We start from the raw sequence: 72,089 nt of genomic DNA, 5'->3' as shown, positions 1-72,089 counted from the left end.
GAGTGCTTTCAAAAAGGCTCAAAGATCGACGATGCTCAGATGGTTGCAGAAGAATGGCAGGAATACCAGAGAAATGCAGATCCAAGTGATTTGTTGCGAGCTAAGAAGCCCACTATGGAGTCAGCGTTTCAATCGTCCGGTGAGACAAAACCAGTTCATATCCACCCGACTGACCCCAACGCTGCTCCGACCAATATCTCCACAACACTCGACCCCAAATAGGAAGAAGTGCTCATCCAATTCCTCGGTGAGAACTGGGACATCTTTGCATGAAAACCTTCTGACATGCCAGGTGTACCCAGGGGGCTGGCTGAGCACCGTGTGCGAGTCGACTCAAAGGCAAACACTGTCAAGGAACATCTGTGATGGTCCTCCATCCAGAAAAGGAAGGCTATTGGCGAAGAGGTGGCTCGGCTCTTAGCAGCCGAGTTTATCCGAGAGATTTACCACTCCGAGTGGCTCGCCAATGTAGTCATGGTGCCGAAGAAGGACAAGTCACTTCGCATGTGCATTGACTTTAAACATATCAATCGGGCATGCCCGAAAGATCATTTTCCTCTCCCCCGCATCGACCAAATAGTCGACTCGACTGCGGGATGTGAGCGACTGTCTTTCTTGGATGCCTATTCCGGGTACCATCAGATCCGTCTGTTTGGACCCGATGAGATCAAAACAGTTTTCATCACCCCATTCGGGTGCTTCTGTTATGTCACCATGCCATTTGGCCTCAAGAATGCCAGAGCCATGTTCATGAGGATAATTCAGAAGTGTTTGCAAACTCAAATCAGTCGGAATGTGGAAGCATACATGGATGACATTGTGGTCAAGTCACGGAAAGGTTCCGACCTGCTGACTGACCTTGCTGAAACATTTGCCAACCTTAGGAGGTATGATATCAAGCTTAATCCATCCAATTGCACATTCGGAGTTCCTGGCGGGAAGCTGCTCGGTTTTCTCGTTTCCGAACGAGGAATCGATGCAAACCCGGAGAAAGTGGGCACTATACTCCGAATGAAACGACCTGTGCGGGTGCACGATGTTTAGAAGCTTACTGGTTGCTTGGCCGCTTTAAGTCGATTCATCTCTCGTCCTGATGAGAAGGCATTGCCTCTGTACCGACTGATGAAGAAGTCAGATAAGTTCGAGTGGACTCCTGAAGCTGATGCAGCATTTGCAGAGTTGAAAACCCTGCTTTCCACCCAGCCGGTGCTTGCTGCCCCGATCAGCAAGGAGCCTTTGCTGCTTTATATTGCAGCCACAGGACAAGTTGTCAGTACAGTACTTACGGTCGAACGGGAAGAAGAAGGGAAAGCCTTGAAAGTTTAGCGCCCAGTATATTATATTTCTGAAGTCCTGACCCCATCAAAGCAAAGATACCCTCATTATCAGAAGCTCGTATATGGGATTTATATGACCACGAAGAAAGTTGCTCACTACTTCTCTGACCATACCATCACAGTCGTCAGCGACGCCCCATTATCAGAGATTCTGCACAACAGAGATGCAACTGGTCGAGTGGCAAAATGGGCGATTGAACTCCTTCCCCTGGATATCAGATTTGAGGCAAAGAAAGCTATCAAGTCCCAAGCAATAACATATTTCCTCGCCGAGTGGACTGAACAGCAGTTGCCGACTCAAGTTCACTCGGAGCACTGGACTATGTTCTTTGATGGCTCTAAAATGCTGAATGGTTCCGGTGCCGGGGTAGTGTTGGTTTCCCCCCGAGGAGATAAGCTCAGATATGTACTCTAGATTCACTTTGATTGCACCAACAACGAAGCAGAATACGAAGCACTTTTGTATGGGTTGTGTATGGCTATCTCACTAGGCGTCCGTCGCCTCATGGTCTACGGCGACTCAGATTTAGTGGTTAACCAAGTGATGAAGGAGTGGGACGTCAGAAGCCCAGCCATGACTGGTTACTGCAACGCAGTAAGAAAGCTGGAGAAGAAATTCGAGGGGTTAGAGCTTCATCACATCCCCCGACTGAAAAATCAAGCAACTGATGACTTGGCGAAGATAGGTTCCAAAAGAGAAGCCATCCCCAGTGGCGTGTTTTTGGAGCATGTTCATGCACCGTCAGTTCAAGAGGATCCTTTCACTGAAGAAGCCCCGCAGCCAAAAAGTGCCACGGATCCGACTGAAGTCGAGGTCCCAGCTGTGGTCGACTTAATCATGAAAGTTCTGGTTATCACTCCCGACTGGACAGTGCCTTACATCGCGTATATTCTAAGGAAAGAGCTCCCAGAGAATGAAGAATAGGCTCGGCAGATCGTCCGTCGATCCAAGGCCTTTACTGTCATGAGGGGACAGTTGTACAGAGAAAGCGCGACTGGAGTCAGCCAGAAATGCATAACACCGGAAGAGGGTCGAATGATTCTCAACGACATCCACTCAGGGACATGTGGCCATCATGCGTCCTCTCGGACCATTGTGGCTAAAGCATTACGAGCAGGTTTTTACTGGCCCAGAGCAAATGAAATGGCGAAAGAGATAGTCGACAAGTGTGAAGCATGTCAGTTCTACTCCAACATGTCAGACAAACCCTCCTCGGCCTTGAAGACCATCCCAATCGTCTGGCCTTTCGCTGTTTGGGGGTTAGATATGGTTGGACCTTTGATAACTGGCAGGAGCGGCTTCACCCATGTACTGGTGGAAGTCGACAGGTTCACCAAGTGGATCAAAGCCAAGCCTATTAAAAATCTTGATGCTGGCACGGCCATCAGCTTCATCAGGGAATTGATATTCAGATATGGAGTCCCGCATAGCATCGTCACTTATAATAGGTCAAACTTCGATTCCGACCAATTCAAAGCTTTCTGCGCTTCCCAAGGCACATGAGTCGACTATGCCTCAGTCGCCCACCCACAGTCGAATGGACAAGCAGAAAGAGCAAACGGTCTAATTCTCAAAGGACTGAAACCCCGGTTGATGCGTGACCTCAAGCATGCAGCCGGCGCGTGGGTCGATGAACTTCCATCAGTTCCTTGGGGATTGAGGACTACCCCAAATCGGTCGACTAGGAGAACTCCATTCTTCCTGGTCTATGGAGCTGAAGTGGTTTTGCCGAGTGACCTGCTTCACAATGCACCACGAGTCGAGCTCTACTCCGAAGCCAAAGCAGAGCAAGCCCGGTAGGACGCAGTCAACCTTCTGGAAGAAGAAATAGAGATGGCCATGATTCAATCGACCATCTATCAGCAAGACTTGCGCCGATTCTACGCCAGAAATGTGAAGAGCCAAGCCTTCCAAGAAGGAGACTTGGTCCTCCGAGTGAACCAATAGAAGCCACACAAACTCGCCCCTACTTGGGAAAGCCCCTTCGTCGTCACCAAAGTTCTCCACAACGGAGCATACCGTCTTTACAACGTCGATCGCCAGATTGACGAGCCACGAGCCTGGAATGCGGATCTGCTCCGCCCCTTTTACACTTAAATACTCACTTAGATGAGATGTAATAAAAGTACTCCTGTAGTTTATCTATCAAAGACAAAAGTGTTATAATTTTCCCATTTATTGTTGTCACTTTTGCTTGTGTAAGAAATCACCCAGTGGGTGGCTTAGCTCCGAATCCATTTCGCCTAAGTTTGTAAAAAAATTTCCTATCGAGTGACGAGCAAGCCTCTCACTCGGAGACTTAGCTGCGAATCCGTTTCGCCTAAGTATTTTCCTACCGAGTGGAGAGCAAACCTCTCACTCAGAGACTTAGCTGCGAATCCGTTTCACCTAAGTATTTTCCTACCGAGTGGAGAGCAAACCTCCCACTCAAAGACTTAGTTGCGAATCCGTTTCGCCTAAGTGTTTGAAATCCTACCGAGTGGAGAGCAAACCTCCCACTCGGGGGCTTAGCTGCAGTCCAGTACTCGCCTAAGTGTTTAAAAACCCTACCGAGTGAAGAGCAAACCTCCCACTCGGGGGCTTAGCTGCAGTCCAGTACTCGCCTAAGTGTTTAAAAATCCTATCGAGTGGAGAGCAAACCTCCCACTCGGGGGCTTAGCTGCAGTCCAGTACTCGCCTAAGTGTTTAAAAATCCTACCCAGTGGAGAGCAGACCTCCCACTCGGAGGCTTAGCTGCAGTCCCGCACTCGCCTAAGTATGAAATTCATTCCGATCCACAAGGACGACAAGCTGCAGGTCGACTGCTACCTTCTCCTTCGAGCTACGGCACAAATACAATGAGAAACAATAAAATTCCACCGAGTGGTGAGTCTGCCTCACACTCGGGGGCTTAGCTGCAGCCCAGTGCTCGCCTAAGTGTGGAAAATCCTACCGAGTGGTGAACCCGCCTCTCGCTCGGGGGCTTAGCTGCAGCCCAGTGCTCGCCTAAGTGTTTAAAATCCTATCGAGTGGTGAACCCGCCTCTCACTCGGAGGCTTAGCTGCAGCCTAGTGCTCGCCTAAGTGTTAAAAATCCTACTGAGTGGTGAACCTGCCTCTCACTCGGGGGCTTAGCTGCAGCCCAGTGCTCGCCTAAGTGTTTAAAATCCTACCTAATGGTGAGTCTGCCTCACACTCGGAGGCTTAGCTGCAGTTCAGCACTCGCCTAAGTACTAAAATCGTTCCGACCCGCAAGGACAACAAGGTGCAGGTCGATTGACTACCTTCTCCTCCGGGCTCCGCCACAAGTATCACGTACGCTTTGCAAGGACTACGACCTTCGAAGTTTCGGCACAAATACAATGTGCGCTTCATCTTGAGTCGCAAGGATGCAAGACGACTGGATCTGTACTCCGTCCTGCAAGAACAAGTCCCAAGCACAAAAATATATTCCGAGCGAAAAACAATGTCGTTTGAAGACAAATGCAAACATATTCAACCACAAAGCTCAAGCATCAAGTCCAGATAACGTCCTACGGATCCAAAAGTGCTCAGACATCAAGCCTGTTAAAGTTTATCGGTTACAAAAACCACTCGGCATTCCGAGGCGAATTTAAGGCATCAAGCATAAAAGTTTTTCACTCCTCCGATGGAGGACTGAAGGTGCGACGAACTCGTCCAGATCGATTGCGTCAGCAATCCGAGTGGCGGCTGCAATGAATGTCTCCATGAAGGATCGGAAGTCATGCTTCTTAGTATTGGCTACCTTAAGGGACGGCAACTTTTCCTCTCGTGCGTCTTTGCAGTGAACACGGACTAAAGACAGAGCTACATCAGTGCCGCTCCTGGCAGAAGACTTCTTCCACTCTTGCACTCGGCCTGGGACTTCATTCAGTCGAGTCATCAAACACTCGAGGTCGTTCTGAAGCATCTCCCCTGGCCAGAGTGTCGTGTCGATTCGCGATGCTACTGCCTTCAGTCGGGCCAGATAATCCACCACACCAGCGATGCGAGACTCAAGTCGAGGCACATTCATGGCAGCTTCATCCTTCATTGGAGAGCTGATAGGATCCAAACCTGTCTCCACTCGACTGGTCTCTTCCTCAATGTTTTGGCAGAATTCTATAAACACAAGTCAGACATGAACCAGCAGTTCCACGATGAATCAACAGTGACAAGTCAGTCAAGTGAAAGAGGTTACCTTCAAGCATGAGGAACAGCTTCTTGGCGAGCCCTCCCAGATAAGCTTCCAGATCGTTCTTCTTCCCCACCAGTTAACTTGCCTTGTCACTCACAGCAATCTTGTCGTTCTTCAGACGACTGACTTCCTTGTTGGCCACGTCAAGAGCAGCTTCCAGGCTGACGTTCTCCTCTTCGAGATTTCTGACTGAAGCCAGCTTCTCTTCCGCAAGCTTCATTTTATCAGATGCAGCCTTCTGCGCTTCAGCAAGTTCCTGGTCCTTCTTGATCAGAGCCGCCTTCGTTTTTTCTGCAAAATGGCAAGGAGGTCAGAATCAATAACGGGCAGAAAGATAAAAACAATCGTCAAGTTCTCACCAATCGTACCTGTTGCCTCGTCCTTCGCCTTCTGAAAGTTCTCCTGGACAAGTTTTAAGTCGAGGTCGAGCTGTATGTGTTTCTTATCCAACTCAGTATAACTGGCCACGAGCTCGCAAGATTTCTCGAAAGAAACAGTCGACAGACATTAAAGAGAGGTTTCTTCCGAGTGACTAAGAGAAAAACAGTAACGTTTCTAAGACTACAGTCGAATCAAAATATTCAACAGTAGTCTCGGGGACTACGCCCAGTGGGTGCACTTAGCGTGCCCCCACTAGTTCTACCGACTCGATCCGATCAGCCAACCAAGAGGAACAAAGAGATTACGGTCTCATCATAGTAAAAAAAGGGCGAGAGAGTTCTTCAGCCTATAGTCGACTGCCCGCAGTCCACCATAGTCTCGGGGACTACACCCAGTGGGTGCACTCAGCGTGCCCCCACAGGTCCTAATGTTCCACTTGACTTCCTCCGACCAGACCGAGTGAAGAAATTTCAACTATAAAGACTACAGTCGACTGCCCGCAGTCCACCATAGTCTCGGAGACTACACCCAGTGTGTGCACTCAGCGCGCCCCCACTAGTTCTACAAACCCAATCGACACACCCAGTGGGTGTACAGACACAAAGGTTTCTGGAAAGAAAATCTTTAGATAACATATCCTAACAGAACAGACGGTTGACAACTAACCTGGACATTGCTTTGAAGGGCCGAGCTTGCATCATAAGCCGCTTGGCTAGCTTCCCGGATCGCCTTCACTTGCTCCATCATAATCCCCGCCTGGCGTATAGCCTCCTTAGCAGCGCCCGCCTGGTCCTCTGGGACGTGGTGTGTGGCGAAAAGGGAGGGTGGTTTGGCAGTCGACGACGAAGGCCTGACGCTCGTCAGCGGCATGACAAAGGTCACAGAATGCCGAGCGGCATCGCCACCCTCTTGAACTGGCACCTCAGGTGCTGACGCAGTCCGAGTGGCCCTGCCAGCCGGGTCCCTTCTGCTCTTCCTCGCCTTCAGAGGCACCTCGTCATCATCGTCAGGGAGATCAATGACGTGGCGACGAGCTGCAAGGTAAATCCAGAGTTAGAACACAAAGATCCAGTCGACCAAAGTGAAAGCTGCAAGAGGGCGTACCAGGGTTGGAGGTAACAGCGTCTTCCATTTCTTGGTCACCATCCTTGGCGGAGGTCTTAGAGGTAGCAGCGCTGCAGATTTCAGAAATCAGTCGGTTAGTCGATGAGTCGACCGGAAGTTCACTTGAGCTAAACAAAGAAACTCAAATCCTCATGTTACCAGGAGATGGTGGGAATGGCCATTTTCATTTTGGGCAAGGCCTTCGGCGGCTTGGACGACTCTGCTGGCAGATGCTTCGGCGCTTTTTCAGTCGGCGCCGGAGAGGCCATCCGAGAGCGCTTTGTCGATGGCACAATGGGTGCGACCGCTTTACCGCGCTCCCTCGCGGGGTCGTGGGCGAGCTTGGATCGCCTCTCCGTGCGAGGAGGATCGACCTCCATTACCTCCTCCTCCTCGCTGGAACCGTCTTCATCCTCTTCCCCCTCGTCGTCAGACTTCCACTCCCCCTCCTCGCTTTCGCCTCCACTCGCCTCCCGCTCCTCGGCTTGTTCCTGCACCCCGTTGGGCATCGAGTACATTTCAGTTATGACCTAGAAGACAGCAAATAAGACAAAAGTCAGTCGGTTGATTTCAAACACACAGAATGGAAAGAAAAACAGAATCGCAGTCAGAAATGCAGTGTTGGACCTTGTCAACTTCATATGATTGGTCGAGTGGAACGACCCTCCTGGCTCCTCGTGGGTTGTCCTTGTTCCCCGTAATGCTTCCCATCCACCGCTCCAGCGTGACGCCGTCGATCTCCTCCAGGTGGGTCCGAGTGGTGTCCTCAGTTCCAGAATACATACACATAGGATGGTCTCAGAATTGGAGCGGCTGGATGCACCGCTGGAGGAAGACCTCCAGGAGGTCCATACCGGTCACCCCGTCGCGGATGAGCTGCACGACGTACTCGACCAGCACCTTCACCTGCGCCTTCTCCTCCGGGACCACCTTCAAAGAGGAGGGTTTCCTCACTTGTTCCATGTAAAAGGGAGGGAGCTCGGTCGACTGCCCTGGCATCGGCTGGTCCTTCCAATAAAACCAAGTCGACTGCCACCCTCGGACGGAGTCGGGCAAAACCATGGTCGGAAAAGAACTTTTCCCCCTCAACTGGATCCCAAGGCCCCCGCACATTTGGATCACATGTGTCCTCTCGTCATTCAGATTGGCTTTCTTCACCGTCTGGGAGCGACAGGTGAAGATATGCTTAAAGAGGCCCCAGTGAGGCCGGCAACCCAAGAAACATTCACACAGAGACACGTAGGCGGCGAGATACACTATGGAGTTGGGTGCGAAGTGGTGGAGTTGCGCCCCAAAGAAATTCAGAAACCCCCGGAAGAAAGGGTGGGGCAGCAAAGAAAACCCACGGTCGACGTGGGTGGCCAGAAGAACACACTCACCCTCCTGAGGCTGCGGATCTGACTCTCTCCCCGGGAGCCGCCCCGATCCATGGGGGATCAGCCCTCCGTCGGCCAGGTTGTCGAGATCCACTTGAGTGATTGTCGAGCGGATCCAGTCGCCCTAGATCCAGCCCGGCGGCAAGCCGGTCCTCGATGAGGAGCCACTCCGACTGGTTCCCCTACCCTTTGCCTTCGCCGTCGCTTTCTTCGCCCCCTCCAGAGCCGCCGTCTTCTCCTTCACCATCGTCACTGACGTGGCACGCGCGAGGCAGCGGCGTTGGGGTAGAAGCTAGCGCGGCGGAGAAATCTGGAGAAGAGGAAAGAATGAGGGCGCACTGTTGAAAAACCCCCGTCCGGCGCTTTATATAAGGCTGCTTCCGAGTGGCTGACATATGGGCCCGCGCGATCCTGTCAAATCCTGCAATAGTCGCGCGCGTGATACGTGGCGAAAAAGGTGGCACGGAGATCGAGGCGTCCCTGCCTTATCCCGTCCGATTGCTGCGGCCTCTCCCCATCCCGCGTGCTTCCCAAAATTCGAATCCCGCAGAATCCGCGGATTGCAGAATGACTCGTCGGACAGAAGATCCCCTCCATTCTGACACTCTGAGCTCCCCAAGCAAAAACTTCACTCGACAGATATAAAGAATGGATCAAGGCGACTGAAAAAGAAGTTGATGTCGTCACCTAAAGATTCATTGATCCAATACAATACATACTCATAGCACGAAGGATGGGTCGGAAGGATTCTCAACTCCTTCCCCACTCAAACCTCGATCCATTCGGGGGCTAATGATGAAGCTATGTACCTAGGGTAGGGTCATGGACCTGTCTAAGCTACCCTACCCCAGGACATCTCTAGAAGAAACTACCTGTCAGTCGACTTTAAGGTAATCCACTCGACAGACTCGAGGACACTCGACCATGAAGCTAACCACTCGACGGCCAGGAGATCTAAAGTCACTCTGCGTGTAACGGTCTGTCATAAGTAGCCTTTATGGTCTTCATCACACTTTATGAGGGTGTTACCAGTAACCCCCTGACTTAATGTACTTTAAACCCTGCATAACTGAGGGCCGGAGTGGTATGGCGAACTCTATATAAGCCACCCCCCTCCTCAGTGTAAGGGGTTCGCACCCCTGTAACTCACACGCATATAATCCAGTCGACCGCCTCCGCGCACCTAGACGTAGAGCTGTTACTTCCTCCAAGAAAGGCCTGAACTCGTAAAACTCTTGCGTGTACAACTACTCCATAGCTAGGATCTTGCCTCTCCTTTAGTACCCCCCTACACTAATGTCAGACTTAGAACCACGACAATCGTCATACCGGATACACTAACAGTAAATATGGCCGGCCCGAACACAATCATCCAGATGTGACCGGAATGCGCCGTGACATAGCCCGACACAAAGGCGCCACACACCCCCTCTGCTCCACTGATGAAGTGATGGATCATGAATTCCCAGCAGGGTTCAAACCCGTAAACATCGAATCATACGATGGCACAACAGACCCCGCGGTATGGATTGAAGACTTCCTTCTCCACATACAGATGGCCCGCGGAGGTGATCTACATGCCATCAAGTATCTTCCCCTTAAACTCAGAGGACCCGCCCGGGACTGGCTTAACAGCCTGCCAGCAAATTCCATTGGCAGTTGGGAAAACCTGGAAGGCGCATTCCTTGACAACTTCCAAGGCACATATGTGTGACCTCCGGACGCCGATGACCTGAGCCACATCACTAAACAACCCAGAGAATCAGCCAGGAAATTCTGGTCACGGTTCCTAACTAAAAAGAACCAAATAGTTGACTGTCTGGACGCCGAAGCCCTGGCGGCCTTCAAGCGTAATATCCGCGACGAGTGGCTGGCCCAACACCTCGGCCAGGAGAAACCCAAGTCCATGGAAGCTCTCACGACACTAATGACCTGCTTTTGCGCGGGCGAGGACACCTGGTTGGCTCGCAGCAGCACTACGCCACATTCTGGCACGTCAGATATTCGTGACAATAATGGCAAACTACGGCGCAATAGACACAAGCGGCGGAACAACGGCGACAACACCGAAGACACGACAGTCAATGCCAGATTCAGCGGATCCAAATCCAATCAGCGGAAGAAACCATTCAAAAGAAACAATCAGGGACCGTCCAGTCTAGAATGTATACTAGAGCGCCCGTGCCAAATTCATGGCACCCCAGACAAGCTAGCCAACCACACCAATAGAGACTGTTGGGTATTTAAACAGGCCGGCAAAATAAACACCAAAAACAAGGACAAGGGGTTGCACAGCGACGATGACGATGAGCCCCGGCGTCCGAACACGGGGGGATAGAAGAAATCCCCCCCCCCCCAAGGTGAAAACGGTCAACATGATCTATGCCACTCACATCCCCAAGCGGGAATGGAAGCGAGCACTATGGGACATCAACGCGATGGAGCCAGTCGTCCCCAAATTGAACCCGTGGTCAGCTTGCCCGATCACCTTTGATCGTAGGGATCACCCTACTAGCATCCGTCACGGCGGGTCAGCCGCATTGGTTCTCGACCCAATCATAGACGGATTTCACCTCACAAGAGTCCTTATGGACGGAGGCAGCCGCCTGAACCTGCTTTATCAGGACACAGTGCGCAAAATGGGCATCGATCCTTCAAGGATTAAGCCAAAAAAAACACCTTTAAAGGTGTAATCCCTGCAGTAGAGGCCCGCTGTACGGGCTCAAGAACATTGGAAGTGGTCTTCGGATCTCCGGATAACTTCCGAAGTGAGGAGTTAATCTTTGATATCGTCCCTTTCTGCGGTGGTTGCCACGCACTGCTCGGACAAACCGCATTCACTATATTCAATGCGGTACCACACTATCCATACCTCAAGCTCAATATGCCAGGCCCACGCAGGGTCATAATAGTCAACGGAAACATGGACTGCTCTCTCCGTACAGAAGAGCACACTGCAGCCCTTGCAGCAGAAGTACAATGCGGCCTCCTCTGGCAAACCACCAATCTGGCAACGACAACCTCAAGCACCATCAAGCGAGTTCGGAGCACCCCGCAACAGGATCACCAGGCACGCCAAGAGCGCGACTAGAAGTCCGGCCTCCACTCAAATCCCATCAAAGCAGCATTCGCGCCACGCATACATAATTACGCACTCAAAATACCATGGGGACAGGCAGAGGCGAAGCAGTGGCTCAGTCAACAGCGCGGTATCACCGCCTCATACCTTCATAACCTTTCCTTTCACCTTTCAGGACATTGCTTTAGTGCGGCCTCTCCAGAAGAACCGGATTGTCGGACTTACATAGGAGAGGAAACCAAGGAGGCAACATGCTTTGCGCACAGAAGGAAATACCCAGGTGGAATCTATTTATGATCGTTATACCTGCTTTATCTATCTGTACGTAGCCTGCCCCCGGATAGGGTATGTCAAATAATCCTATTTGTCTCTGCTTAATGCATTCATTGTAAACATACGCTTAAACGTATTTTTCATCAATGGGAGATCATATATAGCGACAACTTATTATTCTTATTTGAGCTTTTTTTCTTACAAATGTCCATTTGATATTGCATCCGTACACTTTGGTACATTGAGTTTTCCAGGGGCTTCTTATGGCGCCCCATAATACGGCAAGACAAGTCCGAACACTTTCAACAGTGCGGCACCCCGAACTTATAGCATTATATGCATCAGCTCCGAATCATGTCTTGGGTCTACAGTTGGGATAGCCCGGCTCCCTTGTTTTGGTGCCTTACGTTCCGTTATATCGGCTAAGGTAGCGCAGGGAGAACTACTGCGATTGTGTCCCGGTTCTTCCGGACGAGCACCTCAGTAGAGAAAGCCGAAAACTGACCGGCATGATGTGGCGAGAGCTGGTCGCCGTTTGAGAGGTCTTAAAATCCTTAAATATTTTTCCGCTTTAGGCGATAATTCGGCTTCGTCCGATCTAGGCGTGTATAGCGCCCCAATTCGGCCTTCCAGATTCTAGGGGCTTCGCCGAAATTTAAAATTGTAGACTTCTATGGCTAAGTGAAGGTTATAAAGCTGAATAGTCTAATTGCCTTGTTCGCTGCGCCGGACACCTCCTTAAGGGACCAAACATTTGGATAAAGAGTGTTCGGGTTTTCCACGAACACCCTAGTACTAGTTACGTGGGGGCGGAAGCCGACGACTGGCCTACTTTCATTATTTTATAAACAGCCGCACAGAAGGTAATATTTTAAATAACAAAAGTGCTACATAGCGCAAGTAACTTCGTCCTTAAATTACAAACATGACAAAAGTGAATTCATTCTAAAATTATATCCTTGGTACATTCATCGGCCATGAGGCGAGCACCCTTCATGACGCCATCATAATACTTCTCTGGCTAGCGATGCGGCTTGCCCTCCGGCGGCCCGTCCTTCACCAGCTTCTCCACATCCAGCTTGCCCTAATGCACCTTCGCACGGGCAAAGGCCCAGCGGGCACCCTCAATCCAAACAGATCGCTTGATGACTTCCAATCGCGGACAGGCACTCACCATCCGCTTGATCAGGCCGAAGTAGCTGGTGGGCAGGGGCCCACCAGGCCACATTCAGACTATGAAATCCTTCATAGCCACTTCGGCCGCCTTATGGAGTTCGACCAACTGCTTCAGTTGGTCACTCGGAGGCGTTGGATGTTCGGCCCCAGCATACTGGGACCAGAACAGCTTCTCCGTTGAGCTCCCCTCCTGGGCACGGTAGAACTCTGCGGCATCTGATATGTTGCGTGTGAGATCTGCGAATGCCTCTGGAGAGCTCCGGACTCGGGTAAGAAAAAGAAACGCCTCCTCCACATGTTTGCTTTTCATGAAGAATTTCTTACCCGCGGCTATATTCTTGGCCTCCTAGATTTCCTGCTGTGCCTTCTCGGCTTCGGCCTTGGCGTCTTTTATACTTGGAAGGGCCTTTGCAAGCTCGGCCTCTTTCTCCTTAAGCTCATGCTCCACGGACTCGAACGTTTTACCGAGCTCCTGGAGCTCTTGTTGTACCTCGCCCACTCGGGCATCTTTCTTTTCATGCTCTTTGCGCTCCAAGGCCGCCTTGTGTTCGGCCTCGGACAACGCTTTCTTGAGAGATGCCACTTCGGTGGTGGCCTCTATTATCAAATCACGATGCTTCGTCGTTAGAATAACCAATTTTATATATCCTTTATTATATGAGAAAGGAGAATCATTCACCTTTGCTCTCTTTGAGCTGCCTCCTCGTGAGGTCGAGCTCTCCCTGCGCCTGCTCCAGGTCTTGTTTTAGTCCGACGATCCCGGTCGGATGGACCGCAGCGGCAAGCAACACCGCCTGCTTATTCACATTCAAACTTATTATTAGAATCCTGCGGATTATAATTGACCCTCTGTTTGGTTTTTCCTTCCGAACACCAAACAGAGTATTAGGGGCTACTACCTATAGGGTGGTAATTTCACACATTTTTATTACTTACCTCAAAGCCTGTCAGGAGGCTGGTGCAGGCTTCGGTTAGTCCGCTCTTGGCGGATGAAACCTTATGAATCACCGCACTCATAAGAGTACGATGCTCTTCATCCATGGAAGCGCCGCGAAGCACTTCCAACAGACAATCCGGTGCCTCGGGCGCAACGGAAGTCCTCGACATAGACGGCCCTCCCTCCCTAACGAGGGGCTGCCAGTTTGAGTCCGGAACCATTAAAGGCTGTGGAACAGTGTTCGGCTGAGAGTCCGGCTTACTGCGGCTCTCATCAACACGATCCGCGGGGATCTTGAACCCCGCATGTCCTACGTCTGGAATGCCGCCTTGGGGCACCTCCAGAGCCACCTCCCCAATCTCTGGGAGCGTTTGGGATAACACCTATGTGTCATCTGCAGGCTGAGAAGTAGTGGCCGTCGGGAGCGAGTTCATTGCCGAATCGGTCAAGGACCCATCCGAAGATGACACCTCAGGATGGAACCTGGCCGGACTGCATACGAGTTCGGCTTTATAACAAAACTATGAAGCAACATTATGGTAGAGTGCGAACACTTACGATCACACTACGGGCTTCTTCCTGGGCATCCACCCCTCCTCGCTTTCGGCGGCGGTGGCGGAGTAGTCCGAAAGGGATGCCTTTCCCTTCTTGGACGTCCCAGCCTCCCCTTCGGGGCGGCCTTCCTCTTTTTCTCCCCCCAATATGGGGAGGTGGAGTTTCTTCTTGTTTCCCCCCGCCTCCGTGGGAGGAATCTTCCTCATCGTCATCAGACAACGAGGGTATGACGGCCTTGTGCCGGGGGCCTCTCCTGGTCCCCTGGTCCGCCCTCTCAGGCCCATCGTCCTTTTCGGATGGGGCGGCCTCCTCTTCTTCTTCTTCTTCCCCTTCGGGGGAGGAGTGCGCCACATCATCTTCGGATGAGGCTTGCACAACCTTACGTCAGAGACCCTTTCGGATCCCCGGGGCCTTCTTATCGGCCTTCTTCTCCGGCCCCTTGTAGGGCGCAGGGACCAGCATATTTGTCAGGAAAGCATTAGCTGGGGTTTTCGGCAATGGATCCAGAGAGTCAATCTGCTCTGTTGTCTCCACATAATCCTGAATAAATATGCACAATTACTTAAGGCTCCCCCATGAATATATTGGGAAGAACCGAATCTGGTGGCAGCCTGAGAACTCACCTAACTAGGAGGCCACGCGGCGTGGAGCCCACGGTCCTCTGATATGGGAGGAGGTACTTCGGAGGCCTTGAACAATGCCTTCCATGCATTTTTTCCTTCATGTCGTAGATCCTCTGAAGCGTCTGGTGTTCGGCCGGGACAAACTCCCATAGATTGAATGCCCTCCTTTGGCACGGCAGAATCCGGCGAATGAGCATGACCTGGATCACGTTGACAAGCTTGATGCTCTTGTCCTTCATGCCCTTAATGCAGTTTATGAGTCCGGTCAGCTCTGCAGATTCGCCCCAGGACAGGCCCTTCTGTTCCCAGGAGGTGAGCCGCATGGGGGTTCCGCATCAGAACTCGGGGGCCGCCGCCCAATTGGCGTCGTGCGGCTCGGTGATATAGAACCACCCCGACTGCCACCCTTTTACGGTTTTTGCAAAGGAACCGTCAAGCCAGGTGACATTAGGCATCTTGCCCACCATGGCTCCTTCTCACTCTGCTTGCTGGCCGCTCACTATCTTCGGCTTCACACAGAAGATTTGCAGCCACAAGCCAAAATGAGGCTTGATGCGGAGGAAAGCCTTGCATACGATGATGAACGCCGAGATGTTGAGGACAAAGTTCGGGGCTAGATCATGGAAATCTAGCCCGTAGTAGAACATGATCCCGCGGATGAAGGGGTGGAATGGAAACCCCAGTCCACGGACGAAGTGGGCGAGAAACACGACCCTCTCGTGGGGTCCCGGAGTTGGAGTGACCTGCCCGTCGTCCGGTAGCCGATGCGCTATGTCTGCGGCCAAGTATCCGGCCGCCCGAAGATTCACGATGTGCTTCTCCTTCATGGTGGAGGCCACCCACTTGCCTCCTGCTCCGGACATGTCTAGCTGTGCGGAAAACATTTGGACTCGGGCGTTGGAGCTCGAGGGGGCAAGAGTGGGCGAAGGAGGAAGAAGGCGTGGGCAAAAATGGGGAACTATTATACCTTTATAGAGGCAAGGTAAATGGTGTGCCTCCCCACTTGCCCGTTGAGAATCGCTTACTTCCCAAGCGCCACGATTGATGGCACGGTGGGATTATCCATACCCTTATTGATGAGAATCCCATGATAAGGGGACACGATCTCTGCTTTGACAAGACGTGTCAAGGAATCCGCCTCGCAATACGCGCTCTGGCTGGTTGTGAAAAAAACGGTTCGAATAATGACCTGACCGTAATGACATATCACGTCATCTAAAAAGTTGTCAGCTAAAGTATCATTCTCGCTACGGTGGTATGTGAAGATCATCTTGCAGATCCGGACATGGTCTAAGTGTTCGATAATAACCTTCGAGTATTCAGAAGGAGGAACCCGCCTTGCAATGCCGAAGACAAGAATGCACGCCGGACTCATCGTCATTGAAGCCTGGTTCAGGGGCTACTGAGGGAGTCCTGGATTAGGGGGTATCCGGACAGCTGGACTACACACGTCGTCCGGACTATTGAAGCGTGAAGATACACGACTCAAGACTTCGGCCCGTGTCTGGATGGGACTCTCCTTTGCGTGGAAGACAAGCTTGGCGATCCGGATATTATATTTCCTTCCTTGTAACCGACTCCATCTAAACCCTAGCCCTCTCCGTGTCTATATAAACCGGAGAGGATGGTCCTTAGAAGGCCGATCACAATTACAATCATACCATCATAGGCTAGCTTCTAGGGTTTAGCCTCTACGATCTCGTGGTAGATCTACTCTTGTACTACTCATATCTTCAATATTAATCAAGCAGGAAGTAGGGTTTTACCTCCATCGAGAGGGCCCGAACCTGGGTAAACATTGTGTCCCTTGCTTCCTGTTACCATCAGCCTAAGATGCACAGATCGGGACCCCCTACCCGAGATCCGCCGGTTTTGACACCGACGCCGTGCATTGCCCTTTCTCACCATGAGAGTTGGTGCAAACTTTGCCGGTGCATCCAAACCCCGTGATATGATATGCTCTATCACACATAAACATCCTTATATCTTCCTCAAAATAACCACCATACCTACCTATTATGGCATTTCCATAGCCATTCCGAGGTATATTGCCATGCAACTTTCCACCGTTTCGTTTAGTATGACACGCTCCATCATTGTCATATTGCTTTTTGCATGGTCGTGTAGTTGACATCGTATTTGTGGCAAGGCCACATTTATAATTCTTTCATACATGTTACTCTTGATTCATCGCATATCCCAGTACATCGTCGGAGGCATTCACATAGAGTCATATTTTGTTCTAACTGTTGAGTTGTAATTCTTGAGTTGTAAATAAATAAAAGTGTGATGATCTTCATTATTAGAGCATTGTCCCAAGTGAGGAAAGGATGATGGAGACTATGATTCCCCCACAAATCGGGATGAGACTCCGGACTTTATGAAAAATAAAAGAGGCCAAAGAAGCCCAAATAATAAAAAAAAAGAGGCCAAAGAAGCCCACCAAAATAAATAAATAAAATGAGAGAAAAAGAGAGAAGGGACAATGTTACTATCCTTTTACCACACTTGTGCTTCAAAGTAGCACCATGATCTTCATGATAGAGAGTCTCTTATGTTGTCACTTTCATATACTAGTGGGGATTTTTCATTATAGAACTTGTGTAGGACCTTGAGAAGAGGTGTCTAGAGGGGGGTGATTAGACACTAAGTTCCAAAGTTGTAGTTTTTAACCCTTTTTAAGTTTAAGTGGAGTTTAGGCACAAGTTTAACATTCACAACATATAGCAAGCAAGCATGCAAAGAGTATATGAGCAGCGGAAAGTAAAGCATGCAACTTGCAAGAATGTAAAGGGAAGGGTTTTGGAGGTTTCAACGCAATTGGAGACACGGATGTTTTTGGCGTGGTTCCGATAGGTGGTGCTATCATACATCCACGTTGATGGAGACATCAACCCACGAAGGGTAAAGGTTGCGCGAGTCCACGGAGGGCTCCACCCAAGAAGGGTCCACGAAGAAGCAACCTTGTCTATCCCACCATAGACGTCACCCACGAAGGACTTGCCTCACTAGCGGTAGATGTTCACGAAGTAGGCGATCTCCTTGCCCTTACAAACTCCTTGGTTCAACTCCACAATCTTGTCGGAGGCTCCCAAGTGACACCTAGCCAATCTAGGAGACACCACTCTCCAAGAAGTAACAAATGGTGCGTTGATGATGAACTCCTTGCTCTTGTGCTTCAAATGATAGTCTCTCCAACACTCAACCCTCTCTCATAGGATTTGGATCTGGTGGAAAGAAGATTTGAGTGGAAAGCAACTTGGGGAAGGCTAGAGATCAAGATTCATATGGTAGGAATGGAATATCTTGGCCTCAACACATGAGTAGGTAGTTCTCTCTCAGAAATAGGATGCTGGAAGTGTAGGCTTGTTCTGATGGATCTCTCCACGAATCAAGAGGAGGTGGAGGGGTATATATAGCCTCCACACAAAATCTAACCGTTACACACAATTTACCAATCTCGGTGGGACTTAATCAACAAACTCGGTCAGACCGATTTAGTAAACCTAGTGACCGTTAGGATTTTTGGTGGTGCCGAAACGCAACTCGGTGAGACCGATATGGTTAGGGTTAGGGCATAACGTAATCTCGGTGAGACCGATTACACAAACTCGGTAAGACTGATTTTGGTAATTAGCTAACCAAAGAGTTGGTCAGGCAAACTCGGTGGGACCGAGTACTCAAACTCGGTGGGACCGATTTTAGTAATAAGTTACCCAGAGAGTTTGCATTGTAATCTCGGTAGTACCGATTACACAAACTCGGTGAGACCGATTTTGGTAATGGACATACACAGAGAGATTGCAATCCCATCTCGGTGAGACCGAGATCCCTATCGGTAAGACCGATTTGCCAAGGGTTTGTGGCAGTGGCTAAGACATCCAAACTCGGTGGCGCCGGATAGAAAGAATCGGTATGGCCGATTTTGGTTTTGGGTTTAGGTTATTTGTGGATGTGAGAAAGTAGCTCAGTGTTTTGGAGCATATCACTAAGCACATGAAGCAAGAGGCTCATTAAGCAACACCTCATCCCTCCTTGATAGTATTGGCTTTTCCTATAGACTCAGTGTGATCTTGGATTACTAAAATGTAAAAAGAAGAGTCTTGAGCTTGAAGCTTGAGCCAATCCTTTGTCCTTAGCATCTTAAAGGAGCTCCCACCTTTAGTCCATTCCACTCCAATGTTGAACTTGTCTGAAATATACTAGATAAAAGTGTTAGTCTAACAAGAGATATGTTGACATTAATTACCAAAACCACCTAGGGAGCACTTGTGCTTTCAATCTCCCCCTTTTTGGTAATTGATGACAACATACATCAAAGCTTTAGATAAAGGTATAGAGAATATCAAGTAAAGCGTTGGAAAGACATGTAACAAGCATAGGCTCCCCCTACATGTATGCAATCATGTGATATATAGAATATGGAAGTATGTGAGAGCATAACCATGACAGAGCAGGCAATGTGTTACATGTATCTTGGCCTTATGCATTAGAGCAAAGAATATTAGAGAAAATACCATCATGCTCATGAGTCCTTCTTGCAAACAGTATGTACATAAGCAAGAATTCCTCATACACATGATTGTGATGCATATATTTACCTTGTAGTCTTGAGTTGGCTTAGGATGGAATGAACCTGCACAAACAAGGTTAGATAACACAGGTACATCTACTAGCCAAAGCAAACAGAAGAAACTACAAGAATACCAAGACTGGGATGACATGTAGAGAGTGAGTACTAAGTACCACATTGGATTAGACATGTCCCCAAGAGTAAAGATATGCAAAGAATTTGAATGATTACTTTCCCTTGGATGTCTTGCTCCCCCTGAATCTAACATGGGATACTGGGAGAAGATAGGGAACAGAAAATCAGAGCTGAAAGAATCTGAATGAACAGAGCTAGTGCAAACTAATGCAAATAAGCACACATGAACATGTCTTTCCCCTCAGGAAGACATGTGGCATATCTCCTCTTGAACACCAAGCATCTAGGATCCTTGAGAAATACTTTCTACTAGTATTCTCTCCCCCTGGAGATCTCTCTCTCTCCCTGAAGGATCACTCCCCCCTGAGAAGGTGATACTCTCTCTAAAATGATAAGCTTTGATGTGATCTCTCTCTCCCCCTTTGACGTCAATTTCCAAGAAGGGCTTGACAAAAAATGTGATCTCTCTCTCCCCCTCTGGAATTTGTCGTGAATGGGTTTGATCCTTGACTCACAACATAAAGCACTTGATAAAAATGTGATGCTTGTAGAGGACAAGATTCATTGAGTGGAGCTGGAACAGACGAAACACAGAATAAGTGGCAAACTGTTTTTCCTGTGGTGAAATCGGTGGCACCGAGTTGTATGCTTCGGTTTTACCGAAAGAATTCGATTGGACCGAAAATAACTAATCGGTGAAACCGAGTTCATCACAGAGAAAGCACTTGTCACCGCAGCTCACTAGACTAATAAGATCTCACAAAGATTTGCAAGGAAATAACTAAATGATATGCAATGAATTGGATGCATAAAATGTAGAGCACACAGAAAGAAAAGAAAGAAATCTAGATGAAGTTTTTTTTGAAAGGGGAAACAATTATGCATGAGACAAATACAAAAGCACAGAGACGAACTCAAGAGAACTTCATCTAGAGATGGTCGGCGACAAAGTCACCTATGTTAGAGTGTATTGACTTAGGAGTCAAGTGAGATCACTTGATCATAGGTCATACTCATCGTTTAAGCTCAAACTGGGATTACCATTTTTCGTTTAAGCATTTTGATGTATTCACATCTTGTCGAGTTGCTTTAGCTCATGACTCGGAGTAAAGCTTCTCTAAGATGGAATAACATACCTTGGTTGGTGGTGTTGATCATGTAGTTGAACTTGTGTGGGTTGCTCAAGGTTGATGTATCTCATCAAGAGTTGGGAGCACCACTTGGAATTTTGAGTCCATCTACCTACATGGGTTAGTTCTTGCAAGGAAGAGCACTTGTGTATCAAAAAATGACTATCATGAAGCTCAACATAGAATTTGTCAAAGGATATGTTTGAATGGTTTCGTGCTTCCTTGTCTTCAACCACCTTTGTATAGAGACTTGGTGATGTAGAGATTGCTCAAGATGTGAGTAGGTTACAACCTCATGGAATTAGATTCAACCAAGTACCTACATGGGTTAGATAACATGCAAGATGCAAATATGTCCAAGACATAAGATTTTCATCATAAGAGAAATATCAAGGATTAGTCATAAGCTCATGCCTTGCATGTATCCAATGGAGTTTCTACTCCAAGTTTGAAGCATCTATGATGTTCAATTCTCCTCTCAACCTACAAAACACTTTCTCATCAAGAGGTTTAGTGAATATATCCGCTAATTGCTTTTCGGTGCGAACATGCTTAAGATCAATGTCACCCTTAGCAACATGATCTCGAATGAAATGATGATGAACTTCAATATGCTTAGTTCGAGAATGTTGCACAGGATTATGTCCAATTTTGATAGCACTTTCATTGTCACAAAGCAATGGAACATGTTTCACATATATCCCATAATCTTTAAGAGTTTGGGTCATCCAAAGTAATTGAGCACAACATGAACCAGCGGCAATGTACTCCGCTTCAGCGGTAGATAAGGATACCAAGTTTTGTTTCTTGGAGGACCAAGACACAAGAGATCTACCAAGAAATTGACAAGTACCCGAAGTGGACTTTCTATCAACCTTGTCTCCGGCATAGTCTGAGTCAGAGTAGCCAACAAGATCGAAAGAGGCCCTCTTAGGATACCAAATGCCAAAATTTGGTGTATGTATTAAGTATCTCACTATCCTGTTCACAGCCTTAAGATGACATTCTTTAGGAGCAGCTTGATATCTTGCACACATGCACACACTTAGCATAATATCAGGACGTGAAGCACATAGGTATAACAATGAACCAATCATAGAGCGATAAACCTTTTGATCAACTAGTTCACCATCTTTGGTCAAATCAAGATGTCCACTAGTAGGCATGGGTGTAGTCATACCTTTGCATTCTTGCATATTGAACTTCTTGAATAAGTCCTTAGTGTACTTCATTTGAGAGACAAAAGTACCTTCCTTAGTTTTCTTGATTTGCAACCCAAGAAAGAATTTGAGTTCACTCATCATTGACATCTCGAACTTCTCCGACATTAGCTTTCCAAACTTCTCACTAAAATGAGGGTTAGTTGATCCAAATATGATATCATCAACATAAATTTGGCATACAAATAATTCTCCATTAACCCTTTTAGTGAAAGGAGTAGAATAAATTTTCCCAATTTCAAATCCCTTTCCAAGAAGAAACTTAGTTAAGCATTTGTACCAAGCACTAGGAGCTTGTTTAAGACCATAAAGAGCTTTGTGAAGTTTGTAAACATGATTTGGTTTCTTAGGATTGACAAAGCCGGGAGGTTGTTTAACATAAACTTCCTCCTCTATTTCACCATTTATAAAAGCACTTTTAATGTCCATTTGGTATAGTGTGATATCATGGTGATTAGCATAGGCAAGTAAGATGCAAATAGACTCAAGTATAGCAACGGGAGCATAAGTCTCACCATAGTCCATATCTTCGACTTGTGTGTAGCCTTGGGCGACGAGACGTGCTTTGTTGTGAACTACTTGTCCATCTTCATCTTTCTTGTTGCGAAACACCCATTTGGTACCGATGATGTTCTGGTTGTTGTCGGGCTTCTCAACCAATGTCCAAACTTGGTTCCTCTCAAAGTTGTGTAGCTCTTCATGCATAGCATTTATCCAATCCGGATCTTCCAATGCTTCTTCGACCTTCACAGGTTCAATGCTAGAGATGAAAGAATAGTTTTCACAAAAGTTAGCTAAACGAGTTTTAGAGCGAGTGATTCTCCCGGTTTGAATATCATTGTAGATTTGCTCGACGGGATGGTCTTTAGCAATTCTTTCTCGAACTCGTGAAAGCTTTTGCTTGGTTTTTTGTTGAACATCTTCTTCATCTTCTTCTTCTTCTTCTTCATTGTTGGCCTTGTCGTTCTCTTGTCATGGTGGAGAAGGAGGTTGTTGACGTTCTTGATGCACTTCCTCGTTTTCTTCATCTTGGTGTGTCCCACTTGTGGATGCTTCTGTGTCAACTCTTGGTTCACCTTGTCGTGAAGTAGAAGCTTCCACTTGGATGGACAAGGTACTCTCCTTCACCTCCGTTGGACGGACCTTGCCAATGGACAAGTCTTGGATTGCTTCTGAAGGATCTTTGTCTCCTACATCAATTGGCAATTGCTCTACTTGCGAGCCATTAGATTCATCAAACTTCACATCTACCGTCTCTTCAACCTTTCGGGTGAAATTGTTGTAGACACGGTATGTGTGAGAGTTTGAGCCATAACCTAGTAGGAAACCTTCATGAGACTTAGGAGCAAATTTAGAACGATCATGCTTATCAAGAATGTAGCACTTTGAGCTGAATACTCGAAAGTATCCAACTTGGGGTTTGTTACCGGTGAGGAGCTCGTATGTCGTCTTGCCGAGTAGCTTGTGAAGATACAAGCGATTTATTGCATGACAAGCTGTCTCAACCGCTTCTGCCCAAAAGTGCTTCGGCGTCTTGTACTCATCAAGCATCATTCTCGCCATTTGGATGAGCGTCCGGTTCTTCCTCTCAACAACTCCATTTTGTTGAGGTGTGTACGTAGCCGAGAACTCGTGTGAAATCCCTTCTTCGTCAAGAAAGGTGTCCACATTTGCGTTCTTGAACTCCGTTCCGTTGTCGCTGCAAACCTTCTTGATCTTCACTTCAAGTTGATTTTGGGCCTTCCTAGCGAAGTTCTTGAAGATCTTTTGGACCTGCGATTTATCATCGAGAAAGAACACCCACGTAAATCTTGAAAAATCATCAACTATAACTAGACCAAAAGAATTTCCACCGAGACTCTTGTAAGAGTTGGGACCAAAGAGATCCATGTGAAGTAGCTCAAGTGGCCTCCTTGTGGTCATGATGTTCTTCACGGGATGCCTTCCTCCAACCTGTTTACCTGCTTGACAAGCACTTCAAAGTCTATCCTTATCAAATATGACATCATTAACTCCAAGGATATGATTTCCTTTAATAAGCTTGTCAAGGTTTCTCATGCCAACGTGACCTAGTCGTCTATGCCATAACCAACCTTTTGAGGATTTAGCAATGAAGCAAGTTTTAGGTTGGGCCTTTTTAGTGAAATCAACAATGTAAAGATCACCTCTACGTATACCGCTAAAGACCATTTTATGATTGTCTCGACGAAATACTTGGCAATCAACTTCAGTAAATAAGATATTGAAACCAAAGTCAGCAAGTCTAGATAGTGAATGTAAGTTGTATCCAAGAGATTCAACAAGCATAACATTTTGTATGGAGCTATCATGTGATATGGCCACCTTACCGAGGCCAACCACCTTACCCTTTGAGTTGTCACCGAAAGTGACATACTTTCGAGGACTATCATTATCAGCAAGCTCACGAAACATGTCTTTATCTCCGGTCATGTGATCGGTACATCCACTGTCGATGACCCATTCCTTTCCTCCTGACATATATCCCCGAAGATTTGCCATAAGACCAAAATGTCTCATTGCATCATCAATATCAAAGTCATCATCATCATCCTCATCATATTATCCATGTTCAACAACGTCATGTGGTGGATCAATTCCTAGTGAGAGTGATTCATTAGTATGAGTTTTACAATAATCTCCTCTATGAATTCTAGTAGATTCGGAAATGATATCGCTAATAATTCCAACATTTCCTTTGGAACGCATAAGATTTGTAAGTTCAAATAGACGATCACCAAACATAGGATAATTGGAATTTATCTTACTCAAGGCAATAGACTTATGAAGAATTTCATCAAGATTTTTCAAAGAATAATCAGCAAATCGTTCCTCAAGAAATTTCCATATAGTGTAGGCACACTCAAGAATAGGCAGTTTTATAATCAAGTTTCTAGGCAAGCCTCTAGTGATAAGATTAATAGTTCTAACATTCCTAATCATGTCAATAGACTCACAAGGGTAGGATGCATAGGATCAACACAAGGTGCACAAGGACTAGCAATGTACTTGTTCAAATTATATTGATTGAAAATTACAAGCATCTAATTTTTCCACTAATGAAAATACTCTCCATCAAGAATAGGCACTCTATGTCTAAGACTCCCCAAAGTAAACTCATCCATCTTCCTCCAATGGTGATTAAACCAAAGCAATGGGACCAATGCTCTGATACCACTTGTAGGACCTTGAGAAGAGGTGTCTAGAGGAGGGTGATTAGACACTAAGTTCCAAAGTTTCAGTTTTTAACCCTTTTTAAGTTTAAGTGGAGTTTAGGCACAAGTTTAAAATTCACAACATATAGCAAGCAAGCATGCAAAGAGTATAAGAGCAGCGGAAAGTAAAGCATGCAACTTGCAAGAATGTAAAGGTAAGGGTTTTGGAGGATTCGAACGCAATTGGTGACACAGATGTTTTTGGCGTGGTTCCGATAGGTGGTGCTATCGTACATCCACGTTGATGCATACTTCAACCCACGAAGGGTAACGGTTGCGCGAGTCCACGGAGGGCTCCACCCAAGAAGGGTCCACGAAGAAGCAACCTTGTCTATCCCACCATGGTCGTCTCCCACGAAGGACTTGCCTCACTAGCGGTAGATCTTCACGAAGTAGGCAATCTCCTTACCCTTACAAACTCCTTGGTTCAACTCCACAATCTTGTCGGAGGCTCCCAAGTGACACCTAGCCAATCTAGGAGACACCACTCTCCAAGAAGTAACAAATGGTGCATTGATGATGAACTCCTTGCTCTTGTGCTTCAATTGATAGTCTCCCCAACACTCAACTCTCTCTCATAGGATTTGGATCTGGTGGAAAGAAGATTTGAGTGGAAAGCAACTTGGGGAAGGCTAGAATCAAGATTCATATGGTAGGAATGGAATATCTTGGCCTCAACACATGAGTAGGTAGTTCTCTCTCAGAAATAGGATACTGGAAGTGTAGGCTTGTTCTGATGGCTCTCTCCACGAATGAAGAGGAGGTGGAGGGGTATATATAGCCTCCACACAAAATCTAACCGTTACACACAATTTACCAATCTCGGTGGGACCGAATCAACAAACTCGGTCAGACCGATTTAGTAAACCTAGTGACCGTTAGGATTTTCGGTGGGACTGAAACACAACTCGGCGAGACCGATATGGTTAGGGTAAGGGCATAATGTAATCTCGGTGAGACCGATTACACAACCTCGGTAAGACTGATTTTGGTAATTAGCTAACCAGAGAGCTGGTCAGGCAAACTCGGTGGGACCGATTACTCAAACTCGGTGGGACTGATTTTAGTAATAAGTTAACCAGAGAGTTTGCATTGTAATCTCGGTAGTACCGATTACACAAACTCGGTGAGACCGATTTCGGTAATGGACATACACAGAGAGATTGCAATCCCATCTCAGTGAGACCAAGATCCCTATCGGTAAGACCGATTTGCCTAGGGTTTGTGGCAGTGGCTAAGACATCCAAACTCGGTGGCGCCAGATAGAAAGAATCGGTATAGCCGATTTTGGTTTTGGGTTTAGGTTATTTGTGCATTTGAGAAAGTAGCTGAGGGTTTTGGAGCATATCACTAAGCACATGAAGCAAGAGGCTCATTAAGTAACACCTCATCCCTCCTTGATAGTATTGGCTTTTCCTATAGACTCAATGTGATCTTGGATCACTAAAATGTAAAAAGAAGAGTCTTGAGCTTGAAGCTTGAGCCAATCCTTTGTCCTTAGCATCTTGAAGGAGTTCCCACATCCTTTAGTCCATGTCACTCCAATGTTGAACTTGTCTGAAATATACTAGATAAAAGTGTTAGTCCAACAAGAGATATGTTGACATTAATTACCAAAACCACCTAGGGAGCACTTGTGCTTTCAACTTGGCTTGTATATTTGTCACTTCCCTAGCTTCTGCCTTTGCACTAGGCTAGCTTCATGTGTGCATCATGTTTAAATTTTATTTAACTTGAAATGGGGATGTTCAAACCCTGGCCTTAAATCAACTCAACTAGGGTGGATTAAAATCTTTTTCAATAAACCCAGAAGTCCCTAAGAAAAGTTCATGATTTCTGATAAAGGTGAAAACCTCTGCCAAAAATGATGAACATATTTATAGGTCATTTCTGGATTTTTGAATTAACTCATATTGTATTTGAATTGGGGCATTTAAATCTTATAAATATTTTAAATGCTCTAATAATTCTGAAACTAGTTGAGGGCTGTTGGAAATAATTTCAACAGTGCCACAAATATTTTCAGGATTTCTAATAATGCTCTGGCATTTTTAATAAAGCCAAAACAATTGCAGAAAATAGAAAATGGAATTAAAAGAGAGTGAGAAAAACTGACTGGCGCTTACCTGCAGCCCATCCGGCGCCTCAGCTGGCCCAGCACTGTGTGGCCCACTGGCCCACAGTGCCAGTCACCCTCCTCCTTGCGCCAGAAGGACGCCGGTGTGTCGCCTGCGCGCGCACTCTTGGCCACCTCCTGCTTCCACCCCCCTGCCTCCCTGCCCGCTTCTCGACCCCCTGGAGACGCCACGCAGCCCCCCTGGCCCCCTCTCACCCTCTCTCGAACGTTCTCCCCCTCCCCTGCTCTCTTCCTCCACGCGCCCGAGCGCAGCTCGTCGCCGCCGCACACCATTGTCGCGCCCACCGCCACTGCCTCGCCTCTCCGACAAGCCCACTAGCTCCGCGCTGCCGTCCTTGACCTCTATGACGACTGACGCAAGCCGGGATGCCCTGCAGAGCTGCCCTCGATGTCGTCCTCCTCGTTGGTGCCGCGGATCACCGCCGTCAAATTCGTCGCTGTTCGGCCTTCCCCGAGCTCGCCATCCACCTCTACGGGATCCACGTGAGCTCACCGTCCGTTTCCCCCTCTCCATTCCTTTGTTTGCGCGCCGTAGCCGCCACACCTTGCTCGCCCGCATGCGCTGCCGCCTGTGACCGCCACCGACGAGCCTCCGGCCACCTAGCGGTCCGTCCTTCGTGCTCAACTCCCTTCCCGCGCCACGTAGAGCACATAGGTGCCCCGCACGAGCCTCCCCGGCCACCGTAGCGTCGACCCCGAGCTCACCCGAGCTCCGGCGACCGCCAAGGTCGACGCCAGCGACAACTCCGGCCACCCCAGGCCCAACCGCCACCACCACTCGAAGCGCGCGAGCTCCAGCTCCACGTAGCCGCTCTCCACCGTCGATTTGGTCACCGGAGGAGGAAACCCTCCGCCGTCCCTGGCCCTGCCGGCGACGAGCCCCGGGTCAACTCCGGCGAGTTTGACCCGATTTGACCCTAGTTTGACTTCCCCAGAGCCACTGACATGCGGGCCCCACCCGGCTAATTAAGTTAGGTTAGTATTAACTAAGCTAGGTTAGTTTAGTTAGACACTGACACTCAGGACCCATCGGTCAGTTTGACCTGGGAAGCCCATTGACCTGCTGACGTCACTAATACGTCATGCTGACGCAGTATTTGTTTCTGGGAGTTTAATAAATCAGAAATGATTTATTATTTTCAGAAAATGCCCAAAACTTCTAAAATTCATAGAAATTCAACCATAACTCCAAATGAAATAAATTATATATACAAAATGATCAGAAAAATCCAAACTATCCATCTGTACCATTTTCATGCATGTTAGAACAACTTATGACTACTGTTTAGGACAATTCAATTAAATGGCATTTAAGAAATCACATATGGAGTTTGAATTTGAACCTAGGGTTCAAACCAACTCTATTTAACTTACTACTAGTTGCATTAGCTCAAACCACAAAATATTGACATGTCATGATCATCCATCATATCGTGCATTGCATTGATTGTGTTCTTCCTTGTTTGCCGGTGTTTGTCCCTTCTCGATAGACGTGGTTCCGACGATGAGTTCGATGACACCAATGAAGAACTATATTATCTTCAGAAGTGCCAGGCAAGCAAAACCCCCTTGTTCATTCTGATACAATCCTACTCTCTCGCTCCTGCTCTCTTTTACTGCATTAGGACAACAACGATTCATCTGTTACTTGCTGCGGTAGCTGAACCCATTTATCCTCTGCATGACCTGTCATTGCCATAGTAAATAGATGAAACCCACTAGCATGAGTAGGAGTTGTTTGAGCCCTGATGTGCCTACTCATTCATGCTTGTTTGTCATGCCTGCTACTGCTTAGAGTTGAGTCAGGTCTGATTCATCGTGGATGAATCAGAGTTGTGTGAACATGTCCAACTGTGTGCGAGCCAAGTGTGTGAACACGATTTGGTAAAGGTAGCGGTGAGAGGCCATGTAGGAGTACATGGTGGGTTGTCTCATTGCAGCCGTCCTCAGGAACTGAGTTCTGTGTTTGTGATCCATGAACAGCTACTACCACACATTGGGTTCCGGTAACTCGGCCCCTCTTGGCTTATTAATCAACTTGATCTCTGTCCAGGAGTTGCAACTAGTTTCTGGTGTTTGTAGGTAGTGTTAGTAGTCTGCCAAGTGGTGCCCGGTACAGGTGGGCTTGGGACAGACTAGGCACGGTGGTCCGGTGTACCAAGTGGCACCCGGTTGGTGGGCTTGGGAACCCTGCACACATCGTTTGGGGCCGTGAGCAACACCCCGGCCGGATCTCCTTGCGGATGGAACCCGAATAGGCGATAAACCTGGACTAGAGACTTGTGTGGTAAGTCAGGTCGTGGCCGACACCCTCGCTGGGCTTCTGCTTGAAGGTTGCCGAGTACATGTCGTGTAAACGGCGGTAAGTGGTGAGAGCGTGTGTGAAGAAGTACACCCCTGCAGGGTTAACATTATCTATTTGAATAGCCGTGTCCGCGGTAAAGGACTTCTGGGTTGCCTGTACAGTTCATAGACAAGTGAAAGTGGATACTTTAAAATGCGCAAGATAAGTGTGAGTGCTATGGATGGCATTCTCGTAGGGAGACGGGAGCGGATCCATAGTGGTGTATTGATATGGTGAATATGTGGACTCGTGTGCGCCACCTCAAAAGAGTTACTTGCAGTCGTAGTTCGGGATAGCCACCGAGTCAAAGCTGGCTTGCTGCAGTTAAACCCCACCATCCCCTTTGTTGATAATGATGCATATGTAGTTAGTTCTGATGTAAGTCTTGCTGGGTACATTTGTACTCACGTTGCTTAATTTATGTTTTTGCAGAGAGACTTCAGTCCCGCTAGTAGTTCCACGTGGACTTCGATGTTTAGCTTGTTACCTCAGCTACGATCTTGTGCCCTCGGCAGGATCTAGTAGATAGTCGGGCTTCTTAGCCTTTTTCATTTGTAGTTGTCTGTACTCAGACATGTTAAGCTTCCGCATGTGCTTTAACTTGAATGCTCTGAATGTTGGGTCATGAGACCCATGTTTGTAATATCTCGCTCCTCGGAGCCTACTGAATAAATACTTGAGTTGTAGAGTCATGTTGTGATGCCATGTTGTATTTGCACATATCGAGCATATTGTGTGTATGTTATTGAAATGCTTGGTATGTGTGGGATCTGACTATCTAGTTGTTTATCCTTAGTAGCCTCTCTTACCGGGAAATGTCTCCTAGTGCTTCCACTGAGCCATGGTAGCTTGCTACTGCTCCGGAACACTTAGGCTGGCCGGCATGTGTCCTTCTTCGTTCCTGTGTCTGTCCCTTCGGGGAAATGTCACGCGATGAATACCGGAGTCCTGTTACCCCGCTACAGCCCGGTTCACCGGAGTCCTGTTAGCCCAGTGCTATAGTCTGGATTCACTCGCTGATGACCGACACGTTCGATGCTGGGTCATGGATGCCTGTCCCTATAATTTTGTGCCACTTTGGGTTTACGACTAGCCATGTCAGCCCGGGCTCCTTATCATATGGATGCTAGCGACACTGTCATATAAGTGTGCCAACAGGCGCAAACGGTCCCGGGCAAAGGTAAGGCGATACCCGTGGGAATACCGTGCATGAGTCCGCAAAGTGATATGAGGTGTTACACGCTAGATCTATGTGGCATTGAGTCGGGGTCCTGACAGCTTTGGTATCAGAGCCTGACTGCCTGTAGGATTACCAAGCCAAACTGGTCGAAGTTGAGTCTAGAAATGCTTTAGTTATATGTAGGAGAATTGATTATGGGATGGAACGTAAGGCTCTTTTTACTCCTTATACCTTATGCCCTTCTGATTTGAGTCATCTTATCTTTCCTACGGGGTTAAGGAACTAGGCTATCTCTTCTTTCTATCAGGATCACGTGTTACTAATCCGTAGACCTATAGGATTGATGGTTCTAAGCTTGAGTTCAGTTCCTACTATCTTCTGTATGTTAATTGTTGATCTCGAAACCTTGATATTGTGCTTCTGAGTGGCTATGCCACCATTTTTGTAGCATGTCCCCAATCTTTTGAGCATTTACAGCCGTTATGCTCTCCAAGTCATCCCAGGTTTCTAAACAATCTGATGCAATTGCAAAATCCTTCCCTCTGGTTCGATGTCCTTTCTGGCCAGGTTAACCACACTAAATGGTGAGTTGAGGTACTCTATTGCCTCAACGTATATGTTGGAGTTATTGTTATGACCCTAGGTGTCTTAGGGGATCATCTAGTAATCTAGCCATGATTTGTGTCCCAGTGTGATGATTCTGGCCACCATCCTCGAAAGCATCCCGTGATGCCATTTAGTTAGTAGGTATTCTACTTCTGGGTTTTGAACCCGAGATTCACCCTACTTCATGTTGTTAGTATTTGCTAGATCCTTTAAGATATTAGTAACCTTTGCGATAGTCCTTGAGGTCCGTGGTATTTCCTTCTTCCAATACCAGGAACTATTTATGGCAGAAGTTCCTCATTGAACCGAAAGATTACAACAAGAGTGCTCTCAATGAGTTCTCCATTCTATATTGTGACTCTGCCAGTTCAACCATTTCTGCATGGGTTATCCGGAAGAAACTTGTTGAACTTGTTTCGACATACTAACCTATGCATCCACAACTCAGAAAATCGTATGTTCCTTTGAGTTGTCCCTCTTTAGTTGTCTTCTGACCTCGTCTATCAATTGATAGTCAAGAGTATGCATGCATTCGTTCATCGATGCCTATTACTCTTGTGGTCCGTCAAGCCATTCTATCCCAGAATGACTAGGAGAAATGAACTCCAGTACCTCATCCATATCTAGGATTGGGTCAAAGTAGTCATACTCCACAGACCAAAATACTAATCCAGTTTTTGTTCTGTTCTACCCTGAAGTATTACCCTCTTTATGTCAAGAAAGTCATAGGAATTACACACCATCCTATGAACTCTTGATACAGTGATACTCTCTCCATCATTATTCATTTCCCGGTTCCCGTGTTGTTGCAACCGGAATGTGGGAAAGTGAATCGTGATGTGTGAAATTAATACTCCTAGCAACCTTGTTGCTTGGTAGTTAAAGGACAATAATTTCATTCTTAGCGTGTTGGTTCTTGAATCATCATTCTAAGACTGATCATGCTACCTAGTCCTTATTTCCGGTGCACTCTTCGATCAATGAGTTAGGATTATGCAAACCCTTGCTCTGTTGATCATATCGTCTTGCCCCGAAAAGCAAGATTGTTGTCGAGCTTAGTAACATATCGGTGGTTCGTGATGTTCCGAATATCTTCTCGGAAGTATTACCAGGTTGTCACCTGATCGCTATGTTGAGTTTGTAATCATGTTGGTTTTCCTCCAAACCACCCATTCTCCAAGAATCTATGCCGGATACCCCTGAGCTAGTTGGTTAAGCTGGGCAACAACTTGGAGAGTTGGAAGATAAAAGCTTGCCCAGCTTAGCTCATTATAAGGGATATCTTGTGTGAGTGTTGAAGAAAGATGATATCTTCATTGGTTGATCCTCGTGATCAATTGCTAGATCTATTGTCTTACCAAACCTTTGATTTGCATATGGGATATGGTCAAATCAAGTCAGAACCAACGATATTCGTAATGTTGTCTTACTCGTGGTTGTTTCCTCGAGCATACACCATTATATCTTTTGGGTCTGACCAATGCTATCACTTGTTCACATAATTATGGAATTCCATCTTCATGTAAACCTGGATGAATTGTTGTTGAGCCCATCAACAACATTGTTATCTTCTCCATGATTTGTGTTGAACATCCAGCTAGTATTGGAAACTTTATAAGCATTATCTTCATGTTCTGTTCATGAAGAATATGCTTGGACGGAAGAAGTGAGTCCCTCTAATTCATGTGCACTTAATGCAAGTTGCCGCCATGAATTTGAGAAGGCTTGTTTTACCTCCTCTAGAATCATCCCAAGTCAGTCATGCACGCGCGAAGTATTCTATGGTCTAATAGACTGATCATCTTCATTCCATACGTATCCCTAGCACACAAAGCCACTGATTGAGTTGTTCAAAGATAAAGGAGTCTGTCCAAGGTGAACTCTTTGGACTTCCACACGTCGGGACTTCGATGTCATTAATGATGGTTCCCCACCTGAACTCGGTAGTTTTTATTATAAGACGACTACGTGGTCATGGTTGTCTGAGACAACATGTTCGTTTGTGTGTAGCAGAACCCGCTCATGTTTTGGAGCTTACTACCATAGTCCATTACCTGAGAATCTCGCAACACCATCTCGTCGATTTGTGTTGCAAACTTTCATTTTTCTTCCTAGACTCGATGAGTCTGGATTATTCTGACACCAACCAGATCTGAATCTCAGGCAGATATGATGGTTGGACCTTTTCCCAAAAACTATAATATTGGTCTCTCTGTAACCGGTAAGTGGACGTCGTGGCCAACACACCCAGCCGGAAGACCTACTATTGTAGTATCTTGATTGAGAAAGTTGGCCACCTCCCCATAAGGATTTCGTAGGATTTACTCCCTAGTCGTTCCTTATGGATTTTTGTGTTTCCGAAGTCCGACCTTTTACTTGATGTTCTAGATATCAAACCATATCTATGAATGGGTTACACTAGTACATCAAGGAGAACATTAGAAGCGGAGTGCTAAATGTCTCTCGGTCGATCTTCCAGATTTTGTTCCCCTTGGCCTCGCTAAGGTGAAATCTGGGAAGGTGTTGTCTTCCTTTGCATCTGCATTGTCCATCACTATTCATCATGGTAGTATGTTGTGTTGCCAGGTTCCTTGACACGGATATTGGTAAAACCTTGATGAATATGGAAATGCTCAAGTTCTTGAGAGCACGCACAAGCGCTAGGTGTTATCATCGGCACTAACTGGATTGCTCTCAGTTTCCTTGATTATGCTATAACTTTTCAAACAGTGGACTCACTCTCTACTGTTGAGCTTCTCCCCAGTTACTAAAATCATCCCTTGTGTTGTTTTCAACAAGGTAATCCACATCATCCATTCTAATCCGGGTATGCCATTCTACCGAACCCCTCCAAATGGTCGCTCGAGAATTGCCTTAGGTTGGTATAAAAGATTTTCGATGATTTTTGAATCAAAGGTAATTCTTTTTGCCACCTAAGGGGATATATCTACGAGTCACCATACCTAAGGTGTCTCGTTATGGTATCATGGCAACTCAACTCCTCGCTACGTTGACAACCGTTCACCACCCTTTTAAGCGTGAAATTGTTGTCTACGTAGTGAACCCTCGTCATTTGTTCCACTCCATCCCTCTAGATGTGTGTTTTGTGTCTCAGCTCGAGTGGTCTTGCTATGCCTCATTCCGCGAGTTGATCCTAAGTTGTTCGATCTTCGAGAAGATCGATTCTTCTAGAGTTTTCCTTTCCTCTTCTTGTCATGTTAGTTGGAGTTCTCAGAGGAAGACGTCGAGCCAAAGATGGTGATCGATTCAACGTTCTGATGAAGTGCAACCTGGATCGTGAAGATTGTGTTAGTTTGCATCCCCCTTCATCTTACCCTACGCTTGAATCTCGGGACGAGATTCTTGTTTAGTGGGGGTGAGTTGTCACATCCCTAGCTTCTGCCTTTGCACTAGGCTAGCTTCATGTGTGCATCATGTTTAAATTTTATTTAACTTGAGATGGGGATGTTCAAACCCTATCCTTAAATCAACTCAACTAGGGTGGATTAAAATCTTTTTCAATAAACCCAGAAGTCCCTAAGAAAAGTTCATGATTTCTGATAAATGTGAAAACCTCTGCCAAAAATGATGAACATATTTATAGGTCATTTTTGGATTTTTGAATTAACTCATATTGTATTTGAATTGGGGCATTTAAATCTTATAAATATTTTAAATGCTTTAATAATTCTGAAACTAGTTGAGGGCTGTTGGAACTAATTTCAACAGTGCCACGAACATTTTCAGGATTTTTAATAATGCTCTGGCATTTTTAATAAAGCCAAAACAATTGCAGAAAATAGAAAATGGAATTAAAAGAGTGAGAAAAACTGACTGGCGCTTACCTGCAGCCGATCCGGCCCCTCAGCTGGCCCAGCACTGTGTGGCCCACTGGCCCACAGTGCCAGTCACCCTCCTCCTTGCGCCAGAAGGACGCCGGCGTGTCCCCCGCGCGCGCACTCTCGGCCACCTCCTGCTTCCACCTCCCCCTGCCTCCCTGCCCGCTTCTCGACCCCCTGGAGACACCACGCAGCCCCCCTGGCCCCCTCTCACTCTCTCCCGAATGTTCTCCCCCTCCTCTGCTCTCTTCCTGCACGCGCCCGAGCGCAGCTCGTCGCCGCAGCACATCGTTGCCGCACCCACCGCCACTGCCTCGCCTCTCCGACAAGCCCACTAGCTCCATGCTGCCGTCCTTGATCTCTATGACGACTCACGCAAGCCGGGATGCCCTGCAGAGCTGCCCTCGACGCTGTCCTCCTCGTCGGTGCCGCGGATCACCGCCGTCAAATTCGTCGCCGTTCAGCCTTCCCCGAGCTCGCCGTCCACCTCTACGGGATCCACGTGAGCTCACCGTCCGTTTCCCCCTCTCCGTTCCTTTGTTTGCGAGCCGTAGCCGCCACACCTTGCTCGCCCGCACGCGCTGCCACCTGTGACCGCCGCCGCCGAGCCTCCGGCCACCTAGCGGTCCGGCCGTCGTGCTCAACTCCCTTCCCGCGCCACGTAGAGCACATAGGTGCCCCGCACGAGCCTCCCCGGCCACCATAGCATCGACCCCGAGCTCACCCGAGCTCCGGCGACCACCAAGGTCGACGCCGGTGACAACTCCGGCCACCCCAGGCCCAACTGCCACCACCACTCATCGCGCGCGAGCTCCAGCTCCACGTAGCCGCTCTCCGCCGTCGATTTGGTCACCGGAGGAGGAAACCCGCACCTCTCCGCCGTCCCTGGCCCTGCCGGCGATGAGCCCCGGGTCAACTCCGGCGAGTTTGACCCGATTTGACCCTAGTTTGACTTCCCCAGAGCCACTGACATGCGGGCCCCGCCCGGCTAATTAAGTTAGGTTAGTATTAACTAAGCTAGGTTAGTTTAGTTAGACACTGACACTCGGGACCCACCGGTCAGTTTGACCTGGGCCGCCCGTTGACCTGCTGACGTCACTAATACGTCATGCTGACGCAGTATTTGTTTCTGGGATTTTAATAAATCAGAAATGATTTATTATTTTCAGAAAATGCCTAAAACTTCTAAAATTCATAGAAATTGAACCGTAACTCCAAATGAAATAAATTATATATGAAAAATGATCAGAAAAATCCAAACTATCCATCTGTACCATTTTCATGCATGTTAGAAAAACTTATGACTACTGTTTAGGACAATTCAATTAAATGGCATTTAAGAAATCACATATGGAGTTTGAATTTGAACCTAGGGTTCAAACCAACTCTATTTAACTTACTGCTAGTTGCATTAGCTCAAACCACAGCATATTGACATATCATGATCATGCATCATATCGTGCATTGCATTGATTGTGTTCTTCCTTGTTTGCCGGTGTTTGTCCCCTCTCGATAGACGTGGTTCCGACGATGAGTTCGATGACACCAATGAAGAACTATATTATCTTTAGAAGTGCCAGGCAAGCAAAACCCCCTTGTTCATTCTGATACAATCCTACTCTCTCGCTCCTGCTCTCTTTTACTACATTAGGACAACAACGATTCATCTGTTACTTGCTGCGGTAGCTGAACCCCTTTATCCTCTGCATGACCTGTCATTGCCACGGTAAATAGATGAAACCCACTTGCATGAGTAGGAGTTGTTTGAGCCCTGATGTGCCTACTCAGTCATGCTTGTTTGTCATGCCTGCTACTGCTTAGAGTTGAGTCAGGTCTGATTCATCGGGGATGAATCAGAGGTGTGTGAACATGTCCTACTGTGTGTGAGCCAAGTGTGTGAACACGATTTGGTAAAGTTAGCGGTGAGAGGCCATGTAGGAGTATATGGTGGGTTGTCTCATTGCAGCCGTCCTCAGGAACTGATTTCTGTGTTTGTGATCCATGAACAGCTACTACCACACATTGGGTTCCGGTAACGCGGCCCCTCTCGACTTATTAATCAACTTGATCTCTGTCCAGGAGTTGCAACTAGTTTTTGGTGTTTGTAGGTAGTGTTAGTAGTCTACCAAGTGGCACCCGGTACAGGTGGGCTTGGGACAGACTAGGCACAGTGGCCCGGTGTACCAAGTGGCACCCGGTTGGTGGGCTTGGGAACCCTGCACACATCGTTTGGGGCCGTGAGCAACACCCCGGCCGGATCTCCTTGCGGATGGAACCCGAATAGGCGATAAACCTGGACTAGAGACTTGTTTGGTTAGTCAGGTCGTGGCCGACACCCTCGCTGGGCTTCCGCTTGAAGGTTGCCGAGTACATGTCGTGTAAACGGCGGTAAGTGGTGAGAGCGTGTGTGAAGAAGTACACCCCGGCAGGGTTAACATTATCTATTCTAATAGCCGTGTCCGCGGTAAAGGACTTCTAGGTTGCCTGTACAGTTCATAGACAAGTGAAAGTGGATAGTTTAAAATACGCAAGATAAGTGTGAGTGCTATGGATGGCGTTCTCGTAGGGAGACGGGAGCGGATCCATAGTGGTGTATTGATATGGTGAATATGTGGACTCGTGTGCGCCACCTCAAAAGAGTTACTTGCAGTCGTAGTTCAGGATAGCCACCGACTCAAAGTTGGCTTGCTGTAGTTAAATCCCACCATCCACTTTGTTGATAATGATGCATATGCAGTTAGTTCTGATGTAAGTCTTGCTGGGTACATTTGTACTCACGTTGCTTAATTTATGTTTTTGCAGAGAGACTTCAGTCTCGCTAGTAGTTTCACGTGGACTTCGATGTTTAGCTTGTTACCTCAGCTACGATCTTGTGCCCTTGGCAGGATCTAGTAGATAGTCAGGCTTCTTGGCCTTTTTCATTTCTAGTTGTCTGTACTCAGACATGTTAAACTTCCGCATGTGCTTTAGCTTGAATGCTCTGAATGTTGGGTCGTGAGACCCATGTTTGTAATATCTCTCTCCTCGGAGCCTACTGAATAAATACTTGAGTTGTAGAGTCATGTTGTGATGCCATGTTGTATTTGCACATATCGATCATATTGTGTGTATGTTATTGAAATGCTTGGTATGTGTGGGATCTGACTATCTAGTTGTTTATCCTTAGTAGCCTCTCTTACCGGGAAATGTCTCCTAGTGCTTCCACTGAGCCATGGTAGCTTGCTACTGCTCCGGAACACTTAGGCTGGCCGGCATGTGTCCTTCTTCGTTCCTGTGTTTGTCCCTTCGGGGAAATGTCACGCGATGAATACCGGAGTCCTGTTAGCCCGCTACAGCCCGGTTCATCAGAGTCCTGTTAGCCCAGTGCTACAGCCTGGATTCACTCGCTGATGACCGACACGTTCGATGCTGGGTCATGGATGCCTGTCCCTGTAAGTTTGTGCCACTTTGGGTTTACGACTAGCCATGTCAGCCCGGGCTCCTTATCATATGGATGCTAGCGACACTATCATATACGTGTGCCAAAAGGTGCAAACGGTCCCGGGCAAAGGTAAGGCGACACCCGTGGGAATACCATGCGTGAGGCCGCAAAGTGATATGAGGTGTTACATTCTAGATCGATGTGGCATTGAGTCGGGTTCCTGACAATATTCCAATGATGGGCTTCCTCAAAATGCCCTAGGTCTTCGTGAGCAAGCAAGTTGGATGCACACCCACTTAGTTTCAGTTTGATGAGCTTTCATAAATTTATATCTCTAGTGCATCCGTTGCATGTCAATCCCTACTCCTTGCATTGACATCAACTGATGGGCATCTCCATAGCCCGTTGATTGGCCGCATCAATGTGAGACTTTCTCCCTTTTTGTCTTCTCTCATAACCCTTATCATTATATTATATTCCACCCATAGTGCTATATCCATGGCTTGCACTCATGTACTCCCTCCATTCCTTTATATAAGGTGTATTATTTTTGGCACGGTGACCAAGGCACATGATTTTGGACATGGTAGGACTAAATTACCCTTAGCAAATTTATTGGTTTGTGGCAGGTAAATCAGTTAGTCCAGGAAAGTATGAAATACATGCAATCGAGAGAGAGATACTTTCCATCTTATGCTACAAGGAGAGATACAGACAATCGAGAAGGAGATACTTTCCTTTTTCTGGAGGGCTAAAAGGGGAATTATGAGGAATTAGAAGAAATGCACCTTACATTATGGAATTTTATCAAAAAACAAATACACCTTATATAAAGGAACGGAGTATTGCGTTAGAGTTGAAGAGGCTGAAGCGTGTTAAAAAGTATGAACCAATCGCTTGGCTTGTCATCAGGGTTATGCATAAGGGGATTATTTTGTGTTACGAAAATCAAGCATGGCCAAACTATATGATTTTGTAGGAATAAGCTTTCTTTGGCTATGTTATTTTCATAAGACATAATTACTTCATTAGTATGCTTGAAGTATTATTATTTTTATGTCAATATTAAACTTTTATCGTGAATCTCTTGGATTTGAACAATCATGCCACAATAAAGAAAATTACATTGAGAAATATCCTAGGTAGCATTCCACATAAAAAATTCTGTTTTTATCATTTACCTACTCGAGGACGAGCAGGAATTAAGCTTGGGGATGCTTGACACGTCTCCAATATATCTATAATTTTTGATTGTTCCATGCTATTATATTACCTGTTTTGGATTTTTATGGGCTTTACTAAACACTTCTATATAATTTTTGGGACTAACCTATTAACCGGAGGCCCAGCCCAAATTGCTATTTTTTTGGGACTAGTTTAATATAAATAAAAATAAACTAGTTCTTACTAAAATAAACTAGTTCAACTAGTTCTATTAATTTTCTCACTAAAAATAAACTAGTTCTATTAATTCAACTAGTTCTCACTAATAATAAACTAGTTCAACTAGTTCTATTAATTTTCTTACTGATTCTATTAAATACGTAACAGTAAAAAAACTATATTGAATTTTTCTCTCTAAACTAAACACTACTGCCCTAATTAACATCTAGTTAAACCCAACTGCCCTAGTTCTTAAGCATCTACAAGTAATAACTACTTAGATGAACCCTAGCTAGCTAGTTAACCATCTACAACTACTTAAGCACCATTGATGAAACCTAGGAATTTGGCTTAAAACTACTTAAGCATCTACAAGTACTGCCCTAATTAACATCTAGTTTACAATTATATTTACTTAACTACATTGGGTGCACAACAACTATATAACTACTTAAGCATCTACAGGTAGTAGCTAATTTGATGAAACCTAACTAATTAGATGAACCCTAAAATTTGATGAACCCTAGGAACCCTAGCTAGGCAGAGGTAGGGGAGGAGGACGAGGACGAGGAGGTGTACGCATGCTCACCTCGGGCGCCGGCAGAGTTAGGGAGCGGACAAGGGAGGCGCACGCGGCGTCGAGGTCAGGGTCGGGGCTTGGGCGCACGGTGGAGGGCGACGACATCAGCGGCCGCTGAGGGCAGCGGAGGGCATGCGGAGGGCAACGGAAGAGCATGTGGCGGACGACGGTGATGCAGGGCGACAACAGCGGCACAACAGATCGAAGGGGGATTTGGGGGAAGTGGGCGGGGGAAGAAGAACTACGCGGTTAAGTCAAAAATAGCAGTAGCGCAGGCTCGGAAAAGCGCTGCTACTACGTTAGCTGTAGCTAACATAGCTATAGCGCGGGCTAACAGAACACGCTACTGGTATGTTAGCTATAGCGCTTGTCCAGAAAGCACGCTGCTGCTACCCCTTTCTCCTTTATTTTTATTTTTCTTTTATTTTCCTTCACATTTTCTTTTTTCCCTTTCCCCTTTTCTATTTCTTTCATTTTCATTTACTTTTGTATATGATTTTTATTTTATTTTATTTTCATTACCAGTAGCGCTTTCCGCGTGAAACACACTGCTACAATCATCTGAGCAGCAGCGTGGTTTCGGTGAGCTCGCTGCTACTATTCCTAGCATGCGAAGAACATTGTTGGAATTATAGTAGTAGCGCCTCTTTCGTAAGGCGCGCTACTGCTATAAGCTTAGATGCATCGCGTTTATTTGACATGCGCTACTAGTATGTTTCTGTGTATAAGGTTTTCCCTAGTAGTGAATTGTCATCTGTATCCTTACTCCCATGATCTCGGAGTGGGACCGCGAGAGTGGTTAATCTCCAGTAAAGCTCACGAGATTCTTCATGTTCATTCATAGCAAACTCATCGGCTTCATCTTTTACCACTTCAAAGTTGGAGCGTTGAATGCTTGCGCTTCCCTTGTAAAGGGAAAGAACATGTTTCCATGCCTCCTTGTCCACGGTGAAAGGTCAAAGGTGAGCAATATCTTTGGGAGGAATATCTTCTAGAAGAATGAAAAGAGCAGACTCGTTGAATTGATGGTCCGCAGCTTCTCTAGGAGTGAAGTTGCTCAATAATTCTCCAAAGATTAGTAGAAGTATGATCTAAATGACGTTTAAAGCGATACACCCATGAAGCAAAATCCTCATTTTTCACAAGCTTAGGAGGAGGACCAACATGATTCATATGAGTGGAGGGAACCGGCCTCCATAAATAAGTGGAGGTTCAACATGGGCAAAGATGCCACACCCACTTCTGCCTCTAGGCATAGGAGCATGCTCACTACTAGCTTCCCCCTTTTTGGAATTTGCATCCGTCACCTTGTTAGCGGGATCAACCACTTTCAACGGTTCGATGGATAATTTAAGCCCATCAAGAAACACCTTAAACATGCCTTTAAGCTCGGCCATCATGGAGGTTTTCATTGTGTCCATAGCCACATTGAACTCCTCACGAGAGACCGAGGATCCTGCATCGGCCGTGGACAAAGTGGGATTCACACTGGGGTGCCCCTCCACCTCGTCCGTGGTGTCAACCATACTCTTCAGACGGTAAAGTCCTCAATAAAGAGAAGAGGCTCTGATAGCAATTGAAACGATCGATATGGTTGACAAGAGGAGGGTGAATAGGCAACTAACAATTTTTCGCCTTTCTTGACCAAATTACTTAGCATCAAAGTAGGTTGTCTAGATGTGCAACTAGGTGAACAACCTATATGATGCAATGACAACAAGCACACAAGCAAGCTAGGGAGACAACACAATATAAGCTTGCATAAGTAAAGGTAAGAAATAACCAATAGCGGAGCCGGTGGAGACAAGGATGTGTTACCGAAGTTCCTTCCCTTTGAGAGGAAGTACGTCTCCGTTCGAGCAGTGTGGACGCACAATTGTCCCCAAGAAGCCACTAGGGCCACCGTATCCTCCTCACGCCCTCACACAATGCGAGATGCCGTGATTCCTCTATTGGTGCCCTTGAAGGCAGCGACCGAACCTTTACAAACAAGGTTGGGGCTATATCCACAACTTAATTTGAGGCTCCCAATGAAACCACGGAGCTTCACCACAATGGAATGTGGCTCCGAGGTGATGTCAACCATCTAGGGTGCTCAAACACTCAAGGGTAACAAGATCCACAAGGGATTAGAGGGGGGGAATCAAATTTCTCTTGGTGGAAGTGTAGATCGGGGCATTGTCAACCAATCCCTAGAATATAAACAAGTTCGATTGGCTAGGGGGATAGATCGGGCGAAAATGGAGCTTTGAGCAACAATGGAGCTTGGGGAGGGAAGAGGTAGTCAATTTGGGGAAGAAGACCCCTTTATATAGTGGGGGGAAAGATCCAACCGTTACCGACTTATTCAGCCCGTGACATGTGGTACTACCGCACAGGCACGCGGTACTACCTCATGATCTCGCGGTACTACCGCTAGGCCGTGCGGTACTACCGCTCGCATGGCAGAGACCAGACGAAGGCCCTGATGCGTATAGCAACGAGCGGTAGAACCGCAGGAGTGGTACTATCGCAAGGCAGGGTTTAACTGGACTAGGAAGGCACAGACTAATAAAATTACATTTGTGGCCACTTACGCCGAGGTCTGGTCTATGCGAAAATCTGACATGATACTACCGTTCCTAGGGAGCGCTACTACCACGTAGGGCGCGGAAGTAAAATTTTACTTCCTCTCCTACTTCCGTGTATGCTAGTGTTCTGGGCTAGATGTCACGGTACTACCACCTGGAGGGAGCGGTACTACCGCATGATGCGGTACTACCGCTTACCTTGGCAGTACTACCGTGGACAGCTGCGGTAGTACTGCTCACTTGAGCAGTACTACCGCATGCCACATAACTATAGCACTTTGGAGGCCTTCATCTTCGCATAGACAAGGGTAAACGATCAGTGCTCCAATCAAGCCAAGAAAGATCGTGCAAAGGAACAGATGTGTACGTGTTGATTCCACCCTAACCTTTCTGAAGCGGACCCCCTTTTAATAGTACGGCTTTCCTATGACTCAAATCTACCGAAAAGAAATGTAGAAAACCTCCATCTTCGATAGGCTCCGAGGGGCACCGAACCATCTTGTGCCTAGACATGAGATCTCTGAAATGCTCAATGCACACGATTAGTCTGCAAATGCAATGTCATCAATCACCAAAACCACATAAGGAGAAATATGCCCTTAAATTCTGTCCATAGCAAGAACCGTTGAAAAAACAACCATCAAGGCCTATAACTTTTCTACAGCCTGCCAAGAAACCTTTCTTCATGGCATCAAAACACATGTAGAACCTTTGAAATACATATGAACCATCCTATTTATTGTGGTCCAACTTTACTGCTACTGTGCTTCCTTGATTAGTTCTCAAGAGCTCTAACTGATAATTAAATAATTTGGATACTCTCTGAGGGAGTCCTGGATTAGGGGGTGTCCGGATGGCCGGACTATGACCTTTGGTCGGACTACCGGACTATGAAGATACAAGATTGAAGACTTCGTCCCGTGTCCGGATACGACTTTCCTTGGCGTGGAAGGCAAGCTTGGCGATACGATATGTAGATCTCCTCCCATTGTAACCGACTCTGTGTAACCCTAGCCCTCTCCGGTGTCTATATAAACCAGAGAGTTTTAGTCCGTAGGACAAACAACAATCATACCATAGGCTAGCTTCTAGGGTTTAGCCTCTCTGATCTCGTGGTAGATCAACTCTTGTACTACCCATATCATCAATATTAATCAAGCAGGAGTAGAGTTTTACCTCCATCGAGAGGGCCCGAACCTGGGTAAAAACATCGTGTCCCTTGTCTCCTGTTACCATCCGCATAGACGCACAGTTCGGGACCCCCTACCCGACATCCGCCGGTTTTGACACTGACATTGGTGCTTTCATTGAGAGTTCCTCGGTGTTGTCACCTTTAGGCCCGATGGCTTCTCCGATCATCAACAACTATGCGGTCCAGGGTGAGACCTTTCTCCCTGGACAGATCTTCATATTCGGCGGCTTTGCACTGCGGGCCAATTCGCTTGGTCATCTGGAGCAGATCGAATGCTACGCCCCTAGCCATCAGGTCAGATTTGGAAGTTTGAACTACACGGCTGACATCCGCGGAGACTTGATTTTTGACAGATTCGAGCCACAGCCGAGCGCGCCGCACTATCACGATGGGCATGATCTAGCTCTGCCGTCGGACAGTGCCCAGAAAGCCGCTCAGGTGTCCGTTCCGACCCTTACCTCGGAGCCGACTGCGCCAATCGAGGATGGACGGTTGGACACCGCCTCGGGGGCTGCAATCTCTACGGCGATCGAGCCGAATACCAGCCTTGTTGAGGGAGTCCTGGATTAGGGGGTGTCCGGACAGCAGGACTACCATCATTGGCCGGACTATCATCGGCCGGACTATCATCATCGACCGGACTCCAAGATTATGAAGATACAAGATTGAAGACTTCGTCCCGTGTCCGGATGGGACTTTCCTTGGCGTGGAAGGCAAGCTTGGCGATACGGATATGTTGATCTCCTACCATTGTAACCGACTCTGTGTAACCCTAGCCCTCTCCGGTGTCTATATAAACCGGATGGCTTTAGTCCGTAGGACAACAACCATTACAACAATCATACCATAGGCTAGCTTCTAGGGTTTAGCCTCCTTGATCTCGTGGTAGATCCACTCATGTAACATCCACAATATCAATATCAATCAAGCAGGACGTAGGGTTTTACCTCCATCAAGAGGGCCCGAACCTGGGTAAAACATCGTGTCCCTTGTCTCCTGTTACCATCCGCCTAGACGCAAAGTTCGGGACCCCCTACCCGAGATCCGCCGGTTTTGACACCGACATTGGTGCTTTCATTGAGAGTTCCTCTGTGTCGTCACCGATAGGCTTGATGGCCTCTTCAATCAACAACGACGCAGTCCTGGGCGAGACTTTTCTCCCCGGATAGATCTTCGTATTTGGCGGCTTCGTACTACGGGCCAACTCACTTGGCCATCTGGAGCAGATCGAAAGCTACGCCCCTGGCCGTCAGGTCAGTTTGGAAGCCTAAACTTCACGGCCGATATCCACGGGGACTTGATCTTCGATGGATCCGAGCCACAGCCGAGTGTGCCGCACTGTCACGATGGGCGCGACCTAACTCTACTGCCGGACAGTACCTTGGAGGCCGCACATGAATCCGCTCCGACCCATAGTCCGGAGCCGCTCGCGTAGATCGAGGACGGGTGCTGGACACCGCCTCGAGAGCTGAAACTTTCACGGCGATGGAGCCGAACCCTGACCTTGTCCCGCATAAAGCTCATGACTCCGAGGTGCCGGACTTCCTGACGCACTCCGAACCTCCCGCGCCCCTGCCAGTCGAATCCGATTGGGCACCGATCATGGAATTCACCGCTGTGGACATCTTTCAGCACTCACCCTTCGGCGACATCTTAAATTCGCCGAAGCATCTCTCGGTATCCGGAGAGCCCTGGCTGGACTACGGCCAGGATGGTTGGGACGCGGACGGCGAAGAAATTCAGAGCCCACCCACCACCCATTTAGTAGCCACTGTCAACGATCTAACCGACGTACTCGACTACAACTCCGAAGACATCGACGGTATGGACGACGATGCTGGAGACTATCAAGAACCAGCGCCCACAGGACACTGGAAGACCACCTCGTCATACGACATATACATGGTGGACACCCCAAAAGATGGGGACGGCGAAGAAGCAGCGGAGGCAGATTCCCTAAAGAAACAGCCCAAGCGCCGGCGTCAGCAGCGCCGCTCTAAATCCCACCACAGCAAGAATGGAGATTCCGGCACAGGAGATAATAACACCCCAGAAAGTGCCGAAGACAATCCCCTCCAGCAAGAATTAGCGCAGGAGGACGCAGAAGCAAGCCCTCACGAGAGGGCGGCAGACGAAGAGGTCGAGGATGATAATTACATACCTCCCTCTGGAGACGAGGCAAGCCTCGACGACGACGAATTCGTCGTGCCTGAGGATCCCGTCGAACAAGAGCGTTTCAGACGCAGGCTAATGGCCACAGCAAATAGTCTAAAGAAAAAGCAGCAACAGCTTCAAGCTGTTCAAGACCTGCTGGCCGACAGATGGACCGAGGTCCTCGCGGCTGAAGAATATGAACTAGAACGCCCCTCCAAAAGTTACACAAAAGGCAAGTTGCTCCCCCGACTAGAGGAGGAAGCATACAACCCGGCATCACCAGCGCACAATACGGCTAACCGACCACCTCGTGGCCGTGACAGAGAGGCATGTAAGCCCTCCACCAAAACCGTACCCCGGCACCGCTCAAAAAGCGCGAAGCCATGGGGGAACGCGCCGAACTTGCAGGACATATTGGAGGACAAGGCAAGACAATCCAGATCTATCTATGGATCACGTGGGCGCCCCAAGACCCACGACGAATACCATCGCGCCGGATACAACTACTCCGGCCGGGCCGAACACAACAGACAACGCTCTCTTGAGCTACGTCGCGATACTGCTCAATACAGAGGCGCCGCACACCCACTATGCTTCACGGACGATGTACTGGATCATCAAATCCCTGAAGGGTTTTAACCCGTAAACATTGAATCCTATGATGGCACAACAGACCCCGTGGTTTGGATCGAAGATTATCTCCTTCACATCCATATGGCCCGCGGCGACGATCTCCACGCCATCAAGTATCTCCTGCTCAAGCTTAAAGGACCGGCTCGGCATTGGCTTAACAGCCTGCCCATAGAGTCAATTGGGTGCTGGGAAGACCTGGAAGCCGCATTCCTCGACAACTTCCAGGGCACATATGTGCGACCACCGGACGCAGATGACCTAAGCCACATAATCCAGCAGCCAGACGAATCGGCCAGGCAATTCTGGACACGGTTCTTAACAAAGAAAAATCAAATCATCGACTGTCCGGATGCAGAGGCCCTTGCTGCCTTCAAACATAACATCCATGATGAGTGGCTGGCCCGACACCTAGGACAGGAAAAGCCGAAATCCATGGCAGCCCTCACATCACTCATGACTCGCTTCCGTCCGGGAGAGGACAGCTGGCTAGCTCGCAGCAACAACCTCAGTAAAAATGCTGGCAGTCCGGATACCAAGGACCGCAATGGCAGGTCGCGCTGAAACAAAAACAAACGCCGCATTAACGGCGACAGCAAGGAGGATACGGCAGTCAACGCCGGATTCCGAGGCTCCAAACCCGGTCAACGGAAGAAGCCATTTAAAGGAACCAATCCGGGCCCGTCCAATCTGGACCGAATACTCGACCGCCCTTGTCAAAAACATGGAACCCCCGAAAAGCCAGCTAACCACACCAACAGAGATTGTTGGGTATTCAAGAAGGCGGGCAAATTAATTGCCGAAAACAATGACAAGGGGCTACACAGCGATGACGAGGAAGAGACCCGGCCGCCGAACAACAGAGGACAAAAGGGATTCCCCCCTCAAGTTCGGACGGTAAACATGATATACGCAACGCATATACCCAAGAGGGAGCGGAAGCATGCACTAAGGGACGTATACGCGATGGAGTCAGTCGCCCCAAAATTCAACACATGGTCCTCTTGCCCGATCACTTTCGATCGAAGAGACCATCCGACCAGTATCCGCCATGGCGGATTCACCGCATTGGTTTTAGACCCAATCGATGACGGATTTCACCTCACGAGAGTCCTGATGGACGGCGGTAGTAGCCTGAACCTGCTTTATCAGGATACAGTGCGCAAGATGGGCATAGACCCCTCAAGGATTAAACCTACAAAGACGACCTTTAAAGGCGTCATACCAGGTGTTGAAGCTAATTGTACAGGCTCAGTCACGCTGGAAGTGGTCTTCGGATCCCCGGATAATTTCCGGAGCGAGGAGTTAATCTTCGACATAGTCCCGTTCCGCAGCGGCTATCACGCCCTGCTCGGACGAACCGCATTTGCAAAATTCAACGCGGTGCCGCATTACGCATACCTCAAGCTCAAGATGCCAGGCCCTCGTGGAGTCATTACGGTCAACAGAAATACGGAACGCTCCCTCCGAACGGAGGAACATACAGCGGCTCTCGCGGCAGAAGTACAGAGCAGCCTTCTAAGGCAGTTTTCGAGTCCGGCCGTTAAACGGCCGGACACGGCCAAACATACCCGGAGCAACATCAACCAAGACCACCTGGCACGTCCCGAGCATGCGTAGCAATGCGGCCCCAACCCCAGCCCTCGCATGATTGCAAGACCAACCCTCCGCGTACATCATTATGCTCTGGAGATTCCATGGGTCTAGGGGAAGGGGCACGACCACAACAAACCCAGAGTGCGGTTCGACCACACCAGGGGCTCCCAAGTGTGTTGCTCTTTTCTTTTATTTTTCCTTTTTTTATACAGGACTCTGTCCGGCGGCGAACCTACCGAACTCATGATGCAACAGCCAGGGAGGGACAAAGGCTGCGACGAACACTCAGGTGGTCTCCATTACAAGCATTAAATTTGTTAAATACACCATTCCGCGGCCTACCCCTGGAGGGAGACGCCTTTAATTCGTCCAATCCCTTGCTTTCCGCACTATTTGTATCATTCCGCACTCATAACAGATCTTCTTGAATAAATAATGCAGCACTTGTTGCCCATAATTGCATTACTTTCTATATATATGTTCATTTACGACATGTTGCATCCGTATATTTTGGTACGGCCAAATACACCAGGGGCTTATGTTCCCCGCATTATGGTGTGATAAGTCTGAACACTTTCACAAGTGCGGCACCCCGAACTTATAGCATTATATGAATCAGCTCCGAATCATGTCTTGGGTCAATAGTTGGGTTTGCCCGGCTCCCATGTTTGGCACCTTACGTTTCCGTTCTATCGGCTAAGGTAGCACTGGGAGAACCACTGCGATTCCGCCCCGGATAAGCCGGGTTAACGCCTCAGTGGAGAAAGCTAAAACTGACTGTCATGATAAGGCGAGAGCTGGTCGCTGTTCGAGAGGTCCCTTCGAGTCCCTAAAGACTCATGCCGCTTCAAGCGAAGAACCGGATAATGTCAGGCCAAGGCGTGGATAGCGCCCCGAACTCGGTCTTCCGAATACTAGGGGCTTCACCGAAATTTAAAATTATAGAATTCTATGGCTAAGTGAGAGTGTTCAAGCACTATAAGTCCGGTTGCCTTGTTTGTTGTGTTGAACGCCTCCCTAGATGGACCCAAAAATGGGAACAAGAGTGCTCAAGTTTATCCCTAACACCCCAGCACTCGCGGCGTGGAGGCTGAAGCCGATGACTTGCCATCTCTCAGATTTAATAAACGGCCGCACAGAAGGTAATATTTTAAATTAACAAGCGTTGCTTAGCGCATATGAACAAAGTTTTCAGCGCACAGGATAACACATTGCGAATTTAATCAATAATTACATCCCTGGGGCACTCGTCCGCAATCTTGCGGGCACCCTTCTGGACAGTCTTATAGTACATTTCGGGCGTACGATATTCCTTGCCCGCTGGTGGTGCGTCAGTGATTAGCTTCTCCGCATCCAGCTTGCCCCAATGCACCTTTGCGCGGGCAAGGGCCCGACGAGCACCTTCAATACAGGCGGAGCGCTTGATAACCTCCACCCAGGGGCACGCATCAACCAACCGCCGCACGAGGCCGAAGTAGCTCCCAGGCATGGCCACTCTAGGCCACAGCCGGACTATGAGGCCCTTCATGGCCTGCTCGGCTACCTTGTGGAGCTCGACCAGCTGCTTCAGCTGGTCGCTAGGGGGCACCGGATGGCCGGCTTCAGCATACTGAGACCAGAAGACCTTCTCCGTTGAGCTCCCCTCCTCGGCTCGGTAGAATGCGGCGGCATCAGACACACTGCGAGGCAGATCTGCAAACGCCCCTGGAGAGCTCCGAATTTGGGTAAGTAACACGTAATTTACATTCACATGCTTGCTTTGCATGAAAAATGCCTTACCCGCCGCTATCTTCTTCACCGACTCAATCTCCTGAAGGGACTTATGGGCCTCGGCCTTGGCGACTTTGGCACTTTCGAGAGCCGAGGCAAACTCGGACTCTCGAGTCTTTGAGTCACGCTCCAAACTCTCATGCTTTTCCATGAGAGCCTGGAGCTCTTGCCGAACCGCCGCCACCCTCGCCTCCTGTTTTTCTCGCTCTGCCCGTTCCGCGGCCGCATTGCGTTCGGCCGCGGACACGGCCTCCTTCATGGCTGCCACCTCGTTTGTGGCCCCTGCAGTACTCACCTTCTTTGTCCTGGACCTGCTTTTTGGCACGGCCGAGCTCTTGCTCGGACCGCTCGAGCTCCTGCTTCAAAGCACCGACCTCGGCAGTCAGTGCGGCAGAGGTCAGCAGCGCAGCCTGCAACCCATACTGACATAATTTCTTAGCAACCCTGCGTATATCTTTTTTAGATCGTCAATCCAGCTTTTCTTTCCGAACACCGAACCGAGCATCAGGGGCTACTGTTTATGCGGTATTACATTGCATATTTTTAAACTTCTTACCTCAAAGCCTGATAGAAGGCTACTGCAGGCTTCGGTCAGCCCGCTCTTCGCGAGCTATACCTTCTGAAGTACCGCACTCATAATAGTACGGTGTTCTTCCTCGATGGAAGCGCTCTGGAGCGCCTCCAACAAATTGTCCAGCGCCTCCGGTTGGATGGAAGCCGCCTGCGTCACGGTCTTGCCCTTCTTGCGAAGGGGCCGCCGGCCGGACTCCGGAACCACTGCGGGTTCCGACGTGGAGTCCGGCGCAAAGTCCGGGAGGCCGCCTTGTTGCGCCTCTGGAGCCTCCCCCTGATGGGTCCCTTCTTGGCATCCCACCTCGGTGTCCTCGGTGTCGCGAGGGGTGGAGGCGGTCGGGATGGAGTCTACATCCGACGGAGCCAACGACCCGCTCGATGAAGTGGGGAGATCATCATTGTCCGGACTACAGGCAGCATGCGGCATTAGAATGACACTATGTGACACAAAAGAGAAATTATAAATCATTCAGGAATCCGGATACTTACGATCTTGCCGGAGGACTGGCCCTTGAAGGCCATTCTTCATCGCCAACGTTGATGTTGGCGGAGCTGTCCGGGGGAATAGTCCTTCCCCTCTTGGACCCTTCGGCCTCCCCCGTTGGGGAAGCCTTCCTCTTCCTCTCTCCTTCCTCTGGGAGAGAGTCCTCTTTCTCCTCCTCATTTTCAGGGGAGGAGTCCGCCTCGGAGTCGTCGGACACCTGAAAACGGGAACTCTTTCGAGTACCCGTGGCCTCCTTCTTGGCCTTCTTCTCCGGCACCACGTGCGGTGCTGGAACCAGCAGCCTCGCTAGACGAGCGTCTACCGGGTTTTCTGGCATGGGAGCCGGGCAGACGAGCTGCTTCGCCTTCTTCATCCAGTCCTGTCACAGGAAAAGGGGAAATTAAAACCCGCATAGAGTCAAACTATGAAAAGCAAGTGTCCCGTAAAGGGGTAGAATCACTTACCTCGTCAGCTTGGCGCTGCGAGCGAAATCCGCGATCTTCAGTCGCGGATGCGGTGGCTTCGGTGCCCTTAAACAGCACCCTCCAGGCGCCTTCGTACGTCGTGTCGAAGAGCCCTCTCAACGCCTGGTGCAGTTCCGGATCGAACTCCCACAGATTGAATGCCCCCTCTTGGCATGGGAGAATCCGGCGGACGAGCATGACTTGGACCACGTTAACCAGCCAGACCTTCTTCACCAGCTTCTGGATACAGGCTTGGAGTCCCGTCAGCTCCTCCGAACTACCCCACAACAAGCCCTTCTCTTTCCAGGAGGTGAGCTGCGTAGGGATACCAGATCTGAACTCGGGGGCCGCCGCCCACGTAGGGTAGCGCGGCTCGATGATATAGAACCACCCTGATTGCCACCCCTTGACAGATTCCACGAAGGCCCCTTCGAACCAAAGGACGTTGGTCATCTTGCCCAACATGGCGCCTCCGCACTCTGCTTGAGTGCCCTTCACTACCTTCGGCTTGACATTGAAGGTCTTGAGCCACAAGCCGAAGTGGGGCTGGATGCAGAGGAAGGCCTCGCACACGACGATAAACGCCGAGATGTTGAGGACGAAGTTCGGCGCCAGATCATGGAAATCCAGGCCGTAGTAGAACATGAGCCCCGGGACAAAGGGGTGAAGTGGAAAGCCCAGTCCATAGAGGAAGTAGGGAAGAAAAACGACCCTCTCATGCGGCCTGGGGGTGGGGATGAGCTGCCCCTCGTCGGGCAGCCGGTGCGCGATGTCGCCGGACAGGTAGCCGGCAGTGCGCAGTCGTTCGATGTGCTCCTCCGTAACGGAGGAGGTCATCCACTTGCCTCCCGCTCCAGACATGGCTGGGGAAGGTTGAGACGAGATGCGCGAACTTGGGCGCTGGAGCTCGAGTGCGCGGAGATGGATAAGCAAAGGAGGAAGAAGGCGTAGGTGAAAGGGTGGATCCTAATCCCCTTATATACGGGCAGACGAAGTCTACGCGTCCCCCACCTGCCTGGTAAAATTCGCTTATCTCCCGAGCATCACCTTCAATGGTGCGGTTGGGTTACCCACGTCCGTATTGATGAGAATCCCGGAATAAGGGGGAACACGATCTCTGCTTCGACAAGACGTGCCAAGGAAACCGCTTCGCTGAATGCGCTGAGGTGGTAAAGTAAAAAACGATTTAAGTAATGGCTTGGTAGTGGTGTGACGTCATGCCACAAAAACGTCAGCAGATTGAACTTGTGTATATATTATTCTCTCTACGGTGGAATGTGGAATTTGTTTTGCAGAGCTGGACACTATCCTGGTGTTTACGATCTTCTATGAATTATTCGGAGGAGGAACCCGCCTTCCAATGCCGAACAATATGCGCGCCGGACTCATCGTCATTGAAGCCTGGTTCAGGGGCTACTGAGGGAGTCCTGGATTAGGGGGTGTCCGGACAGCCGGACTACCATCATCGGCCGGACTATCATCGGACGGACTATCATCATCGACCGGACTCCAAGATTATGAAGATACAAGATTGAAGACTTCGTCCCGTGTCCGGATGGGACTTTCCTTGGCGTGGAAGGCAAGCTTGGCGATACGGATATGTAGATCTCCTACCATTGTAACCGACTCTATGTAACCCTAGCCCTCTCCATTGTCTATATAAACCGGATGGCTTTAGTCCGTAGGACAACAACCATTACAACAATCATACCATAGGCTAGCTTCTAGGGTTTAGCCTCCTTGATATCGTGGTAGATCCACTCTTGTAACATCCACACTATCAATATCAATCAAGCAGGACGTAGCGCTTTACCTCCATCAGGAGGGCCCGAACCTGGGTAAAACATCGTGTCCCTTGTCTCCTGTTACCATCCGCCTAGACGCATAGTTCGGGACCCCCTACCCGAGATCCACCGGTTTTGACACCGACACTTGTCCTTTGTGAAGCTCGTGACTCCGAGGTGCCGGACTCCTTTCCAGACTCCGAATCTTCCGCACCCCTTGCGATCGAACCAAATTGGGCTCCGATCATGGGGTTCACCGCCGTGGGCATCTTTCAACACTCGCCCTTTGGTGACATCCTCAATTCACTAAAGTCTCTCTCTTTATCAGGAGAGCCCTTGCCGGACTATGGTCAGCAAGGTTGGGATGCGGACGATGAAGAAATTCGAAACCCACCCACCACCCACTTCGTAGCCACTGTCGACGATTTAACCGACATGCTCGACTTCGACTCCGAAGACATCGACGGTATGGACGTCGATGAAGGAGACGACCAAGAACCAGCGCCTAGAGGGCACTGGAAAGCCACCTCGTCATACGACATATACATGGTGGACACCCCAAAAGAAGGGGATGGCGATGGAAAAACGGAGGATGACCCCTCCAAGAAGCAGCCTAAGCGCCGACGTCAGCGGCGTCGCTCTAAATCCCGCCACAGCAAAAACGGCGATTCCGGCATCGGAGACAATAACACCCCGGACAGTGCCGAAGAAAGCCCCCTCCAACAGGATTCAGCACAGGAGGATAGGGAATCCAGCCCTCATGAGAGAGCGGCAGACAGAGAGGTCGAGGACGACAATTATATGCCTCCCTCCGAAGACGAGGCAAGCCTCGACGACAACGAATTTGTCGTTCCTGAGGATCCCGTCGAACAAGAGCATTTCAAACGCAGGCTTATGGCCACGGCAAGCAGCCTCAAGAAAAAACAGCAGCAGCTTAGAGCTGACCAAGATTTGCTAGCCGACAGATGGACTGAAGTCCTGGCGGCCGAAGAGTACAAACTCGAATGCCCCTCCAAGAGCTACCCAAAGCGCAGGCTGCTACCCCAACTAGAGGAGGAAGCATCTAAACCTACATCACCAGCGTATGATGCAGCCTATCAGCCACCCCGTGGCCGCGACAGAGAGGCCTTTTGGCCCTCAACTCAAGCGGCACCCCGGTGCCGCTCAAATAGTACCAAGGCATGGGGAAACGCGCCAGACCTGCGAGACATATTGGAGGACAAGGCAAGGCAAACAAGATCGATCTACGGATCGCGTGGGCACCCCACGACACGTGACGATAACCGTCACGCCGGATATGGCAAATACGGCCAGGCCGAACACAACAGACAAAGCTCATCCGAGCTACGTCGTGATATAGCCCAGTACAGAGGCGCCGCACACCCACTATGCTTCACAGATGAAGTAATGGATCATCAAATCCCTGAGGGTTTTAAACCCGTAGACATCGAATCATATGATGGCACAACAGATCCTGCGGTATGGATCAAGGATTATCTCCTTCATATCCACATGGCCCGTGGTGATGATCTACAAGCTATCAAATACCTCCCGCTCAAGCTTAAAGGACCAGCTCGGCACTGGCTTAATAGCTTGCTAGTAGAGTCAATTGGTTGCTGGGAGGACCTGGAATCCGCATTCCTTGACATCTTCTAGGGCACTTATGTGCGACCACCAGACGCCGATGACCTAAGCCACATAATTCAGCAGCCAGAGGAATCTGCCAGACAATTCTGGACACGGTTCCTAACCAAGAAAAATCAAATAGTTGACTGTCCGGACGCAGAGGCCCTCGCAGCCTTCAAACATAACATCCGTGACGAATGGCTTGCCCGGCACCTTGGACAGGAAAAGCCGAAATCCATGGCAGCCCTCACAACACTCATGACCCGCTTTTGCGCGGGAGAAGACAGCTGGCTAGCTCGTAGTAATAACATGACCAAGAGCCCTGATAATTCAGATACCAAGAACAACAATGGCAGGTCGTGTTGCAACAAGCACAAGCGCCGCATTAACGGCGACAATACTGCGGATACGGCAGTTAATGCTGGATTCAGAGGCTCTAAACCCGGTCACCGGAAAAAGCCATTCAAGATAAATACTCCGGGCCCGTCCAGTTTAGACCGGATCCTCGATCGCTCGTGCCAGATAAACGGCACCCCCGAATAGCTAGTCAATCACACAAACAGGGATTGTTGGGTGTTCAAGCAGGCAGGCAAGTTAAGTGCCGAAAACAGAGACAAGGGGCTGCATAGCGATGACAAGGAGGAGCCCCGACCGCCGAACAATAGAGGACAGAAGGGTTTCCCCCCACAAGTGCGGACGGTGAACATGATATACGCAACCCACATCCCAAAAAGGGAACGGAAGCGTGCGCTCTGCGACGTATATGCATTGGAGCCAGTCACCCCAAAGTTCAACCCATGGTCCTCCTGCCCGATCACTTTTGATCGAAGGGACCACCCCACTAGCATTCGTCACGGCGGATTCGCCGCATTGGTCCTAGACCCAATCATTGACGGATTTCACCTCACTAGAGTCCTCATGGATGGCGGCGGTAGCCTGAACCTGCTTTATAAGGATACAGTGCAGAAAATGGGCATAGATCCCTCAAGGATTAAACCCACAAAAACGACCTTTAAAGGCGTTATACCAGGTGTAGAGGCCAGCTGTATAGGCTCAATTACACTCGAAGTTAATATTCGACATAGTCCCGTTCCGCAGTTGCTATCACGCCCTGCTCGGACGAACTGCATTTGCAAAGTTCAATGCGGTGCTGCACTACGCGTATCTCAAGCTCAAGATGCAAGGCCCTCGTGGAGTCATTACGTTCAATGGAAACACCGAACGCTCTCTCCAAACAGAGGAGCATACGGTGGCCCTCGCGGCGGAAGTACAAAGTAGCCTCCCAAGGCAATTCTCCAGTCTGGTTGTCAAGCGTCCGAACACCGTCAAGCGCGCCCGGAGTAGCCTACAACAAGACCGTCTGGCACGTTTCGAGCTAGCATAGTAGTGCGGCCCCAACCCCAGCCCTCGCGAGATTGCGAAACCAGTACCACGCGTACATAATTACGCTCTGGAAATACCATGGGCATAAGGGGAGGGGCACAACCACAGCATGCCCAGAATGCGGCTCAACCGCACTAGGGGCTCCCGATTTTGTCATTTCTCTTTCTTATTTTCAGGACTCCACTCTTCGGAAGGCCTGTCCGGCAGTACACTCGCCGAACACACGATGCAACAGCCAGGGAGATAGCAAGCCACGTCGAAAGTCCAGGTGGTCTCTATAACGAGCTAAATACCTGTCTTACTTAAAGTCTCGCAGCTTGCCCCTGGAGGGGGACATGTTAAAAAATCCCATCTCTTGCTTATCGCATTATTTGTATCGTTCTGCTTTCATAGCAGCCCTTTAATAAACAATACATAGCTCTTGTCTATTATTGCATTCATTTTTCATCTAAATATGTTCAATCATGACATTATGCAACCGTACACTTTGGTACGGCCAATACACCAGGGGCTTAAGCACCCCAGAATATGGTGTGAGAAGACCGAGCACTCTCATGAGTGCGGCACCCCGAACTTATAGCATTATATGCATCGGCTCCGAATCATTTCTTGGGTCAATAGTTCGGTTTGACCCGCTCCCATGTTTTGGTACCTTACGTTCCGCTATATCGGCTAAGGTAGCGCTGGGAGAACTACTGCGATTGTGCCCCAGTTGAGCTGGGTTAACATCTCAATGGAGAAAGCTAAAACTGACTGTCATGATAGGGCGAGGGACCGGTCGCTGTTCGAGAGGTTTTTCGAATCCCTAAAGACTTATGCCGCTTAGAGCGAGGAGCTGGATTTATCCGGCCTAGGCGTGGATAGCGCCCCGAACTCGGTCTTCCGAATACTAGGGGCTTCGCCGAAATTTAAAATTATAGAATTCTATGGCTAAGTGAGAATGATAAAGCATTATAAGTCTTATTGCATTGTTCATTGTGCTGAGTGCCTCCCTCGAAGGACCCAAGAATGGGAACAAGAGCGCTCAGGTTTATCCCGAACACCCCAGCACTCATGGCATGGGGGCAGAAGCCGACAACTTGCATCTCTCAGATTTAATAAACGGCCGCATAGAAGGTAATATTTTAAATTCAAAAAGCGTTTCTTAGGGCATATGAACAAGTTTTCAGCGCACAAGATAAACACGAGCGAGTTTACTCAAAAATTACATCCCTGGTACATTCATTCGCCACAAGACGGGCACCCTTCAGGATGCCCTCATAATACATCTCGGGCCTGTGATGCTCCTTCCCCTCCGGTGACCCTTCTGTCACCAGCTTCTCAACATCCAGCTTGCCCCAGTGCACTTTAGCACGGGCAAAAGCCCTACGGGCACCTTCGATGCATACAGAGCGCTTGATGATTTGAAGCCACGGACAACCACCAACCAGCCGCCTCACCAGCCCGATGTAGCTCTCAGGCAGGACCTCCCCAGGCCACAGCCGGCCTATGAGGCCCTTCATGGCCTGTTCGGCCACCTTATGGAGCTCGACCAGCTGCTTCAGCTGGTCGCTCAGGGGCACCGGGTGTCCGGCCTCAGCATATTGGAACCAGAACACCTTCTCCGTCGAGCTCCCTTCTCGACCCGGTAGAATGCGGCGGCGACAGATACACTGCGGGGTAGATCTGCAAATGCTCCTGGAGAGCTCCGGATTCGGGTAAGTAACAGGTAATTTACTTTCACGTGCTTGCTTTGCATAAAGAATGCCTTACCCGCCGCAATCTTTTTCATCGCCTCAATTTCCTGGAGGGCTTTTTGGGCTTCGGCCTTGGCAGATTTGTCGCTTTCAAGTGCCGAGGCAAGCTCGGACTCTCGAGTCTTCGAGTCAAGCTCTAAACTCTCATGTTTTTTCACAAGAGCATTGAGCTCTTGCCGCACCTCCACCACCTGCGCCTCTTGTTTCTCTCGCTCGGTGCGCTCCAGGGCCGCATTGTCTTCGGCCTTGGAAAGTGCTTCCTTCAGGGTCGCCACCTCGGTTGTGGCCCCTGTAACATTCACGTTGGTCCTACATAAGCTAGCCTATGGTATGATTGGTCATTATTTGCAACCAGGTATTTTTATATATACTTACATAAGGTACTACATACCTTCCTTGTCCTCGAGCTGCTTATTGGCATGGCCGAGCTTGTTCTTGGACCGCTCGAGGCTCTCCTTCAATGCATCGACCTCTGCAGTCAGTGCGGCAGAGGTCAGCAGCGCAGCCTACATTCCCATATTGACATATTTATGTTAGACTCCTGCGTATATCGTTTTAGATCCTCAGTCCGGCTTTTCTTTCCGAACACCAAACTGAGCATCAGGGGCTACTGTCTATGCGGTAACATTTTTACATGTTTTAAATACATACCTCGAAACCTGTTAGAAGGCTGGTACAGGCTTCTGTCAGCCCTCTCTTGGCGGACTGAACCTTCTGGATCACTATACTCATAACAGTGCAGTGCTCCTCATTGATGGAGGTGCCGTTAAGCACCTCCAGCAAATTGTCCGGCGCCTCCGGTTTGACGGAGGCCGCCGGTGTTGTAGGCTTTCCCTTCTTGCGAGGGGGCTGCCTGCCGGACTCCGGAATCACTGAAGGTTCCGGAGCGGTGTCCGGCCCAGGGCCGGACTTAGATCCTTCTAGGGCTTCATCCCCTTTGGTCCTAGAGTCCGGGAGGTCGCCTTGCGGCGCCTCCAGGACCACCTCCTCCTGGTTTAGCCCCTTTTGGGACTCCACCTCGGCATCGTCCGTAGGGCGAGGGGAGGTAGCAGTCGAGAGTGAAGCGCTATTCACATCCGACGAATCTAGGGAGCCGCTCGACGAATCGCCGAGCTGAGCCTTGGGCGGACTGCATGATTGAATTCAGCGTCAGAAGGTACTGTACAATAGAGGAACGCCATGAGTTATTCTGGTATCCGGATACTTACGATTTTGCCAGGGGCTTGGCCCTGGATGGCCATTCCTCTCCGTCGTCGTCGGCGTCGGAGGCGTAGTCCGAAAGAAGAGTCTTCCCCTTCTTGGACCCTCCGGCCTCCCCAGTTGGGGCGGCCTTCCTTTTCTTTCCTCCCCATACTGGAGGGGGAGAGGCTTCTTCTTCCTCCTCCTCGTCTTCGGAGGCGGAGTGCGCTTCGGGGTCGTCGGACAATGAATCCGACACCACCAGGCGCCGGGAACTCTTTCGAGTCCCCGTGGCCTTCATCTTGGCCTTCTTCTCCGGCACCACGTGAGGTGCCGGGACCAGCAGCTTCATCAAGCGTGCATCTGCTGGGCCTTCGGGCAAAGGGGCCGGACAGTCAAAATGTTCGGACGTCCTCTTCAAGTCCTGTCAAAGGAGCGGGAGTTTAGATCCTGCATAGAGTCAAACTATGAAAATCAAGTGTCCTGTAAAGAATAAAAACAAGCTTACTTCGGTGGCTTGGCGCTTTGCGCAGAATCCGCAATCCTAGGTGACGGGAGGGGAAACCTCGGAGCTCTTGAATAGCACCTTCTAGGCATCCTCGTGCTTTGTGTCGAAGAGACTGGACAAAGGCTGGTGCTGGGCCGGGTCGAACTCCCACAAGTTGAAAGCCCGTCGTTGACACGGGAGGATGCGGCGGAAGAGCATGACCTGGACTGCGTTGACAAGTTTAACCTTCTTGTTCACCAGGTCTGGGACGCAGGTTTGGAGTCCGGTCACCTCTTCCGGATTACCCCACAACAGGCCCGTCTCTTTCCAGGATGTGAGCCGTGTGGGGATGCCAGATTGGAATTCGGGGGCTGATGCCCATTCAGGGTCACGCGGCTCGGTGATGTAGAACCACCCCGATTGCCACTCTTTTATGGTTTCCACGAATGAGCCCTCGATCCATGTGACGTTGGGCATCTTGCCCACCATGGCGCCTCCGCACTCCGCTTGCCGGCTGCCCACGACCTTCGGCTTGACGCTAAAGATCTTCAGCCATAGGCCGAAGTGAGGCTTGATGCGGAGGAAGGCCTTACGATAAACGCCGAGATGTTGAGGATGAAATTCGGGGCGAGATCATGGAAATCCAGACCGTAGTAGAACATGAGCCCTCGGACAAATGGGTGAAGTGGGAAGCCCAGTCCGCGGAGGAAATGGGTGAGAAACACAACCCTCTAATGGGGCCTAGGGGTGGGGATGAGTTGCCCCTCATCTAGGAGCCGGTGCGCGATGTCGTTAGACAAGTATCCGGCCTTCCTCAACTTTTTGATGTGCCCCTCCGTGACGGTGGAGGCCATCCATCTACCTCCCACTCCGGACATGATTGGAGAAGGTTGAGGTGGGAAGTGCAGACTTGGGCGCTGGAGCTCGAGTGTGCGGAAATGGATAAGCAAAGGAGGAAGAAGGCGTAGATTGAAAGGGCGGATCCTTATCCCCTTATATGGGCGGCCGAAACTATGTGCCCCCACCAAGACTAGTAAAACTCGCTTATCTCCCAAGCGCCGCGATTAATGGCGCAGTTGGGTTACCCACGCCCGTATTGATGAGAATCCCGGAATGAGGGGACATGATCTCTGCTTTGATAAGGCGTGCCAAGAAAATCGCCTCGCTAAACACGCTGAGCTGGGACAATAAAACGATTCGAATAAAGGCATGGCTGTGGCATGATGTCACGCTACGGAATACGTCAGCAGATTAGATTTGTGCGAATATTATTCTCTCTACGGTGGTATGTGGAAACTATTTTGCAGAGCCGGACACTATCCTTGTGTTCAACATCTTCTATGAAGTATTCGGAGGAGGAACCCGCCTTCCAATGCCGAAGACAATTTGCACGCCGGACTCGTCGTCATTGAAGCCTGGTTCAGGGGCTACTGAGGGAGTCCTGGATTAGGGGGTGTCCGGATGGCCGGACTATGACCTTTGGCCGGACTCCCGGACTATGAAGATACAAGATTGAAGACTTCGTCCCGTGTCCGGATAGGACTTTCCATGGCATGGAAGGCAAGCTTGGTAACCGACTCTGTGTAACCCTAGCCCTCTCCGGTGTCTATATAAATCGGAGAGTTTTAGTCCGTAGGACGAACAACAATCATTCCATAGGCTAGCTTCTAGGGTTTAGTCTCTCTGATCTCGTGGTAGATCAACTCTTGTACTACACATATCATCAATATTAATCAACCAGGAGTAGGGTTTTACCTCCATCAAGAGGGCCCGAACCTGGGTAAAAACATCGTGTCCCTTGTCTCCTGTTACCATCCGCCTAGACGCACAGTTCGGGACCCCCTACCCGAGATCCTCCGGTTTTGACACCGACACTCTCCTTCAGTGGAATGCAATAGTTTCTGCTTGACCATTCTTTTTGCCTAGGCCACCCAAACCCTAGAAGCGTTTTCGAGGCGACCCCAAACCCTAGAAGCGTTGTCGAGGCGACCCCAAACCCTAGAAGCATTGTCGAGGCCACCCCAAACTGTAGAAGCGTCGAGGCCACTAATATGATTCCTTGTTAGACTCGAGTGGCGAGTAGTAACTATCTTAGACTCAAGACGAAAAGATCCCCGGGACTATGCAGACATGACTGAAATGCTCCATAAGTAAGTTCAATCAATCATTATCGCACCATATTGACAAGTTTGTTGATTTCCTGATATCAAGTTCAATCGATTTGTTTGTCTGGCAGGGAGCTGCGATTTACACACCCGAAAGTAAGTACTACTAGCTAGTTCCACGCATCTCCCATTGATTCTAGTTTCATCAATACCATTTATCATGCTTGATTATCAGTTTGATTGAACTCTATTTCTCCTAAAGTGCTTGTGGCAGGAAGCCGGGAATGATTTTTGTGGATACTACATTTGTGAGTTCATCTACAACGTGATGAACTCTAAGAGGGGCTACTCTGAAAAACAATATGGAGTGCGTAAGCAATAATATTCCGGAATTTTATTTTATTAGCATCATTTGTGTTCAGTTTCATTCATATATATGTATTGACCCCTGTCGGTGTCAAAACCGGCGGATCTCGGGTAGGGGGTCCCGAACTGTGCGTCTAGGCGGATGGTAATAGGAGACAAGGGACATGATGTTTTACCCAGGTTCGGGCCCTCTTGATGGAGGTAAAACCCTAAGTCCTGCTTGATTGATATTCATGATGTGGGTATTACAAGAGTAGATCTACCACGAGATCAAGGAGGCTAAACCCTAGAAGCTAGCCTATGGTATGATTGTTCGTCCTATGGTCTAAAGCCATCCGGTTTATATAGACACCGGAGAGGGCTAGGGTTACACAGAGTCGGTTACAATGGTAGGAGATCTACATATCCGTATCGCCAAGCTTGTCTTCCACGCCAAGGAAAGTCCCATCCGGACACGGGACGAAGTCTTTAATCTTGTATCATCATAGTCTTGGAGTCCGGCCGATGATGATAGTTCGGCTATCCAGACACCCCCTAGTCCGGGACTCCCTTAGTAGCCCCCAAACCAGGCTTCAATGACGACGAGTCCGGCGCGTATATTGTCTTCGGCGTTTGCAAGGCGGGTTCTCCTCCATACTCCATGTGTTTGCCGAATAGTGTCCGGTTTCCTTATAAATGTTGCGCTCCTTGGCTTCCACGTCCAATAATGGCCCTCTTCCACGTGTCGTATGAATGCGAAAAGCCAGGGTATTTTTATGTTTTACCCCCTAGCTGCGTGAATAAGCCGCCTATAAGAGAGGAGAGGATCCAGATCCGAATCACACCATCCTCCTTCCGCAAGCACTCATCAAAGCGCATCTGACAAAAATCCATTCCAACATGGACAGTCGATGCAGCTCCTCCTCTTGCGCTCCCAGTCCTCAGCCAGGAGATTGGAGAAGATGTACAGTCCTGTGTAGCGAGTTAGTGACGCTCCAAGCAGAGGGATATCTTCCCCCAGCCTTTATGGTTCTGGTTCGAGCCGGACTGGCCACCTACAAGGGTGGGAAGCAGGCGGAGAGCGTCCCCAATCCCTCCAAAGGAGAGCGGGTATGCTTCGTTCCCTACCTAATAAGGGGACTCGGATTTCCCATACATCCATTTCTCCGGGGGCTCCTGGAGTTCTATGGACTACAACTTCACCACCTCACACCTGCCTCCATTTTGCACATCGCGGGCTTTGTAGCTCTTTGCGAGCTGTTCTTGGGCATTGAGCCCCATTTTGCACTGTGGAAGAGATTGTTTTGCCTCGTACCCCGTTCTCACGAGGGGTCGATATATCAAGTGGGCGGAGCCAAAATATGGCGCATCGCCGGGACCGGATATCTATCCGGAACCCCGAAGAAGGCGTCCGAAGACTGGCCTTCAGAGTGGTTCTATATGGAAGACGCCCCGCTGCCAGATCCAGTTCGGATGGGCCTCTCGGAGTTTAGCAACGCTCCTCTGAAGAAACGCCTGAGTTGGCGCTCGCGGAGCCCTCAACGGGAAGATGATAGGAGCGTCCAATATCTGATGGGCCGGATAAGGTTACTGGCCCATTCTAGACTGACCATGATTGGAGTCATGGCCACATGCATTATGTGAGGGGTGCAGCCGCTCCAATATAGGGGCCACCCCATGTGGGATTTCAACGGGGAGAATGACGCCACCCGTCATGGCCGCAAGGCGCCGGGATCGGCCGCCGATCTGGTGAAGATCCTGTCCGGCTTGTACAAGGGGGAGAAGGAGGACTTCCTCCACACGAGTCCATTGAATGGATTCTCCATGAATAACCCTAGGAGCTGGGTAAGCGGACGTTTATATATCCGATCCGTGCTTTCAAAGATAAGTGTCTTACTTTATGATTTCGACGCAGGAACTGCGCCGGGATGTGGAGGGCATAGAAAGCCCGACTCCACAACCCGAGGATCCAGGAAGATCCCTTGATCCGGCCTCCGGAGAGGATCCGGACATAATGGTGGAACTGATTGACGGGGTGTTCCACCAGCTCAGCATAGACAATGCTCTAGTCGCCATTACGGCTGACTACCCTGGTTTATCTCCGGCTTCCCAGGTGAGTACGACCGAAGTCCTGACACCATTACTTTTTTAATGCTTATTTCTGACCACCGTGTACCAACGGTGCTTCGCAGGAGGTGCCTTTACGGCGGGAAGCCGAGCCCACGGCGACTGACCAACCAAGGTCAGTGCGGCCCAGCAGGCGGAAGAGGACTGCGGCGCGAATCGAAACGTCGCCGCAAAGGTATGGCGCACCATTATCTTTAAGGGAAAGACTCCTAGGAGGTATATTAATGCTCATGATTTCCAGGAGAAAGAGCGCTCGCCTGACTGTACCCGGAGAGGTTGCCAACCAAGCCTCCGCCAGCCAGATCCAACACCTGGTCCGGAGGGGGAGGCGAGCGCAAGGCGTGAGCCGGATGCTCCTCCAACAGAGGATGCCGACAGGTTGTCCACCACCAGGTCTGAGGTGGAGAGCGCCATGAATCACAGGCGCTGTCGGACAATTCTTCGTGACGCATGTTTCTCCCCCGAGGCATTGAATGCCTTTAATGCGGGAGACGCGCACCTCCGTGCTGCTCAAGATGGTTTAACCAGAGCCACGGAGCAGTATGTGAAAGACATACGGGTGGGGAATTTTAGTAGTTATATATGCGAGTAGCCCCCGAGACTTAAAATAGTTAAACTAACTGATTTAAGGATCATTTGTTATGCAGGATCTTACAGACAATAATATCCACCTGTCCCAGGAGCTTCAAGAATGCAAGGCCCAACTTGAGGCCGCACTAGCCGCCTCCGGGGGAGCCACAGAGACCCCCTCTGGTAATACATATTTCGAAAAGATAAGTAATTTATGAAGTGCGGCGTGTGCGTTTAGTCTGACTATAATATTGCAGAGGGTGCCGGACTAGATCCGGACAAGCAACATCTGCTGCGCCAGCTGAAGGCCGGCGAGAAGGTGCTTATGAGGGTGCAGCAGGAGAGGAACAAACTCCAAGATGCCAACACCCAGCTGGGCGAAGAACTAAAAGATGTTCGGGTCCAGCTGTCTAACTCCGTAAAGGAGAATCGGCGGCTTCGTCGCGGCATTTACAGTATGTGCTTGAGAAAACTCTTTTGAAAAGAAGAGTTCGGCGAGGAAGTCGATTGACAGAAATGTGTCTGTAGGTGTGCTCACGGGTCGTCCGGCGGGGGAAATGCCTGGTTCCATGGGTGACCTTCTTCCCGAGCTGCTGCAACTGCATGAACATGTCCAGCAGGGGATGAGCGGCGTCGTTCAGGCCTTATGGCCTTCCGTCTCCCTGCCCGAGGGTCTTGGAGGGCTTGTGCTGAGAAGCTTTAGGGAGTACGGCAGCGCTTCCGTCTGTGGAAGATATCGGCCTACCGTCAAGGCGCCAGGGAGGCCTGGGCCATGGTGAAGACGCGGTACACGAAGGCTGATCCAAACCACATGGCCGAGGTCAGACCTGCGGGGCCCGATGGGAAGGAGATCCCCGTGAGCCTGATGTACGGCCAAGTAGAGTTGGCCGCGAAATATTCCCTACGGGAATGTAAACTAGACAGCCTATTAGATGGGATTGAAGAGGAGTACAATCAGTCAGTTTGACAATGTAATTTTAAAATGACATGTAAAATGCCTTCTAGCCGGATTGTAGATCGTTTGTCTTTGTGGACCTTTTCGCTTCAACCTTGGGACCCAACAGTCCAGAGTGTGTCCGAATACCCTCACGGTTATACAAAAACCGGGGCATGCATGGAGACCAGGCGTAGGCGTCATAAGTGCTTTATCAGACAAGTGCCCAACTAGCTATGTTATATTACATGGTTAGTAAGAAACATCTTCCAGGGAGAATAGTTCCGTTAGGGGTTCCTTTCCCTGGGAGGCATACCCTAAAGTGCATGTCCGGACTGCGAAAAGAGCAGAAAAAGCATCTGGGGGCAGATAAATAAATAAGTAATAAATCATCTTTCAAGTCACCGACCAAATATTCCCTTAAGAATGCTAGCCTTCGGCTTCATCCGGCTGACCCGGCAGTAACAATCACAGAGGTGCTCCCTTTACCTCCTAGCCGAACAATCGGGAATGTAGGGGTAAGCACAGGATCCAGGCAACCCAGCTTGGCCAAAACTTAAGTCATATCGATGCATATAATGGTGAGTAAAAGGTACATGCGGAAGTATGACACATGTGTTGGGCATGAAGCCTGCATAAATAATCCTCTGTTAAAGAAGCGAAAAAATATGAAAGGTGGATAGAGGAAGGAGACGAACTCTGAGTCCGGCGCTTAGGCGTAGAATCTTCGGAGACGGGCTGCGTTCCATGGGTTCGGCTCGAGTCGGTTGTTAGATGCGTTGCGTAGACGGTATGCACCGCCGGTAAGGACTTGGTCGATGATGAAGGGACCTTCCCATTTGGGCTTAAGTTTGTCCTTTTTCTTGTCCGGCAGGCGTAGAACTAGCTCGCCAACATTGTAAGTTTTGGCCCGTACTTCTCTGCTTTGATATCTTCGAGCCTGCTGCTGATAGAATGCGGAACGGGATTTTGCCACGTCGCGCTACTCCTCTAAGGCATCCAAACTGTCCTGCCGATCCAACTCGGCTTCCCTTTCTTCATACATGCGCACGCGAGGTGAGTCATGAATTATATCATAGGGCAAAACTGCCTCTGCGCTGTATACCATAACAAATGGTGTGAATCCGGTAGTGCGATTTGGCGTGGTCCGCAGCCCCCAGAGTACGGAGTCGAGCTCCTCTACCCAGTGCGTGTTAGATTCCGTGAGGGATCGCACTAATCTGGGTTTAATGTCGCTCATGATTAGATCATTTGCATGTTCGACTTGACCATTAGTTTGAGGGTGATAGACTGAAGCGTAGTCGAGCTTGATGCCCATGTTTTTGCACCAGAGTTTAACCTCGTCGGCCGTGAAATTCGTGCCATTATCAGTGATGATGCTGTGGGGGACGCCAAAGCGGTGTACTACCCCGGATATAAAGTCTATCACAGGTCCGGATTCGGCCGTTTTAACCGGCTTGGCCTCTATCCATTTGGTGAATTTGTCCACCATGACCAATAAGTATTTTTGCTTGTGGGTACCCCCTTTAAGGGGTCCAACCATGTCAAGCCCCCAGACCGCGAACGGCCAAGTGATGGGTATAGTTTTGAGGGCGGTGGGTGGCATGTGGCTTTGATTAGCAAAGAGCTGGCAACCGACGTATCGTTGGACTAAGTCCTGAGCATCTGCCCGGGCTGTCGGCCAATAAAATACTGTACGGAAGGCCTTGCCTATAAGGGCCCGGGCTGCGGCGTGGCGCCCGCCGAGTCCGGCGTGAATTTCAGCCAGGAGATTTCGCCCTTCCTCTTCGGAGATACACCTTTGAAGGACTCCGGTTGTGCTTTTCTTATAAAGTTCTCCCTCATGGACCTTGTAGGCCTTAGATCGCCGAACTATGCAGCGGGCCTCATTTGGTCTTCGGGAAGTTCCTGCCTAATTAAGTAGGCTAGGAATGGTTCCGTCCACGGGGAAATTACTGCCATTATTTCGTGGGCTGAAGGTGTTATTTCATTGGCTGAGCCAGCGATTGTGTCAGAATGTTCCGTGTTGGGTGGTGCAGTTGGTTCCGGGTTGTTATTTCCGGACTCCTCTTCCCATAATACGGATGGCTTAAAGAGCCGCTCCAGGAAGATGTTTGGAGGGACGGCGTCGCGTTTTGCGCCGATGCGTGCCAACACGTCTTCTGCCTGGTTATTATCTGGAGCTACATGGTGGAATTCGAGTCCTTCGAACCGAGCTGACATTTTTAGGACAACGTTATGGTAGGCTGCCATTTTCGGATCCTTGGCGTCAAAGTCTCCATTTACTTGGGATATTGCGAGGTTTGAATCCCCACGCACCTCTAGGCGTTGAATACCCATGGAGATTGCCATCCGGAGACCATGTAGAAGGGCCTCGTATTCGGCTACATTGTTGGAGTCCGTGTACATTATTTGAAGTACGTATTGGACTGTGTCTCCGGTTGGGGACGTCAAGACGACGCCAGCCCCCAAGCCAGCCAACATTTTGAAGTCGTCGAAATGCATGATCCAATTGGAGTATGCGCCGTACTCTTTAGGGAGTTCGGCTTCGGTCCATTCGGCGATGAAGTCAGCCAAAACTTGCGACTTTATAGCTCGTCGTGGTTTGTAGGTTATGTCAAATGGTAAGAGCTCAATGGCCCATTTTGCAGTCCTGCCCATCGCGTCGCGATTGTTTATAATATCGTTGAGAGGTACTTCGGAGGCCACCGTTATGGAACACTCTTGAAAGTAGTGTCGCAGCTTCCGGGATGCCATGAACACCGCGTACGCTATCTTTTGATAATGTGGGTACCGGGACTTGCATTGAGTTAAGTAAGTGGATACGTAGTACACTGGTTTTTGAAGAGGGAATTTGTGCCCTTCTGTTTCTCGTTCGACGACGAGTACCGCGCTGACAACTTGATGTGTTGCCGCGATATATAATAACATCGGTTTGCCCAGGTTGGGCGCGGCTAGGACCGGATTTGTTGCCAATATGGCCTCAATTTCTTCGAGTACGGCCGTGGCAGCATTCGTCCATTCGAAGTGTTCGGTGCGCCGGAGGAGGCGATAGAGGGGCAGTGCCTTTTCTCCCAAACGGGAGATGAAGCGGCTTAGAGCAGCCACGCATCTAGTTAGTTTTTGTATTTGTTTGAGGTCTTTTGGGATATCCAATTGTGATAGAGCTCGGATCATGGCTGGGTTTGCTTCAATTCCTCTACCGGATACATTGAAGCCCAAGAGCTTTCCGGCTGGTACACCGAAAACACATTTTTCTGGGTTGAGCTTAATGTCATATGCTCGGAGGTTGTCGAATGTAAGCCTCAAATCGTCTACTAGAGTTTTGACGTGTTTGGTCTTAATGACCACATCGTCTACGTATGCCTCCACTGTTTTGCCTATCTGGGTAGCCAGACATGTCTGAATCATGCGCTGATATGTTGCGCCGGTGTTTCCGAAGGGCATTGTGTTGAAGCAGAATGGTTCGTATGGAGTAATGAATGCCGTTGCGGCCTGGTCTTTCTCCGCCATCTTGATTTGATGGTATCCGGAGTATGCATCGAGGAAGCACAATGAATCATGCCCTGCGGTAGCATCGATGATTTGGTCGATGCGGGGGATGGGGAAGGGATCATTTGGACAGGCCTTGTTAAGGTCTTTGAAATCGACACAAAGGCGCCAGGATTTGTCCTTTTTTGGTACCATTACCAGGTTTGCTAGCCAGTCCGGATGTTTTATATCTCTGATGAATCCGGCTTCTAAGAGTTTGGCTAGCTCCTCTCCCATTGCCTGGCTTTTGGGTTCGGAAAATCGCCGAAGAGCCTGTTTGACTGGCTTGAATCCTTTTAGGATATTTAGGCTGTGTTCTGCCAGCCTGCGTGGGATTCCTGGCATATCTGAAGGGTGCCAGGCAAAAATGTCCCAATTTTCCCGAAGGAATTCTCATAGTGAGGCTTCTACATCAGGGTTTAATTATGCCCCAATGGAGGCCGTCTTTGTGGGGTCCGTTGGATGGACCTGGAATTTGACTATTTCGTCTGCTGGTTTAAAAGAGGTGGACTTAGATCTCTTATCGAGTATCACATCGTCCCTATCCACCGTGGAGCGCAACGCAGTGAGTTCCTCTGCCACTAGGGCTTCAGATAGTGCCTCTAGGGCTAGTGCGGCTGTCTTATTTTCAGCGCGGAGTGCTATATCTGGATCACTGACAAGAGTGATGATTCCATTGGGCCCGGGCATTTTAAGCTTCATGTACCCGTAATGGGGTATAGCTTGGAAAATTGTGAATGCCTCTCGCCCTAACAAGGCGTGATATCCGCTGCCGAACGGGGCCACTTGGAACGTGACCTCCTCGGACCTGTAATTGTCCGGTGAGCCGAACACTACATCTAGTGTGATTTTTCCTGTGCAGCGTACTTCGCGACTAGGGATTATTCCTCTAAAGGTTGTATTGCTTCGCTCAATGCGGCTCCAGTCAATTTCCATTTTTTGGAGGGTTTCCTCGTAGATGAGGTTTAATCCGCTGCCGCCATCCATGAGTACCTTGGTAAGACGAAAGCCGTCCACTATCGGACTGAGGACCAATGTGGCTGGTGCTCGGGCTGTTCGGAATTTAGGTTCGTCGCTAGCATTGAAGGTGATAGCCGTGTCGCTCCATGGATTTGCTGTTGCTACTTGGCAGACTTCGGCGAGGCTGCAGATTGTTCGTTTTCGCATATTATTTGATGTGAAAGTCTCGAAGACTGTTAATACCGTACTGGTACTGTTGGGCTGGTTACCCGGGGCTAGAAAACCTTCGCCACTTTTGGCCACCTGCCGTAGTATCCAACATGCTCGAAGGCTATGTGTTGGAGTGGCGCCCTCTGTACTATGGATCTTACAGGGTCCGTTGAGCCATCCCTCCAGTACGGTTCTGTGCCCTTTAGCAGGTTTTTGCTTTTTGGTTTTTAGCCCAGGTGCTTGAGTATGACGCACCCTTTTATTTCGAACTAGGGTTGTGTTCAGGGCCGGATTGTCCCAAAACCTAGTTTCGGTTTTCCAGGCACTCTCCATCGCACAGTATTTTTGTACTATGGTCGCCAGGTCGGCGAAGCGTGTAACTTCGCGATGACGTATGGCGTTCATGATTCCCTTGTCCGTGCAATTGTTGCAGAAAATTGAGATTGCGCTTTCCTCACGGCAGTCCTTTATCCTGTCCATAACCAGGAGGAATCTGGCCCAGTAATGATATACTGTTTCATCGAGCTCTTGCCATATTTGAGATAGATCGCTTATGTTTGGGTGGGCGGGCGGAATTAAATTTGGAACCCCGCCCAATCTGAGGCTCAAAGGCCGAGAAGTTTCCGGATTTGGAAGCTTGGATTGCTGGATGTTATCCAACAGATCTGGTCCGATGCCTGACTTTAGGTTCAGTACTTGATTGGCGTCCGTCCCTCCATGGCAATTCGGCATGGAGGGATCGGGAATCTGGACATAACTGGTCTTTAACACAGAAGAAGAGTCGCCGCGTTGTTCCTCTACCACAACAACGTGGTGGGTAGCCTGGGGAGAGTTAATTTCTCTCAGATCGGTTTTAAGCCCATTCTGATCGTAGTCTGTA

The sequence above is a fragment of the Triticum aestivum genome, chromosome 5B (genome assembly GCF_018294505.1).
Source record: "Triticum aestivum cultivar Chinese Spring chromosome 5B, IWGSC CS RefSeq v2.1, whole genome shotgun sequence".
NCBI lineage: Eukaryota > Viridiplantae > Streptophyta > Magnoliopsida > Poales > Poaceae > Triticum > Triticum aestivum.
This window is presented reverse-complemented; position numbering follows the sequence as displayed.